The sequence below is a fragment of the Arvicanthis niloticus genome, chromosome 6 (assembly GCF_011762505.2).
Source record: "Arvicanthis niloticus isolate mArvNil1 chromosome 6, mArvNil1.pat.X, whole genome shotgun sequence".
Classification (NCBI taxonomy): domain Eukaryota; kingdom Metazoa; phylum Chordata; class Mammalia; order Rodentia; family Muridae; genus Arvicanthis; species Arvicanthis niloticus.
In genome coordinates this window covers 5,661,993-5,732,696 of record NC_047663.1, presented here as the reverse complement: position 1 = coordinate 5,732,696, position 70,704 = coordinate 5,661,993, and the positions used below count along the sequence as shown (strand labels likewise).

The window sequence follows — 70,704 nt, the reverse complement described above, 5'->3', positions numbered from 1 at the left end:
GTTTCCTGTTCTCCAGCTTCTCTTTCTAAACAGCCCTAAAATTTCAGATATAAGCCCCCTTTTGTCTTAAACTTTTGGCTCTCTCCCTCTCTTCTTTTCTTCTTCTCCTCCTCCTCCTCCTCCTCCTCCTCTTCCTCCTCCTATCCTTCTCCTTCTCTTCCTTCTCTTCCTCTTTTCCCTCCCCTCCCATCCACCTCCCTCATCCTCTTCCTCCCCCTCTCTCTTTATCTATTCTTTCCGATTCTCACTCATGCAGTCAAATCCCACTCACTTCCCTGTCTTTCCATATCCACCCTAACCTCCTCCAAATTAAAACAAGCAAAATCTCCATATGGAAGCTACACTATGTTCCACAGTGTAACCTTTTTCCCAAATAGCTTTCTTTGCAAATGTTTATTGCAAAGGGCCTTTGGTCTGGTTTGAGATCTCTAGGCTCTGCTACACTGCCAATACTGGATCCTCACAGGACTCCTCTCAGATAGCCTGTTGTTGCCCTGTGTCCTGGAGATCCTGCAGCTTTGGTTCTGAAGGACTGGCCTTTTCCACATGCTCCAGCAGTTCACAGATGGGGAAGATGGTGTGAGCCAACTTTAAGTCCTAGATCTGGCCCTGGGTGGGGTCTGAGTTGTTCACCCCTCCAGCTCTCCTGACCAAGGACCACCAGGGCCAGCTCTCCTCCTTTGCCCAGCCAAGGGGCAGACTCCCTCACTCTTGCCTCTCTTTTTTGTTTTTGGGGGTTTTGGTTGTTCTGTGTTGTTTTAGGCAGCACTTTGCCTGTCAGGCTCTGCTTCTTCACCCACAGTGGGTTACTGGCTGATCCTGAAAGGGGAGGCAAGGTGGGAACAGCTAGGAGCCAAAGAGACCTCAGATATCTCTGAGTGCAATGAGAAGAGACACTTGGGAGACAGCTTCAGTGAGCCAGCTCAGTTAATGGGGGAAACAAAGGTTCTTTAAACCTTTAGAAGGGAATAGGGACTTTTGGGGTGAGTGTACATCATTGGGCAAGGCCAGAATATTGGGGATGACTCATTTGAATAAGGAGGAGTTCCAGGTGCTGTGGGACATGACATTATTAAGGGGAGAGGAAGTTTACCTTGTTTACTAGGCTATGTGACCTCCTCTGGAGGGCAAAGGTCAGGGGCTCCCTGTGCTGGAATGCAGACCCAGGGCAGGGGGCAGTGATCCTACTCCTGCCCATCTCAGATGAGCTTTCCAGTGTTTGGACATGCCCTGTTCCCACTCTTCCTCCAGGTTGTTCCGCACTCCCATGTTCCACAGCCTCCAGCCATACAGTAGTCTTTCTGTCATCCCCTGTCACTCTCTTCCTCTCTTTCTCCTCTCATGGCCAAGTCCAGCCTACTGACCGTGTTCAACCTACTTTTCCCCTGCTCTGGACTCTTTCAGATGCCCCTGGCTGTACTCTTTCTCATATTTATAATACACCTCCCCTTCAGCCACACCTTGGAGGGGTCATCTTCTCAGTTCATATATCTCCAGGCTCTCTGAAGAAGGTCCTGGCTGGAAGTGCCCTCTTCCTTGCACAGGTGTGGAGACTGTTAACTCACAATGCCACTGAGCTGCTGTGCATGAAAGAAGAGGCTTGGTGAGGCTCTCACTGTCTGTATCCACTTACATTTGCTGAGGCCTGAACACCATTTAAAGTCAAACCAAGGACACAGATGTTTTCTTTCTTTCTTTCTTTCTTTCTTTCTTTCTTTCTTTCTTTCTTTTCTTTCTTTCTTTCTTTCTTTCTTTCTTTCTTTCTTTCTTCTTTCCTTCCTTCTTCCTTCCTTCCTACCTACCTTTCCCTCCCTCCTCCTTCTCCTTCCTCCTCCTCCTCCTCCTCCTCCTTCTTCCTCTCTCTCTCTCTCTCTCTCTCTCTCTCTCTCTCTCTCTCTCTCTCCCTTGCATTCCAACTTCAAAACCCAGGACTAGGGAACGTTTTTTTTCTTTGAAAAAAGGGTTCTCTGTGTAGCTCTGCTTGTCCTGGAACTCATTCTGTAGACCAGGCTGGCTTCAAACTCACAGAGATCTACCTGCCTCTGCTTCCCAAATACAGGTTAAAGTCATGCACCACAACCACCACAAACCCACTATTAAGTAACCCCCCTGATGTTGTTTCTTCTTGTGTAATCTTAGATGGTCTACTTACTTGTGAGTTTACATCTGATGATGCTATATTACATTAAGTTCAAAACCTGCTCACCCAGAAAGTGAAGGTTGCAGTATCAGTGCCTAGATCTTTGCTGTGTCCCTGGCTAGTCAGTTTGCTATTCAAATCAATAAAGTTTCTCTTAAAAAAAAAAAATCACGACTTTAATCCCAGCACTTGGGAGGCAGAGGCAGGCAGATTTCTGAGTTTGAGGCCAGCCTGGTCTACTGAGTGAGTTCCAGGACAGCCAGGGCTACACAGAGAAACCCTGTCTCAAAAAAAAAAAAAAAAAAAAAAAACAAAAAAACAAAAAAAAAAAAAAAAAAAAAAAAACAAAAACAAAAAAACCTTGGTGTGTTCTTGGTGTTGGATTTTCACCAGACTGCCCCCACCACCACCACACACAAACATTTTGGGGGTTTGTCCAGGATCCAGAATCCTGATACAGAAGTGCAACTTTTTGAATTGGCAATTTCAGGGAAAACTCTGGAGGTGAGTCTGATTTTGATGGGGCGGGGGGAGGGGAGGTATCTCCTTTGTCTGTCTCTTCTTTCAGTCTCTTTGTCACCTCTAGACATTCTATGTTTGTTAGTGTCTGGTCTCACACTCACTGTCTCCATTCACTGTCTGTGTCTTCTTGATCCTGGATTCTAAGACAGGACTGAAGCAATTCATCACCTAGACCTCTCTTGAACTTCACCACTTTAAGGATGTTTAGAAGAAAGTTTCTCAGTCTGGTAACAAAGTCTACCCTTGTTGTGGACCACTCTATTGTTAGAGCTGGCACTGCCCCAAGCTGCTTCAGTCCGCGGGTCGGGGTTCAGCAAGAGAGAGTGAGGACAGACGTGAAGAATGGAGACCAGACAGAGTGTGATTCAATTCCCATTTATTCTTCAGTCTCTCTTCCAAGTCCCAAGTCTTGAGTTTCTAGTCCCTAGTTCCTAGTCCCTAGTGCCTCCAAGTTCCAAGTTTCCAGTTCCAAGTTCTAGCCTCGAGTCTCATCCAAGTACAAGTGTCTAATCCTAGTTGCCTGTTTTGAGTCTTAAGTGCCTACTAAGTACAAGTGTCTAATTCCTAGTTGTCTTTCCAAGTCTCAAGTGTCTATTGCCTCCTCCCAAGTAAAAGTGTCTAATGTCTAATCTTAGTTGCTTGTCTTGAGTCTCAAGTGCCTACTACTTTCTTCTGTCTGCCTCTCTCCTTTTATATGTCTCACTTCTAAGCCACGGTCTTAAGTCAAGCCTTTAAGTCACGCCCTTAGGTCTTACCTCTAAATCATACCTTTAAGTCTCACACACCCAAGAGAAAATCCTGGGTATCTAAAACAAGATGTTATCAGAGTGTGCTCAGCTGTTGTAGGCTATTGTAAGCAAGTTTCTTGTCAGGGTATATGGCTCAAGATGGCTACAAGGATGATAGCCGCCTTCTTTCGGCTCCCCACATACCCTGACAATCCTGAGACATTCAGTCACCTCAAATGGCCCACCTTCAAAATAGAATGGTCCTCAGAGAGTACTTTCAATTTAACTGTGATTTATTACACACAGTCTATCAACTTTGGGTGATAAGGACATCCTGACTAAGCCTCCTACTTCATGGCTTGGTGGTAACTCGTGGAAGAGCTACCTAAATGGCTCAATCCCTCTGGTTGGAGTTGAGCAGCACCCCTTAAGTCCTCCCTCTCAGACTCAAGTCTCAGAGGGATGAGAGAGAGATTCCTGTTCTCTCCTCCATGGACAAGGTCATACCTCCTCACTATCACCCTCCCCCTATTGTCCAACCTTTCACACGACCCATGCATCTCTTTCTACTTCCCCTAACCCTGTCATGTACCTCCACCTCTAATCCCTGCTTCCTAAGTCCCCTTCTCCCTTACACCAGGTCTGGTTCCAGACATCAAGGAGACCTTGGTGAGGAAGCTTTCACTTCTGGCAGAGTCCACAACTTACCTCTATGTAAGGTATGTACCCCTCACATGGGCCCCAAGGTGAGGGCCCTTTCATGGTTTATACTGACCTCTTGACCTCTGTCCTCAAAGAATCCTTCTTTTTCAGAGAGATTCCAGGTTTTAATTTCTCTCTTGGAGACTATACCCATCAGCCAACTTGGGATGATTGTCAACAGCTCCTGCAGATGCTCTTTTCCTCAGAGGCAGGGTAATTCATCTTCTGAGAAGCCAGGAAAATGGTTCCTTGTGACACAGTCACCCTTCAACCCATCTCAGGAGCATTGAGGCTGTTTTTCCCTTCATATGCCCAGAATGGGGCCCTAATAAGGCTGCCAGTAAATAACCCCATAAGGTCTTTCACCAGACTCTTCTGGAAGCACTACAAGCAGCTGCCAGCTACCTACAAATTTGCAAAAATTTAGTCATGTTATTCAGGGACCTGGGAAACCTCCTTTGGCCTGGAATCTTCCTGGAATGCCTCCTGGAAGCCTATTGAACTTATACCCTGATAGATCCAAAAGCAGGAGAAAACAGGAGTGCCATGAACATTGCCTTTATGGCCCAGTCTGCATCTGATATCTGAAAGAAACTTCCAAAGACTGAAGGGCTTTGTAGGAGAAAACCTGTCTAAATTGGCTGAGGTTGTGTCTGGAGTCTTTAATCACAGGACACCCCAGATGATTGGCAGATGAAACACATGGCTCGTGCTATGTTGGCTGCCTCCCAGGAACTAGAGGGTCCATTCCCAGGTTCAGATTTCAAAGGTAGTAGGTCACTGATAAAGTGCAAGAGAAGGCTGCCACTGGCCACCTGTAAAGAAACCAATGAGCCTATTGCAAAGAATTGGGACACTGGAAGGCACAATGTCCTAAATGACCCAGCTCCAGCAAGACCAAGGTCCCGGGATTGGACAAGGACCAAGTAGGTCAGGGCTTGATCACTTCCCTCCCTGAGCCCATGGTAACCTTGAAAGTGGAGGGAAAGCCAATCGACTTTCTGGTAGATGTGGGAGCCAACTATTCAGTGCTCAAGGAACCAAAAGGACCCCTAGCCATGAGATGTACCCTGGTTTTAAACAATACCCCCCGTACAAGGAAATGCCATGTGGACCTTGAAAAAGGTATGTTATACATACCCTTTCTAGCTATCCCTGAATGTCCCAGCACCCTCTTGGAAAGAGACTTGTTACACATACTTTGGCTCAGATTATCTTTAATGATGAAGACATAAAAACAGGATGGGCAACAGGGTAGAGATGCAATTTACCTTTCCCTTAGCTGAGGAATATATCCTGACACCTCCACCCCTACTCCCCCATGTCAGACAGCCCTTTCTGATATGATAGCCTATTGGACTATTTGCTAGAGAAGTTCCCCTGGGGCTGAGCCAAAGGCAATCCTCCTGGACTTGCCAAACAACAGGCCCCAGTCCTCATTCAACTCAAGGCTCTGGTAGAGCCTATATGGTTGTGCCAGTACCCCTTGAGCCTGGAAGCCTGACAAAGAATCATAATTCTTATAGACAAACTGAGAGAATTGGGACTCCTATAGGCCCCCCAGGAACACTCCATTGATTCCTGTATGGAAACCAGAGGCAAACTTTTCCTGGCCAGTCCAAGATTTTAGGGATGTCAACAAAAGTTTGGAGGACATTCACCCCACAGTCTCTATCGTGTATATGTTTTTGAGTATGGTATCACCAGGCTGACATATAGACATTGTGTTGGACTTAAAAGATTTTTTTTTTCAGTATACCCTTAAAAGTCAACCCCTTGTTTGCTTTCAAATAGACTGATCTAGACAAGTGTTTCAACAGACAGCTGACTTGAATCTGGCTACTGTAGGTTTCAAAGACTTTCCTACCATCTTTGATGAGGCCCTCCATGTGTATCTGATTGAGTACCACCTGAAGTTTCCCAGGTAATGTTACTCCAATATGCAGATGACCTCCTCATCTGGGCAGCCAACATGGACACCTGCACAATGGCCACTGAAGGGCTCCTAGAACCTCTCCAACGGCTAAGATATTGGATGTGCACCAAGAAGGTCCAACTCTGCAACAGGAATGCCACATACTTGTGATTCCATGAAGGGAGGAATTCCTAGCTCATGTCATGTAAGCAGGCAATCTTGAGAATTTCCAACCCATCAACAAAAATGCAAGTCAGGGAATTTTGGGTGGTCATCAGGATAGCGTAAGCTCTGGATTCCCAGATTTTTCTGAATTCGGAAGATCTTTATATGAAGTGCAAGGGGCCTAATAAAACCTTTCAATAGCCAGGCAGAGGTGGCACATGCCTTTAATCCCAGCACTTGGGAGGCAGAGGCAGGTGGATTTCTGAGTTTGAGACCAGCCTGGTCTACAGAGTGAGTTCCAGGACAGCCAGGACTACACAGAGAAACCCTGTCTCGAAAAACCAAAAAGCAAGCAAGCAAACAAACAAACAACCCTTTCAATGGAAAGGGTCTGTGTCTGAAGAGATGGCCTTCAGACAGATTAAACAAGTCCTGCTTTCTGTCCTAGTCTTATCACATTTTGACATTAGTAAGTTTTTACACTGATTTGTGGATGAGAAGAAGAGGGTCCCTAAAGGGGTCCTTTGTAGTAAGATACTTATTCGGCTATGTTGCATTCGCAGTGGAGCTCTGTGGTTAGGCAGTAGAAGAGGAGGTGGAGCTGGGAGAGAAAGAGAGGAAGGGGAGGGGAGAAAAAGAGGAAGGGGAGGAGAAAAAGTAGGCTATTGGCCATGGAGGACCATGGATTGGTCGAAAGCTGTCCTGGGTAGCAACTTCTATGAAAAGGTTAGATATTGGGTAACCACTCTAAATGTGTGGGCATCTTGTTGATTGAGCAGTTCTAAATAAATCCCTTAGATAATTAGATTTACTGCAACATAAGGGTTTTCTGCCTAAGGATGTGCTGCCAACCTTTAAGAAAGACCTCTGCTACCTGTGGCTAGCCTTAGGATCACACTTGTCCTGCTAATACTGAATCAAGTTGTGAACAAGATGGAAAATGTTAATAAAAAACTGGGGATGTGAGACCAGGTCCTCTTCATCCCAAAAAAGCCAATAGAACTTACAAGGCTCTTGGCTATTGCAATCCTGTAACCATAACCCTGAAAATGGGAAGTGTTACCCCCAGGAGACATCTGGGATAAAGAACAGATGTGGGATCTAAGTAAGTATTAGACAGCCTGAGACCTGGGGACTGAGTTTACTATCCAGAGATAGCACTTTAGGCTACTTTTGAACCCTATAGGGCCAAAGATGGAGGTCTTCATGTACTTGATACCTAGAACAAAATCAGAAACAGAGGTGGAAACCCATACATCAGGGCCTGATGGTCAAGTTACTACAGTGATTAACATAGAAATAACAAGCCTCTCCCAAAGCCGTGCAATGTCTGATTCTCTAGTCACTGGATTTCGAAATTCAGTTGTCCCATATCTCTATCCAGCTGTTCACTCAACATTCTAAGATTACTTTTGCCAACAATAAAGGAGGTAGTGCCTAACGCTGGTGACCCAGCAATACCAGCTCCCACAAACAAAAGTACTAGGAAGGGATTGGCTCTACATAGACAGGGGTGACAACAAAGGTGCACCCAAATCAAGAAGTGATAGGGTCCTAGATAGAGCCTTGTAGAATCAATACCCTCATTAACTTCATTCCCAAACGAATAGGGTCTATTAAACTTCTGTTCATGAGAACTCAATATAACTCTTTGTATACAGATGATCAACAACATAATCTACTTTCACAAAATCAGGGGGATAAAAAGATGAAGGTTGGCTTGAGTGTCCCCATCTTAACCCAACCATACATTTACTGGGGCTCTAATATGATTAAAAGTCAAGCCAAGGTCACAAATGTGTTCTATTGTACTCCCCACCCCCATCACTTCCAAGGTCCAAACACAGAATCCATGATTCGGGAAACCTACTATTAAGTAGCCAGCCTGTTATTGTGCCCCTTTGTGTAATCTTACATAGTCCACTGCTTGTGTGTTTAGATCTTGTGATGCCATCTTAAACTTGTTACTTGGGGTTTTTGCGCTTAAAGCTGGGGTTACAGCATCAGCTGCTGAGTCTGTTCTGGTCCCAAGTTTCTCTGATTACGAAAACTTGCTGTGTCTAGGTGTTAGGTTTTCTCCACAACAATGCACAGTTCAGGCTGTGCATCACACTGTCTCAAAGTGGGTTAAACTCACCAAGTTTTCTTCAGGACAGCCAGCCTATCCTGACCTGTGAGCTCCAGGGCAATTTTCAGCAAAATTCCCAGTGATTGCTGGGGCTGTGTCCCTTTTTTTGAGTCCCCATTGGAGCTGGTTTTCCCCCTCCTGCATTTACTTGTTTGCAGGCAGCACAGCAGTTGGTGATTTCTTTTGTAAGGGCTAAAGTTTTAAGGGCTATGTTTTAAGTTTTAATTACTGTGCTTACGAGATCTATTAAACAAAAATACCTCTAACCTGTAAGCCATGCTTGCCCAAGGACAGATAAATTCCTGGGATGCTAGGGGCTGTTGTTCATGTCAGATAAAAAGCCATGTGTTTTCAATTCTATAAACAAGTTTTGATGCTTCAACTATACAGGTTATGCTCCATCACAGGTAGCTGGGAGTTATGTAGACAGGAAATATGTCAGAATAGGTCCTTGCCCCTGATTGGACAAAGACAGAAAGTACATTGCCTTACAGCTTTGTTTTTAATAAGCACCAGACTAAAATTTGGCAGCCATTCTTTGCATCTCCCAGGTATGAATTTGGCCAGTGTCCATCATCCTAGCCAGTATTTAATAAAGCTTGCTTCAAACATGGATTGTTGGGAGCCGACTTTTAGCAGAAAGCAGCTATCAACTTTGCAAACATCTCAAGCCATATACCCTGACTAGAGATTTGTTTTTCAACAGCCTACAACAGCTGAGCACACTCTGATGAACATCTTGTTTATCCCACATATCTTGTTTTGCTATTTATTGACCCCAGCTGCATGGTGCACATGGTAATGTGTCTTCAGCTGTGTTCCCTGCTTGTGCTTATTAATACCCAGGATTTCCTTGCAATGGGAGACAGTAAATGAGACTTGACCACACGCCCTGTTTTGTCTCCATTCTTTTCGTCTCTTCCCCTTCTTTCCCCCACTCTCTCTTGCTAGACCCTGACCCGTGGACCAGAGCAGCAGAGCAGTCTGGGACAATGGATCACAAACTGTGGTAGTGGTCTTATTCTCACCCAGCAAGATTAGAATTTCTGGAGTCCTCCAGTGAGATCAGACTACCCACCCAACTACTAAAGCAGGAGCTTCACCCCATGACTCAAACTGAAGGCTTGCCTCAGGAGGTTGACATATTGAAAGCTCTGAGACGTGCTTGCAGTTTCACTATCAGAGTGAAGTGCCATGTTGAGAAAAGCAGCATCTATAGACAATGCTTCTGGTGAGTAATAGTCCGATTCTGTACTGTGGGATCTAGTTCTGGGATGTGGATGGGTTTGTTGGTACCTGAATGTTTTCCCATCCAGAGTAAGAAGCAAGACATCATCTGTCCACCTGCTTCTGCTTGTTTGGAAAGTTTTGTCTGTCTGTTTTATACATGAGGATGGGTCTGTGTTTTCACGTTGCAAACACGAGATCGGAGACAGATTTGAGTTAGGCTCAGTACGAATGATGGTGGCCACCACGTGGTGTGTCTTGACAGGTCTCCTTTGAGTGTACAGGGCTTTCTGTGTTCTGTGTTTATTGATTTGGTTTTTGCTATGTCTGCCTCTGCCACTCAGCCATTGGCACTTGCCATGGCCGCTTTGATGGCCAGGGTTCAGGATTTATCTCTGAGCTTTCTGGTCTTAGGATTCAGTTTTTGCAGGGATTCAATGTTTTTCTTTTGGGGGGGGGTGTTTATAGATAATATTAAAGTTGTTTTGTGCTGTGTTACTTCATTGAAAAAGCAGTCTCTGGAGTTGGGTTATGGCTCTTCTTTCCCTAGACTCAAGCATGCTTATTTAAAAGTTTCCTTGATGTCCTGTATCAGAAGATTCACCTGACTCTGACACTAACAGGAAAAAGAGACCAAACCAAACCAGCCAAAAAGCAAAGAAAAGAAAAAAGAAAGAAAGAAAGAAAGACCTTAACTCAAGATTTTTAAGACTTTAATGTGAACTTTGAGCACCTTAGATTTGTAAATTTGTTGGGTATGCCTAAAATCTGTAAAATCTCTAACAAAAAGTTGATTTAACCCTAATAACACAGAGGATTGATAGTTAAAATCTATGCATAGGTAGTCTTAGAGGAACCACCTGGTGTTCCTCTAAGGATATAAGCAAACATGTAGCTTGCCACCATCTTAGCTGCTATGCCCCATCAGAATGGAGGCAGCTGTACCTTCCCCCCCACCATGAGCAAGCCTGAAGAGACCTTGGTTACCACAACAAGGTCAAGTGACAGGGGATCTAGGTGGAGTTACCCACCTTGGCTGCCCGGAACACAGAAGCAGAACTGCCCCTGGGCTTGCCTTGAGACATCTCTGACCGTGACCTGGAACGACTATGGATTATCCCACCCATCTGGAACCAGGAGGGGTTGTGGGTTGGGTCTTCCCCTTTAAATTGAGAGCCGAACATTAAAGCTTTGGGCCTTGATCAGAGAACTTTGTCTTGGCCTCATCTCTTCTTGCCCTCCAGCCCCTTTCATTCCCAGCCCCCCTTTCAGGTGAATCCAGTTGACTTGTGGCCGCGGGCGGCTACAGAGTGGCGCGCACAACATGGGACTTGAAAACAGGGGACCGAGCTGAGGAAAGCTGTCTTAGGTGGAGCTCCACGGTAAACAGGACTAAGAAGGTATCCCACATACTTAGGAAGTAGCAAACAGTATTGAAGCTAGAGCTAGTTAAATTTTGAAGGCCGTGTTTGCAGGAAGTGTGTTTTGGGGGATAGGTCTAGCTCAGATAGGTGTTGACCCGACGCCTATTCTGCCTAGGGGGTGACAGCGAATTATGGGCCAGGAGAATTCTAAAAGGGCATTTGCCTGCAGCCTTCGAGAGCTGCTTCAGACGGGAGGAGCTGGGTTGTCAGATAGTGTTTTGGAAGATTTTTTGGCAGAGGTAGATTCATGCTGCCCATGGTTCCCTCGAGAAGGAACGTTGAACAAAAAGACCTGGGAGACGGTCGGAGAGGTTTTGAAAACCACCAGGGCAGATTATAATACCCTCTGTCTTTGGAAACTGGTAAAAGACGTTATTGATAATAAAACAGATAAAGAGACCTTGCAGGCATTAGCTATTGCCCAGGCACAGCTTGAAGAGTTCCAAGAACACCCATCAGAAAGCCCTTGTACAAAAAGGGGCACTCTCAACCCTAAATCAGGGAAATGTAGACCTAGTACACCTTCTCCAGCTCAGATAAAAGAATTCGGAAACTCTGGTAATAAATCAGAGCTAGAGAAAGGAGCTGATTTGAAAATAGGGGGTTCCAAATGCCACGAGGAATGGCCCCCTCCCTATGCACCTTCTGCTCCACCTACGGTCCTTGATGCAGCAGAAGCTGCCCAGATGGACATGAAGGCGTATAAATTAGAGATGGAAATTAAACTGCAGAGATTGACTAACGAGCTACAGGAGTTAAAGTGTCAGTCAGGTGCAAAAAGGGGCGATGATTCTGTCAATCGCCATTAGAAAGAGTTGTAAGTCAGGCCCGCAGGGATGGGCAGGATACATCTGACGTGTTAGCGTTTCCTGTAGTGGAAGTAGTTGATCAACAGAACCAAAGAACTAGACAATATCAGGCATTGGAGTTTAAAGTGATAAAAGAGTTGAAAACTTCGGTTTCTCAATATGGGCCTACGGCGCCCTTCACACAAGCTTTATTGGATACTGTGGTAGAATCAAATTTAACACCCCAAGATTGGAAAACTTTGTGTAAGGCTACTTTGTCAGGAGGAGATTACTTGCTTTGGAGCTCAGAATGGTGTGAGGCTAGTAAGAAAACTGCCGAGATGAATGCTCAGGCGGGTAACCCTAGCTGGGACTTGAACATGCTTTTAGGAGAAGGTCAATATGAAGGGAATGCTAATCAAGTCGAGCTGCCTGCAGGTGTGTACGCACAGATTGCAATGGCTGCTCGCCGTGCTTGGAATCAGTTACCTACTAAAGGGGATGTTAATGGGAGTTTATCCAGCATCAAGCAGGGTCCTGATGAATTATTCCAGGACTTTGTGGACAGGCTGCAAAAGACAGCTGGTAGAATTTTTAGAGATCCTCAGTCAGGAATTCCTTTTGTTACACAGCTGGCCTATGAGAACGCTAATGCAGCTTGCCGCACGGCTATCAGGCCTTACAAAGCAAAGACAGATTTACATGGATACATAGGTCTTTGTGCTGAAATTGGGCCCTCTTACAATCAGGGTCTGGCCATGGCTGCTGCTTTTCAGGGGACCACTATACATGCAATGCTTGCACAGAACTGTAAAGATAGAAGATGTTATAAATGTGGAGATACAGGTCATTTTAAAAATGACTGTCCCTGGAGAAAGGGCGTGGACTACCAACCAGGTCGCATGTCAGGAATTTGTCCTCGGTGCAAGAAGGGTCGTCATTGGGCTAACAAATGTAATGCTAAAACAGATAATCAGGGCCGTCCCTTGTCGGGAAACGAGTGGTGGGGCCAGCCCTAGGCCCCCAGGAACCCACAGCCAACAGCTTATGGGGCCATGAAGCTGTTGCCAAGTCAGGGAAATCTATTTCAGAACTTATTAGAGCAACCCCAGGAAGTGCAGGATTAGACCTTAGTTCCACTACCCATGCCACACTGACACCAGAAATGGGAGTTCAGACGTTGCCTACAGGAGTTTTTGGGCCCTTGCCTCCAGGGACTTGGGGATTACTTTTAGGCCGAAGCAGTAGTGTACTCTTCCCCCCCATGAGCAGGACTGAGAGACCTTGGTTGCCACAGCAAGGTCAAGTGACGGGATCTAGGTGGAGTTACCCACCTTGGCTGCCCGGAACACAGCAGAACTGCCCCTGGGCTTGCCTTGAGACATCTCAGAACTGCCCCTGGGCTTGCCTTGAGACATCTCCGGCCGTGACCTGGAACTGACTATGGATTATCCCACCCATCTGAAACCAGGAGGGGTTGTGGGTTGGGTCTTCCCCTTTAAATTGAGAGCTGAACATTAAAGCTTTGGCCTTGATCAGAGAACTTTGTCTTGGCCTCATCTCTTCTCGCCCTCCTTCCCCTTTCATTCCCAGCCCCCCTTTCAGGTGAATCCAGTTGACTTGTGGCCGCGGGCGGCTACACAGTAGTATTGTAAAAAGATTGCAAATTTATCCAGGTGTTATAGATAGTGATTATGAGGGAGAGATTAAGATCATGGCTGCTTCCCCCCAGGGCGTGATAACTGTGCCTGCTGATAAGAGAATTGCTCAACTTGTTTTGGTTCCTCTGCATCCACTCCCTTCCAAGTTTGTTAAGAATGAGAGAGGACAGGATTGCTTTGGTTCTTCTGATGTGTATTGGGTTCAATCTATTACTAATGAGAGACCTACTCTTAACAATTGAGGGAAAGAGTTTTGAGGGTCTCATGGATACAGGAGCTGACATCACGATCGTGAGAGGACAGGACTGGCCTTCAGCTTGGCCTTTGTCTGATACGCTCACGCACCTTCAGGGAATTGGCTATGCTAACAATCCGAAACAGAGTTCTAAACTCCTAACTTGGAGAGATGAAGAGGGCAATTCAGGACAAATTCAGCCCTATGTGATGCTGAATTTGCCTGTCACCCTCTGGGGAAGAGATCTTTTGTCACAAATGGGTCTTATGATGTGCAGCCCTAATGAAATAGTGACTAAACAAATGCTAAGACAAGGATTTTTGCCTGGCCAAGGACTAGGAAGAGAAGGGCAAGGTATTAAAACTTTTAAAGCATCCGAGCCTCATACTAACTCTAGAGGCTTAGGGTATTTTCCATAATGGCCACTGTCTTGCCTGCATCCCATGCAGATAAAATTCAATGGCTTAATAACGTCCCAGTGTGGGTTGATCAGTGGTCATTGTCTAAAGAAAAAGTAGAAGCTGCTTCATTGCTTGTGCAGGAGCAATTAGAGGCAGGGCATATAGTAGAATCTCAGTCACCTTGGAACACTCCAATATTTGTTATCAAGAAAAAATCTGGGAAATGGCGATTGTTGCAAGATCTAAGAAAGGTTAATGAAACCATGGTACCTATGGGAGCTCGACAATCTGGGCTGCCATCTCCAGTGGCCATTCCCAAAGGGTTTCATAAAATAATAGTAGATTTGAAAGATTGTTTTTTCACTATTCCTTTGCATCCTCGGGATTGCAAGAGATTTGCTTTCAGTGTTCCTTCTGTTACTTTCAAGGAGCCGATGAAAAGGTATCAATGGGTAGTTCTTCCTCAGGGCATGGCTAATAGCCCTACATTATGTCAAAAATTTGTGGCACAAGCCATTGAGCCTGTAAGACGGCAATGGCCAATGATGTACATCAGCCATTACACAGATGACATTCTTTTAGGTGGGAAAGATCCTCAGGAGTTGCTTGTATGCTATAGAGATTTACAGCAAGCATTAGCTGATAAAGGATTACAAATAGCTCCTGAAAAGGTACAAACTCGGGAGCCTTATGATTATTTAGGCTTTAGGCTTACAAATCAAGTCATTTGTCCCCAGAAGATAATCATCCGCAGGAACTGTCTAAAAACTCTAAATGATTTTCAAAAGCTGTTAGGTGATATCAATTGGCTTCGTCCCTACTTGAAGCTTACAACAGGAGAATTGAAACCTTTATTTGATATTCTCAAGGGGAGTGCTGATCCTACCTCCCCTCAATCCTTAAACCCAGAAGGATTGTTGGCCTTACAACAAGTAGAAAGAGCCATTGAGGAACAATTTGTTACTTACATAGATTATTCCTCACCTTTACATTTGTTAATTTTTAATACAACTTACACACCTACAGGATTGTTGTGGCAAAAGGCTCCCCTCATGTGGATACATTCAAAGATATCCTCTAAACGTAACATCCTACCGTATTATGAGGCAGTAGCCCATATGATTGTATGTACTTGGAAGGAAACAGGCAGTGACTTATTTTGGCAAAGAGCCAGACACCATTATTCAGCCTTTTAGTGCAGATCAAAATACTTGGTTAAAGCAACATAGTACAGATTGGTTGCTTGCTCAAATAGGATTTAATGGCATTATAGACAATCGTTATCCTCCAGATAAATTGATACAGTTTTTAAATGTACATGAGGTTATATTTCCTAACATGACTTCTTTGCAGCCTTTACATAATGCTCTTTTAATATTTACTGATGGATCCTCTAAAGGACGAGCAGGGTATCTTTTAAATAATCAACAGGTAGTCATAGAGACACCTGGACTCTCTGCTCAACTAGCAGAACTGACAGCAGTTCTAAATGTTTTTCAGTCGGTAAGTGATGCTTTTAACCTCTTTACCGATAGCCTATATGTAGCTCAGTCTGTCCCCTTGTTAGAAACTTGTGGTGTATTGCAGTTCAATACTCGAGCCGGATCTTTGTTTTCTCGACTACAAAACCTCATTCTTACCAGAAAAAATCCCTTTTATATTGGCCATATAAGAGCTCATTCTGGTCTTCCTGGGCCTTTAGCTGCTGGCAATGATTGTGTTGACAGAGCTTTAATAGGAGAAGCATTAATTTTGGATCCTGTTGCTCTGGCTAAGCGAGATCATGAAAAGTTTCATCTCTCTAGTCACACTTTAAGGCTCCGACATAAGATCACTAAGGAGCAAACTAGAATGATTGTAAAACAGTGTCCTAACTGTCTTACCTTATCCCCAGCTCCCCATTTAGGCGTTAATCCAAGAGGCCTTAAGCCCAATCATATTTGGCAAATGGATGTAACCCATTATGCAGAATTTGGAAAATTGAAATATATACATGTCTGTATTGACACTTGCTCAGGATTCCTTTTTGCTTCTCTACATACAGGAGAAGCCTCTAGAAATGTAATTGATCATTGCCTACAAGCCTTTAATTCTATGGGATTGCCTAAAGTTTTCAAAACAGACAATGGGCCAGCTTATGCTGGTAACAACTTTACTTTCTTTTGTAAAGAATTTGGTATTGAACATAAAACTGGAATTCCTTATAACCCAATGGGACAGGGAATCGTTGAACGTGCACATCGCACTCTAAAAAATTGGCTTTTTAAAACTAAAGGGGGAGAGTTATAACCTCCAAGGTCACCAAAAGCACATCTTGCTTTTGTGTTATTTGTTTTAAGTTTTCTGCAAACTGATGTTAAAGGTCAGTCTGCGGCAGATTGCCACTGGCATCCAGTCACTTCCAGGTCATTTGCCAGGGTCAAATGGAGAGACCCTCTAACTAATTCTTGGAATGGTCCTGACCCTGTCTTAATTTGGGGTCGTGGATCAGTCTGTATTTTTTCAGAAAAAGAAAATGGAGCCCGATGGCTGCCTGAAAGATTGGTCTGTCAAGTGGACACAGATCTTGAGCTTAATAATTATGATTCTGATAATGAAGAATCTGATGACAAAATTTAGTCAGACACATTATCATGTGTTAGCCATGGAGGACCCAAGACTCTAGATAAGGTTGTTACTCTATCCAGGGTGTTCCCAAGTCTCATCTCCACCCAACCTAAAAGAGGGGGCTTCCGCCCCTAGACCAAGCAGAGAGGGGCCACCCAGAACCCCCTCTGTCTGGCGATCTGAATTCTTGCTAAGGCTGCGAGGCTAAGCACAAGGGAATATAAATAAAAGTTAAAAATATGTTTCTGGGTTCCCTGAGGGACAAGCCTGACTGCATAGGGGTTGATGTCAAAAGTATCCCCTCTCCAGGAAAAAGACATCGGGATGGGTATGGCCCTCAGGCCTTACTGGACAACGACAAGAGGACTGGAGCCATTACAAGGTTCCCTTTAATTATTGGAGGTCAGGCCTCTATCCCCACCTGGGTAAGATTAGAATTGCCAAAGTCCTTCTATACTTGGAAAAGAGAGGAGACTTCAGGGACAGCCCTGCTTCACTCTGAAGGCCTAAAATCAGCTATAAGCCTAAAATTCAGCAATAGGCCTGGCTTATTTGCCTGCTCAGAGTCTTAGGTCTCCATGGAAAAACACTGAAACAGAGGGCTATAAATTATTGTAAACAGACAGCTTTTGTTGAAATCTACCAGCCTGAGTAGTCATAGACTTTGTATCTGATCCCTGTCAACCAGCAGTTGGATGAGATACTAAAACAGTTCCACCTTCAACCTTATTTCCTACTCGGCTTGGATAATCATATTGCTGTTAACGTTTGAACCTTGTGTCTCAAGCAGATAAGTTGCCTTCACACAAAGATCTCTCCCAACAAGCCCGGCTACTTGGTACCCCAGATGGAATACCTCACACAGCTGCTTCTACTGGACCTGTTCCTCCTGACCTATCCTCAGATGGGCTCCATAAACCCTGGACAGCAGGACACAGCCAACTCTCCTACATCCCCCATACCCATTCTTCTAGGTTCCCCCTAGAGACACGTCGCCCCCAATGTCAGCAGGAAGTAGCCAGATATCACCACAACGACGACCCTATTCCTGTTTCACCTCTCTTTTCTTTTTAAGTTAACCAAAACGGGGGAAACTGTACCTTCCCCCCCACCATGAGCAAGCCTGAAGAGACCTTGTTTACCACAACAAGGTCAAGTGACAGGGGATCTAGGTGGAGTTACCCACCTTGGCTGCCCGGAACACAGAAGCAGAACTGCCCCTGGGCTTGCCTTGAGACATCTCTGACCGTGACCTGGAACGACTATGGATTATCCCACCCATCTGGAACCAGGAGGGGTTGTGGGTTGGGTCTTCCCCTTTAAATTGAGAGCTCAACATTAAAGCTTTGGGCCTTGATCAGAGAACTTTGTCTTGGCCTCATCTCTTCTTGCCCTCCAGCCCCTTTCATTCCCAGCCCCCCTTTCAGGTGAATCCAGTTGACTTGTGGCCGCGGGCGGCTACAGGCAGCCCCGTGGCTGGCAGTCATTTTTGCTAGTGTTAGAGAGGGTGGATGTCATGTGACTTCACTGCCTTACTGAATAAAAGTAACCACATGGTATAAACCAAGAAGTTAACAATAGGTCTCCAAGATAGTTTGGATTTCTGTACAATAATTCTTGTTCTGAAAACAAAATTATAAAAACAAGGTTTATGAAAGATATGACTTTAAAACAATATTTAATAATGTATTAAAGCTGTACCTCCATGCATTTTTTTAAGAGTTATGAGGTGTTTATTCATTATACACACCTGAAGGAGGCATTGCATATGTGTATCTCCTGTTCTCCATAACAAGCTTATGAAGAGACGGTATATAATAGTTATAACTTAAAATACATTTGGATTAGAAACTAAGCCAGGACTAGATCTTGAAACAACTGTGCTGAAAGAATGTAAGTGGTTTAAACTCATGTTTTGGTTATGAAAGTAACTCAGCTCATCTCACAGGAGACGAAAGCAGGTGTTGAATCAGCAGAGCCCCAACCAGTTATTGTTATGCCTCTTTAATTTTTCTGTCCCCTGATTTCTTGTCTTCTGTGCCTAAGTCTTAAACAGGTAACCACTTCAGGGGATGGCGGCGGTAGACAGGCCACAGAGGAAGTGTCAGCAAACACGAGAACGCAAATCCAGCCATAAGTAGGTAGGCAGTGCACCCAAACTGTTCAGCCACGTACCCAGAGATAAACCCAACTACTGCAGATTAAAGAATAATCCCCTGAAACATCTGTTCAGCTAGCTTCTGCCCCTTGTAATCCATCTGGGTGGGCAGCAGACTCAGGTGTTCCAGCATGGTTGCAGAAGACCGATATCGACCGTGAAACGCGGGTTGCCGATTATTAAGGAGTATGGCTTGCGGGGAAGCACACGGAAGGCAACCAGGCCGGTGCCAAGCGCCTCACTTCCGCCGTGGCCCCGGAAGCGGAAGTCTCCGACGGGCACGGACAACCCCTGGCCCTCCCCGCGCCATCACCAAGGGAGGTAGGTTTCTTAGCTTTCCTAGGCCCCTGCACACTGCTCCCGAGGGCTGGGGCAGCGACCTGGCCGGAGCATGTGCGCCGGTCAGTGCTCATGACCACCCGGAGCCGCAATTGCGGTGGGAATCACTTGCGGGCTCTGCCTCCCCAGCTTAACGGCGCGCTCCACGTCTCCATAGCGACGGCCTTTTCTCAGGGAGGACCCGGGCGGCGGGGTTGCCCCGTGGCGCCTGCTGCGCGTGGCTCTCTGGCGGAGGGAGGCACGGTCAGACTAGGGGGTTGTGGCACTACGTGGCTGCTGCAGAGCTCGCCGGCCAGAGAGCGGCAGGCGCGGGCGACCCGTGGTTAGGCCCGGCCCGGGGCCTGCGGAGCGAGCGCTGAGCCGGCGGGGCGGAGGCCTCCGTGCATTTATAGACTAGAGTGTGCCGTATGTTGGCAGACAAAGTTGGTAATGGAAAGATCACCTGGTGGTTCTGCTTTTAAAGTCATGAAGAGGTCATATAGAGCAGCTGAGACTTGGCACTGTGTGGCAGGTCTGGAGTTCTTAAAGAGAGCCCAGAAGATGGACTCCAGCAGTTTTGGAAATGCTGGTGCCATGTGACAGGCACAGGAAATGGAGCCTGCTAGAGCCACCAAAAAAAAAAAAAAAAAAAAAAAAAGCACGTGCTGCTGTGGGTGGGTGGGGCTAGAGAGTTCCTTAGGGAAGACCCGGGGATTGTGATTAAAGCCCAGACATTAACCATTGAGTTGTTTGCACTGTTGGAGTTTTCCTTTGCTCTGTCTTGATTGTGATTATGCCCTGTTTCTTCCCTCCTGAAGTAAAAAAAAAAGATACTTTAAAAAGGGCACTTATTTTTGATATTACAGGAGCCCCCAGTTGAGGGTCTTTAAGAGGAAATTTTGGAGTTTTACAAAAACTTTAAATGAAAAAAAATGGCCATTTTTTTTAAGTATTTAAATTTATAAGGCTATGGGACATTTTAAGCTTATAAAGTGTTTCATATTATGTCTTTATTAATATGTAATCTAAACAAATAAATACATGGCTAAACAGGGTGTAAAACTACTCTTCAATAAGGGTACTCAAGTGCTGGGACCCCCGCTTCTAGCCCACCGTTCAGAGGTAGGAAGAACAGGTGGTAACTAGGACAAGGGTGTGGACCTGCTTAGAAGTAGTTCTTGGGGCCGATTCCAGTCTCTGTTGTCAGGATACCAGCAGTCCAGCCTAGTACTATCAGGATACCAACACAATCAGCAGTGGTGGCACAGTCCAGCAGAAACAACCAGGCCTCTGTTGAAGTGGCTGAAGTCATCGGGAGTGACCAGAACCAGCCAGGATGCCTGGAGAAGTTCTCTGCCATGCCTTTCTCAAAGAAACGAAGATGTGAGGCCAACAAGCGTTGCAGGCTAGCTACGCAAGCGCCCTGGCACTGTCCATTGAGTCCTATTTATACTCTCTCCAAAAGCCATGTTCCTCCCATGGGTCTTACCTTAGTAAAACACCACGTCAGTCTGCATCGCACGACACAACCAGAAACTTCCACTTTAATAGGGCCATAGCCATAAACACCAAACACGAAATAAACATGAGACACACAGATATTCCTATTTTATGATACAGCAAGACAGTGACCCAAGAAGCCTGACAAACAGCCCATACAATGTCTCTCCTTATCTAAGGACTATTCAGGCTCACAGAGACTGACTTAAAAACATTTGTCTTGGGCTAGAGAGATGGCCCAGTGGTTAAGAGCACTGACTGCTCTTCCGGAAGTCATGAGTTGAAATCCCAGTAACCACATGGTGGCTTACAACTACCCGAAATGAGATATGATGCCCTCTTATGGGGTGTCTGAAGACAGCTACAGTGTACTTATATACAGGAAAGAAAGAAAGGAAGAAAGGCAGGCCAGAGCAAGAGGGAGAACGGAAGGGGCCAAAAAAAAATTAAATATATATATATATATGTCTTATCTCCTTGTCTCTGCTAAACTTGTTAAACTTTAGCCATTTTGATAAACTGAGTCATACAAGAAGCTGTGATAATCTGCAATGGTGCACCAGGAAAGTAAGGTTGCTAGCCTCCCTGTGGGCTGTGTTCATGATTTAAAGTTTTATTTTGATACTAAAGGAGTCTCAATTTAACAATTACTGTTTTTTAAGGCTAAACCTACCAGGGATAAAAAAGTAAATCCTAACATTATAAGAGCTACTAACCTATTATGGACTGTTAAAGATGTTTAATACATGCAAGTTGATAGCCACCTCATAAAGGATCAAACTCTTTGTGCTCTCAGAACTGTGCTTGTAGCCATAGTGTGTGTTTTGTGTTTGTAGTGTGTGTTTTCACGGTTAAGCCTGCAGCATCAAGTATATTTAGTAGGTTATGATCTTCAAACTCTTCAGAGATTTGCTGAATATGGCATTTAAAATGTTTAATGAAAAAGTTTTCTTTGATAGACAGAAATGTCATCCCCTAGAAGTGGTCATCAAAGACGACAATGGGGCACAGACTACCCGGGTTGTGGTTATTCTAACCACTGGGAAGAATTAGTCTATGCCTCACCTGTTACCAGGACCCTGCCTAAATTGTGGACAAGCAGAGTCCTGGAGAGTTGATTGCCCCACTTTGTCTAAACAAGGCAGCCAAGTCCCCCAGGTTCCTCCTCCTCGGGACCTCCTCTCATCCTTTGGACCTGACATTGAAGACTAACACTGCCCTGGGATCTATCCTCCCAATGAAGCCATCGAGATCATGGGAGCCTAGGGTAACCATCTAGATAGTAGGTAAGACTCTGCCATTTTATTTGATATACAGGCCATTTGGATTATACTTCCTGCTATAATTTACATTCTCGGATCTCTGGTAATGTTGACAGCTAACTATAGCTTTGGCAATAACAGGCATTCAGCCTCTTCTCCAAGACTACAGCTACCCTGTTAGTTTATTTTAGATGTAAAAATCCGGCCTTGCTTTTTATAGAGATACTGGATCTGCTGCTGAGAAAGGAGGTATTGCCTTGCTAACAGGCTTCATATTATAACTATTAATGTCTCTGCTAAATGAATAGAGGGAGAGGAAAAGGTTTTAAGTTCATGTAAGTTGTGAGGGTCTAAGAAAGTGTTCTAAGGTATGTAAGGTCTGAGGCTCTACAAAGGTGATTTAAGGTATGTAAGTGCAAGTTGTAAAGGTGTAAGGAAGTGATTTAAGGTAATGGGACAGACTTTCAGATTTCTTTCTCCTCCATGCTCTTGTTGCACTAAGATTTCAAAAGTTGAGAGTTTTAACATTGATCAGTGGAGTTCTGATGAGCCGGCACTGACACTACTAGAGTCAGTCACAAGCTCAAGCTTTTAAATTTTGTTTGATTGTCATCTAAGTATAGACTTAAAGGTGCTTCTCGTCTCTGTCTAATCTGCACATCCTCCAGACAGAGAAAAGAATGCTTGTGCTTTTAAACCCAAAGCCATAGCTTTTCTGTGACTTGAAGTCATGAGGGTAGTCCACCTGTTTTATAGACACCTGTTGGCAACTCTAAAGATAACGGAAAACAATCACTGTTTTCTACACTGACTTCTTCCGAGTCAAAGAGCTTCTAGAAAACAGCTCTTCTTTCTAATGCTTACCGAGAAGCCAGGGTTCTACTGGACTCTCGATACAGTTGCTGAATCCCAGTTTTGTGGGTACAGTAGTGTGGTAGCACGATTAATTACTGGCTTCTCTTTGGAGTTGGGACTCTGGGTGTTTTCAAAAGTCTAACCAGGAGGCAGGGCAGCACAGGAGCCACCTGGTGTACAGTAGGCTTGGGTGAAGGGCTCCATATCTCTCCAAGTCAGAACACTCAAAGATAGACCAGACACACAAGCCAAGACACGAAGCAAAAGCAACGACAAAAAACATCTAGCCAATGACAGTAGAGAACACGAGACAATAACAATTGGAGTCTTCTTCAGAGGTCCACCAATCCTTGTACAGCCCAAAAGCTAGGAATCAATCAGAGGCAGCACGACTCCGAGTCTTCCTTGGCTTTCAAATCCATGCTGAGGCTCCCAGTCTCATGAAATATCACTATAGTTCCTAGATATTGAAAATTCTTATAACCCCAAGGTGCCAGGCCTCCAAGAACTTTCTGCTCCTGGTCTCACTTAAATGTATGAAGGAACGTGGCTGTTGCATGCTTGTTTCTGAATGGTCTCACTTGAGCGCCTGGGTTTACTGTGGTCTATGTGTCTTGTTTATACCTCAACTCCTACTGTTACAGCCAGCTATTGTGTGTTTGACTGGGTGAGCTTAAAGGTTGTTTTGTCTGTTCTCTGGAATTGGTTATGGCTCACCCCTTTTCAGACCCAGGCCTGCTTTTAAAGACTATGTCCAGGGTCAGAAATGAAAAGGATTATTGGCTTAGAAGTTATCATATATGGTTAAAAATCTAATATCTGTAACAAAAAGTTAACTTAAAACTTGTAACTCAGGGTAGTTAAAAGTGTATGTTTAGTTACGCTCAAAGGGACTGCGTAGCATCATTCCACGTGGAGGTATAAAAACCACATGGCTGGTCACCATCTTTGCTAGGATTGAAGTCACAGGGCTCTACCACCATTCTGACTAAGGGCAGCCATGTGATACGAGCTGACCAAAGAAACAGATCTCCAGAGATGCTTTTAAATTGGGAAAAGATTTTTGTAGAACTTCTGTCCTGCCTTAAAAAAGGAGGTTCATAAAAGATAGGATCTAAAACAATGCTTGTTTAGGAAGGTATAAAGACTGTATCTCCATGTGTCCCTCTACGAGACCGTCCCTTCCCGAGAGCCAAACCTTGTAACACAAGAGTCACCCACTTGAGTTGATTTTAGAGACATTACCTTGTTGCGCTGTTAGAGCTTGGTTTTGTCTTCTGAAAGTTATGGTTGTGCTCTTTGTCTTCACTCTTTCAAAGAGTACTGATTTTGAAATTACAAAAACATGCAGTTGAGACATTTTAAACTTCTTTAAAATTGTTTTTGCAGTTTTACAGAAAATTCAAGTGAAATGATTAGATATTTTTAAGAAACAGCTTTTAAACATATTTAAATTTATAAGGCTATGGGACATTTTAAAGTTTATGGGCTACTTTATTATAATGTCTTTATTAATATGATCTTAACAAATAGATAAATAAAGGACTAAAAATTAAAGCCCCAACTAAACACCAGAGACTGAAGTATTCCTATCTTATGTTACAGTAAGAGAATGACCTTAAGTAGTCTGGAAAAGAACTTGAAACATCTCCTCAACCTATGGGTCAAGATATTTGTGGAGTTGAAAGACCCTTTCACAGGGGAGCCTAGAGTTGCCAGGATGTCTGATGTTTACATTGTGATTTGTAACAATGGCAAAATTGGAGTTGTAAACAAGCAATGAGAACGATTTTATGATTGGAAGTCACCATGACATGAAAAAACAGTGTTAGAGGATCACAGCATTAGAAAGTTGAAAACCACTGACTTAGAGAATGTCTTTCCTTATATAAAGTGTATTCAGGAAAGCAACGTTTGATTTGGATATCTGTCTAACCTCCTTGCTTTTTGCTAGCATTTTTAAGTTGTAGCTATTTTGGTAAACTGAGTCATATAGGAAAGTCTTGTGTTCTATACTGATACAGCATGTAAGGATCAGGAAAGTTCCCAGTCTCTTCATAAATTGTGTTTATGGTTTTAAAGTCTTATCTTGATCCTAAAAGAGCTTCACTTCAAAAATTATTATTTTTATACTAAACTGCTAAAGATGATCAAGCTTTGAGGTGCTGTCACTATGTTTATAATCATGCTAATACTAATGTAACTTTTAAAAAGTGCTCTATTTAGCTTTTTATATGTGTTTTCCCTGTATAGGCTAAAAGAAGTAACTAAGAACAGAGAAGGATTATTTAACTCAGATATGCTTAATCAATACTAGCCCTCAAGCCTGTCAGAGGTCTGCTAAATATGGCATTACCATGACAGACTTGTTCAGATCCTAGCAGTGAGTGACCCCCAACATCTACAGGAAGATAATAGACAGAACCACAAACTCCACCTAGGTTGTAATACCACTAACTACTGGGTAATACTGCTCCAGTGTCTTGCCTGCAAAATACGTCCTTCCCATGATTCTCCTCCACAGATAAGTCTCTCATCTTCTAGGCCTGACCAAACACTCATGCCTGGTACCTCTGCCCTCAATGTCATGGAGACCACATGAGGCTGGGATGACTGTCTAGGTGATGGACTATGGACTAGTCTCTGGCATGTTAATTGGTACATAGGCCATTTGGATTATAATTTATTCTTCACAGGTCTCTGATCATATTGACAGCTAAGCTAACTGTAGCTTTATCAGCTAAGGAACAACAAGCAACTAGCTTTTTCTCCCAAGGCTGCAACTCTCTTGTTAGTTTATTGTTGTGGATAGCCCTAGCCTCTTGTTTTGATGGTAGTTCCACTCCTGGGAGGGGCTGCCGAAGAGGAGTGAATCTTGTGAACCTTCTGTCCAATTGTATTTGTAAAATAAATAGAGCCAGTGATTGGGCAGTAGAAGGGGAGGTTGAGAAAAAGGCTTAGGGGAGGAGTCGGAAGAGGAGGAGTCAGAAGAGGAAATTGAGGAGAGGCTATGGAGATGACAGAGGAGCAGGAGGTAGAAGGACAACAGAGGAGAAGAACGTGGCCTAGAAAAACCACAAGTTATAAGGGATCTCATAGCTGGGGTATAGAGTAGTGCAATGGTAAATTTGCCCAATCTAGGCTTGAAGTTTATAATCATAAATATTAAGTTGTGTTTTCCTTGACCGGACTTATTTGGGTCAGAGATTTACCACAACAGTTTATAAGTAAGTTAAATCTACTAGGTCTCTTATTTCAGAAGGCAAACAGGTTTGCCTTGCTCATAGGCTTCATATTAAAGGAGAAACAGGTTTCAGGTGTAACGTTCCACTAATGAAATAAGTTTTGCAATGATCTCTCAGTAATAACTACTCATATCTCTGGTAAACAGTTGGATGAAAAAAGTTCTAAAATATATAAAAGTTTGAGACTAGAAAGGCTTAAATAAATTCTGGGGGCTCTCAGAAGAATGGCTTAAGGTACATAAAGGTTAAAAAAGTGTCCCAGATTTCTTTCTTCTATGTTACTGTTATGCTGTGATTTCAAAAGGTCAGAGTTTAAGCATTCATGAATGGAATTCTGACAGGCTGGGAGAGCACTGACTGCTTCCTGTTTAGTCACCAACTCAAGATTTTGAATTTCTTTCCCTTGTCTTCTAAGTATAGACTTAAAGATGCATCTCACTGGGGTGAAACAGCTCTGCCCAATCTGTATATGTGGCTCTGGAGGGTGAAAAAAAGTTCACGATTTTTAACATGAAGCTATATTTTTTGCTAAGACGCAAAAGCATCGAGTCTACTGTTCTTTTACAGACACCTGTTACCTACTTTTTCTACAATGTGGATTTCAGTATAATGGTAATGCTAACATATTTTCTTTTGTAAAGTAAAACTGCATTGTAAGCTTCAGGGCATCAAAGAAGTCATAAGACTTGGATCTGCCTCTCAGGTCAAATGGACTCCAGTTATACAACCTAAGTTTCCTGAGAATGGGATTTCTCCCTGTCTTGGGATTCCTCTCCTTCCCCAATTATAAGGAAAATGTAGCATCTTTCTTAGTCTGTATCTGTTTCAGCAGATTCTCACTTGCTGGCAGGCTCCATCCAAGGATCACTTGTGGACTGCAAAGGACTGAATCCTGGACTTGCTGAAAACTGATACAAACCAGTCCAGCCTATGTGACTGCTCCCTGTCTCTCCGGCGTGGCCAGCTTATCAGAGGCTTCTGATAAATGCCCCATGGCTCAGCCTTTGACTAAGCTTTCAGTCTCCCTGGGCCCTGGCTTCAGTGCCCTAATGTCAGCTAGAAGTAGTTACAGAGAAGAATGTCATCCCTCGCCCCCGGTCCTCTCCCTGCACCACCTTACCCTGTCACCCAACAGGCTGAAATGCTAAGTGAAAAAATAAATAACTCTCTGGGATAGGGGACAAAGTGGCTACTTAAAGGCCAATTGACATACCAGAGAAGTGGGCCCAGATTTGTCAACCGGCAGATTGATTAACTAAAATAGTTCTACTATTTTATTCAGGGCACTTGACCTGCTTTATGCAGAAACAGAGTTATCATATGGCTTCTAAAAGGTTGTTTCTGTACAAAACATTAGGGATTGTAATCTGATGAACTGGTAGCCTGTCCTTCTAGACTGATACTCTGATGTCAACCATCACAGGGCCTTTAGCCCTCCTGCATGTACTAATTTACAGTGACTGTTACACCATTGTTACAATAACTAATTGAGAATCCCCATCTGGGTACCATGAAGCTGATGGTTATTACATCAAAAAACAAACAAATCCCCAAAATAGAGTGGAAGATTTGACCTGAGACACAACTGGAGGAGGGAATGATATCTCCAGAATTAACTGGAAAGCCCCACCTGCCCAAAAACCAGGTAAGGGGATGCTGGGAGTTGTGGTTCTTAGGAATATAACAAAGCCTCATGGGAAAGTACAGTGGCCTATGAATTTGCCTTTTATACCCATGCAACTGTCCATCTGTATGGTGGTGGACTTCCCTTTTCCCCATCTGAGAGCCAGATCAATCAGTTCTGCTTACATAGCTGGCTTGGACCCAGAATGTTCCTGCTAAGGTAACTGCTATAGCTCCCATGGACCTGGGCTCATTTTTCCTCTCATGACACTCCGGGGTGAGCACCTGAGTGTGACTTCAGGCCAGAGGATAGCAGACTGGATCAGGAAGAGGGCCTGGTACCAGGTCATGCAGTCATTAGACGGCTGGCATTTTGGTGTTTCCTGAGTAGTGTCTTAACCATGTAGTGACTGTAAGATCTTGATCCAGAGTTAACTTGTTTGCTTTTTGTCATTAGACAAGCGGTAGCTACCTCAGCCCTCAGACAGGTGGGCTATAGGGACCAATCAGGTCAGGTACCTCACAGGGCATTTCCATAGCTCCAAAGGCTGGGTTAAAACACCTTTTGTAATGTTTGTTTGTCTCGGGAACAAACAGATAACAAGTTTTTGATACATCTGGATGTGTAGGTACTGGAGGCCAAGTCAGAGCTGGTTTTGAAACCTGAACTGTGTTTTATTTCATCTCAGTCCAGATTAGGCACTCAGTGTCCTGTAAATTCTCTTTAAATGTTATTTAATAACTCTATTAGTTATTAATATGACCCGACCAGCCCCTCAGTAATCAAGACAGAGTCCTATGGATTGTTTTTTAATCATCTTTAGCACAATTCCTGGGTCTTTGTCTCTAGCTAGACTGTTAATTCCCCAGCTGCAGTCTGTAAGCACTTGCTGTTTGAGTCTTACCTGGGTTATTTCTGCTCTGTCAGTCCCTCCTCAGCGGGCATTCCCCCTGCCTCACACTCCTGGTCGATCACATCTAATAGAGACCCCCTGTCCTTTTCCTCCCTCCTCTCTTCCTCCTCTTTCTCCTCATGGGCCTAGCCTGGTAACTGAACGTGGCCCACCTGCATGGCTGGACCAGTACTTGGCTGTAGCCAATTTTATGTAGCTCTAAATGAGAAAACAAGGTATATACAGCAAAGGCTGGTGTATGTGAGAATCTGCTCATTGGGGGCCACCAGATCTTGGGGTTCAGAATTTAGCATTTGTATATATAGCACCAAAATCTACTGACACAGAAAACCTCTACAGTGGAGGAAGAGCAAGAACTCCAATTTGTTGAATGAATTCAAATGCGCACTATGAGAGAGGACAGAGATGGAGGGAAGTCTTGCTCTTCCAGAGAAGGCAGAGCTCATCCCATAAATGCTCTTGAAGTGGTCAGCCAGGCCCTTTCCTGACCAGGATGGCCTCTAGAAGGATGAGGTGTGGTGGCTTGTGCCTAGAATCCTAGCACTCTCGAGTCAGTGATGAAAAGGTCAGAACAAGTTCATTCCTGTTTTCTGTAAAGCTTGCATCTGACCAGGTCTTGACTCATTTTCTGAAATTTGCTACATTCCACACCCTATACCTTGACCTCCATCTTGATAATATGTTCGGCCAAGTAATTTTGAAATGTTCTACCAAGTTCCTACATAACCAGAAAACCTTGGAAACCCTCTAGCTTTGCAATTTTCTGCTTATATAAGTCCCAGCTTTTCCTACATTCAACGTCATTTTCCCAAACCCTGCTTTAGGGAGATATTGCTGTCTGACAGAAAATAAAGCTTGCTTAATTTGACCAAAGAATTTGAGTAAGGGTCTTTACCAGTTCAGTGGCATTGACAAGAAAACAGGACAATTGTCTAAAGTTAAGATCAGGGGTCTGGAGAGATGGCTCAGCCACTAAGAGCACTTGCAGTTCTCAGACAAGACCTGGGATCAATTCCCCAAGCATACAGTTATCTGCAACTCTGTTGCCAGGGGATGTGATCCTCTGATCTGAACTCTGGCAGCAGGCATGGACCAGACACATACAAATAGATGGGAGAGGGGGATTATGGGATAGTCATACACAAGATATATGTCTAAATAATAAAGATGTCAAGGAAGATGAAAACTACAGAGTAGCACATCAAGGAGTGTGGATGTCTCCTGTACTCTTGCCATCCTTGGGCAAGGCAAGCAGAAGTCAGAGGGTAGTCCCTTCGTTCAGTGGCAGCGCATGGTGCCCCATCATCTCTGAATTAACATAGAGTTTCACTCAGGGAAATCCTGTACTATGAGACAGAGTCTGCCTGTAACTCAGGCTGACCTTAAACTTGCTGTGTAGCCAAGGCTGGCCAAGAACTTCTGAAAACCCGTAATCCTCTTATCCTGTCCATGTACACACGCACACGCACACACGCACACACGCACACACACGATTACAAGCATTTATTGCCAAAGAGGGCTCACTGAAGTTCTGTAGTGCCTTGCATGTACCCAATCTTCTGACTCAAAATGTCAGGAGAAAAGCCCGAGAATCCCAGCACTTAGGAGGCAGAGGCAGGCAGATTTCTGAGTTCAAGGCCAGCCTGGTCTACAGAGTGAGTTCCAGGACAGCCAGGGCTACACAGAGAAACCCTGTCTCGAAAAACCAACCTCACCCCCCCCAAAAAAATGGCAGGGGTGCACATGCTGAGGTGAAGTCAGTGGTGGTGCTGGCCCTGTGGGAACCTGTACCTACTGCTGGGGAAGTAACTTCACTGATTTCATTTATTTTTAAGTAAAGAATTACTTTCAATTTTACTTTTTATTGTTTTGTTTTTGTTGTGTTAAGACAGGGTTTCTCTATATAGATCTTGGAGACCTTCAATTTACTCTTAAGATATAGTCTCTGGAAGGGTTTGGAGCAGGCTTGAAGACGGGGAGGAAGGAGTGTTTGAGGAACCCTTCCATCCTGTGTTGATAGTGGTGGAGGGAACCCTGAAGTCTAGGCCCTGGTCAGTTCTTTGCTTTGTCACTTTGTGGGCGCTGGTACAGCCAGATGATACCTTCATCATGCAGACGCTTCCAGACTGTTCTCTCTAACTTAAAGTCATGGTTTATGTAAAAGATGAGCCGTTTCCATGATCTGTCATAGTAGTGGTCAGAGAAGCGCTCATGGCCCTCAGTGATGAAGCCATAGGCGCTCACCTGCAGAAAAATGGAGGAGGAGCTGGGACCAGAGGGGCTGCCTTGTGGGGGTGGGGCAGTCTGTCCCTTTATCCTGGTCCTGGCCCTAGGGCTCTGGATGCAGGTCACATGGCTGTACATGCTCACTCCCACGCCTGTCAGAGGTTGGCAGCCTCACCTTGTCACAGAGATGAAGGGCTGTAAGCAGCAGGAGTGCTCCAGTGGTGGGGCGGTATATTCTCCAGTGGGCAGTGTCCAGGGTCTTTGACCTCAGAAACCTGTTCAAAATAGCCAGGTTCCCAACTGTCAGGAGCCAGCAAAGGAGGAGAGGCCCATGGACCCTCTGTGAGCTTCCTACCCTTACCTGTTCTTCATGTAACGGAGAAAGTCTGGGTGCAGCAGCAAGTATCTATCCAAGTCCAAGGCATCCCGGAAGGCTTCCTGGGGTCGATGCCTGTGGCCAGAGTTGGATCCCTCAGGCACTGTTCTCTTACCTGGCGCATTGGAGGCCAAGTCATGGTCATGCTGTGAGGTGTGACCACTACCCCATCCCCAGGTGGCACAGAGGCAGTCCCCCTGACTAACCCTTTTAAAGTCAGTCACTCACTGCTCAGTCTGGCCGGGGTTTCAGGGACAGGAGGAGGGAAGTGGGTACCTGAACCAGGAAAGTTTGGTGTTTGCCATGGTCTGATTCAAAAACATAGCTTCCAGCCACTCATAGTCTCGGGTACCTTCCAGGAAGTGTAGATATCGGACATCCTGAAGACCAAGGACAGCAAGTGGTCCAGGAGAACTGCCTTGAGGAGCCTGGGCTGAGGGTGGCTCTCCTCTCACTCGCAACTGTCCCCTGGCTCTCCCATGGCCTGAATGGCTATTGTCACTGCTCTTGCCCACATGTGAACAGGGCTTGTGATGAGCCAGGTTCCATCCACACACAAGGCACTCATACCTCTTCCCTGATCAGGGACTGTGAAGCCACGCCCAAACGCACTCATTGGTCTCTCATGTCCAGGGGCTGTATGGCCACGCCCATTCTTCTTTCTCACCTTCCCCAGAGGCACATGTTGGAAACCTCTACTACCCAAACCGAGGATAGACTGGACCAGGGAGAAGGCAGTGAAGCCATAGAAGGATGTGCGGGTCCCCACATCCTGTTCATATCCTTTGATAACGGCTCCACTCAGTCTGTAGAGAAAGATCAAAGCAGATGATGTGAATGGAGGAGAGACATTTTTGTGGAGGCATGTGAGAAAGATGAAGCATGGCAGCAGGTGTTGTAGACACAGTCCATTTTCTAGATAAGATAGGGGACATGTCTTAGGGTTTTATAATTGTGAAAAGACAGTGTGACCACTGTCAAACCTTATAAAGGAAAACATTTAATTGTTGCTGGCTTACACTGTGAGAGGTTTAGTCCATCACCATCATGGCAGAGAATATGGTGGATCACAGGCAGGCATGGTACTGGAGGAGCTGAGACTGCTACATCTTGATCCACTGGCAGGAGAAGGAGACCATGTGCCACACTGGACAGAGCTTGAGCATAGACCTCCAAGCCTACCCCTACAGTGACAGACTTCCTCCAACAAGGCCACACCTCCTAACCGGGCCACTGCCCATGGGCCAAGCATTCACCTGGATGGGTCTATGAGAGCCAGTCCTATTCAAACCCCCACAGGACACTCATCAGGTCTCCCATGGTAGCCCATATCTACAGAGAACCGAGGGAGAACATACCTGAAAACATAGTCATGACTGTCTATCTCTTGGCCCATACGTGAATCATTCAGGATGCCCCCATTGCCCACTACAGCACAGGTGATGCATGTGAAGTACCCGGTGGGGAGGCTTGCCAGGAGGAGCTGCTGCTGGGGAACCGGAGGGAAGCGGGTCACCACCTTCTGTACCACTGGAACAGACCAAGGCTCCATTCAGAGCCCGGAAAGGAGGCCAACCCAAGACAGGAAGCCAGCCACACTCTGCCCTGAAGTAAGGACTCACGGGACTGATTGAGCTCCATGAAGCCAAATGGTGGTGCAAAGTGTTCTAGTCGGTTCCACTCGCTCTGGGTGAAGCGTCCAGAGTCCAGGAACAGAGTGATGTTGGGCAGAAAGATATTCTTTAGCCATGGTGACTTGGAGGCCTTGGTCTTCAGAGAGTCTGGGCAGGTCTATGTGCAGGAAGACATGTAAAGGTGAGGCGATGGGGTGGCCCAGGAAACTCAGCCAAGTGCTGGGTGAGCTCCATTACACACAGGCTGGGCTGGGGAGTGCAGTTTCCAAGTTCCTGTGTGGAGAGCTTTTGGGGCTGCTTGACAGGAATCTGACATTGGCCAAGGACAAGGAAATGGGCTTTAGCAGGAATCTGACATTGGGCCATGACAGGGAAGTAAGTTCAGGCAGGAATCTACGTCTTAGGCTAGAACAAAGAAGTAGGCCTCAGGCATGAATATGACTGGGGGCTAGGACAGGGAAGGAGGCTCAGATATTTTTTCTTCCTCGTGAGCCCTTAGACACAGTGATCAAGAGAGAGTGGTCATGGGAGTGATCACGGGACTTTGTTTATTGCCTTGTTTGTTCCTTGACTATTTGCAGCTATTGTATTGCTGGTTCCTCAACCTCAAACTGATGTAAATACTTGCATGTAATTAAAATGGTTTAAAAGAAAATGGGGGAGGGGAGGCTGGTGAGTTGGCTCAGTAGTTAAGAATACTGGCTGCTCTTCCAGAGGTCCTGAGTTCAGTTCCCAGCAACCACATGATGGCTCACAACCATCTGTAATGAGATCTGATGCCCTTTTCTGGTGTGTTTGAAGACAGATCACTCATATACATAAAAATAAAAGTATTTTAAAAGAAAATTGGGAAAAAATAAACCCACCTCAGCCTTCAGTCTCAGAACTGGCTGGGGTCATGCTGTAACATTGTGTAATCTTCTCTTTTCCTTTAATCCTCACTCCTGCACGGGAGAACCTGTTGACTGACTGAGCACCTTGGTCATTCCTGCCCCCTATTCTCCTTTCACTCTGGTCCTCAGGGTCTGACTTCCTGTCTCTCCATGTCTGGATCCATCTTGGTCCTAGAAAACGGGTCCCATCAGCTTCTAAGCAGATACACTTGGCAATTCTGACAGCCACATGTGCATGTTCTGTTCTGTTGGGACATGGCCCTGTCCTGTGTGTATACACAAGTAGGTTAGAGTATCTCCATCAAGGCAGGGCTGAGAAGAATTAGGGAGGGGACATGGGGATGAGTGCTTGCAACTTTTCTCAAGCCTGGAGGATAGTGAAGGTTCCTGAGTGGGCTTTCCAGGATGGCAGTGTTCCTGGGAGTGGGGCAGCTGGGCACTAGGCTGTGTCTTCTTGTCTGCTACTCCCATGACTATAGAATCAGGAATCAAGTACTGGACCCCAAATCTGGGCACACTCCCTTCCCATAGAATGTTGTCCACCCCAGGCCTCCTTCAAGGATTCCCAGACAAATCCCTTCCAGCCTCACCTTTCTGAGTTGTCCAGACCTTGATTCTGGACCTGTCTTCCCCTCCCTAACTTTGGCAGTTATAAGAAGGAAGGATGGGCCAATAGCAAGTGTCAGGCCAAGTACAGGAAGGGTCAAGGTTATGACTGAAAGCTGAGCACAGGAGGAAAGGGCTGCTTGGGTTGGTGGTTCAGTGCAGAATCATGGCGAAGGTCCAGACTCACCGTCTGTAGGCTGCCCACATCCAAGCTATAGTCCTCCTCAAAATCCCACCGAGGCTCAGACTTGAAGTTGGAGGCCTTCAGCACTTGGCGTTTCTGTGTGGTGGGGTGTGGGGAAGAGGCAGGGGATGAGGTAGCCTGGACCACTTTCTTCTTGGCTGGGACAGATCCTGTGGCCATTGGTGTCTTCCTTGTTGACAGTGCTGCTGTAGCTCTCCATAGGTTGTCCAGATGTTTTGGAACAGGTGTCTTTGCAGCAGGCTCTGCCTTGCTCTGAGGATTCTCTGGCACTGGCCTCATGGGCTCCAACTTCTGCTTCTCCTCCCCCTGTCCTCGGGCTGCCTGTCTCTTCTGTTTCTTCAGGTCCACCTCCTTAGTCCTGACAGAGGTTGTCTCCTTGTTGTGAACTCTGGGTGGCAGTGTCATGATGGGTCCTTGAGGTTTGGCTTTTTGTGGAATCTCCTGCTGACTTGATTCATTGTTCTGTATAAACTGGTACCTGGACAGAGAACACTTGATGAAGGCTGGATGTTACATAAGGGGCCACAAACATCACTAGCAGGCTGAGGAGATGGCTCAGTGAGTAGGAGTGTTGACTCTGCAAGGATGAGCACAGGGGTTTGAATCTGAAGAGGAATTTTGGAACACTTGTCTTCCTGCCCTCCCCTCCATGTGAGAGGATATTTAACATTCCTTAGTCAGAGGACACTTGTTGGGGTAACATTCAGAGGAGGATGGCGGAGGCCACTTGCAGACAAGGGAGGTCCTTTCCACCTCATTCCCCAAAGACGAATCAGTTTAAAAGTCACACTGTTCTGCCAATCATATTGTGCCTAGTCACTGGTTATCTACTCCACCCCTTAAACTATAAAAACTGCTCTTAGCTTTAGCTTGGGGTTCCTCTAGCCTGCGTGCAGGGGTGGGGGGAACCCTAATGCACTGGTATAAATAAACCTCTTGTGTTTGCATAGAACCCCCTGTCTGTGAGTGTTTCTGTGGGAGTGCATCTCCTAGTTTGGATGTTATGGTCCAACAAGTACTCAGCTTCCATATTAAAAAACAAAACAATGCCCCACAAATACAGACACGCATCTGCCTGCTAGCCCATATTTTCCTGTTTTATCCTTCACATTAATTTTGAGACAGAGTTTTTCACTGAACCTGATGCTCACTGATTTGGGTACAGTGGTTGGCCAACCAAATCTTAGAGCTCCTCTGCCTCTGAATATTTGGATTACAGGCTCATGCCTGTGTGTGTGTGTGCTGAGATTCGAACTCAGGTCCTCATGTTTGTGCACAAATGACATTACCATCTGCATATGAGATCCCGTAGTTCTTGGGTTCAGGTCTGTTCTGTACCCCATGAATCTCACGTTCCTGAGTGGATCCTGGCTTGTTGCCTCCTTAGACTGCAGTATCCCTCCTTGCTGAAGTGGCCTCTGGACATCACAGAAATCCTCCTGTCACCATGATCTTCTGGCATGCCCCTTACTTGCTGAAACTATTCCCCTTTCTTCTGTAACAACCATCCAGCTTAACCTCATTACTAATAACAACTGCAAACTAATAAACACACAAGTCTCTCAGACTCCAGCTACATGTCTTGCTCTCTCTGTCAGACTTTGTATCTCTTGAGAGCTCATCAGACAGAGTGGAGTAAAAATTGGCACCTAGGGCCCCAATCCATGTGTTCTGCAGCCCCTAGCTTGGATAGGACTATTATTGACCTTTTTCGATCTCATATCCATCATTGTTGAAAAGTTATGCAAACATCAGTCTTACACAGTTGTAAAGATCAAAGTCACCCACAGAAGGACTCCAGTTGTGAATTGATGTGTCATAAAAGAGGGCGTGGCCACCTTCACAATGAGCCTCATAAAGCAAGGCAAACTTTTCACAGCTGCCTTTCAGCATTTTAAAGTTTATTAAATCTTCTCTGTGTGTGTCAGTGTAGGTGTACGTGTGTGTGCATAGGCATGTTGTGTGCCTGTGCACTTGTGTGCATGTGGTCATGTGAATACATGTTCTTATATCTGTTTCATGTGGTCATGTGTGTGCATGTAATCGTGTGAATGTGCTCATGTGTGTGCATGTGCTTATGTGTGCAAGTGGTCATGTGTACATGTGCTTATGTGTGTTGTATGTGCTCATGTGTGCATATGCTCATGTGTGTGCATGTGTGTACACATATGCATGTGTGTACATATGGTCATGAGTGTGCATGTGCTCATGTGTGTACATATAATCATGTGTGAATGTGCTCATGTGTGAATGTGGTCATGTGTGTGCATGTACTCATGTGTGTGTATGCATGTGGAGACCAGAGATTGGCCTCTAGTGTCTTAGAAGCCTTCTTCTGTGCTTTTTGAGACAGAGTCTATCATGGGCTTGGAGCTTACTCAGTAAGCTTGGCTGGCCATTCATCCTCAAGGATCTACCTGTCTGCCTCTCCAGCACTGGGATTGTGAGCTCTCCCCACCGTGCCTGGATTTTACATGAGTGCTGGAATCAAACTAACATCCTCATGCTTGTGTGCCAAGTACTTGACTGACTGAGCCATCTCCCCAGTCCCTCCAAAGCTTAACCTTCCTTTTTGAGTCAGGGTTCTAAGTGGTGATGGCTGACTTCAGACTCAAGATCCACCAACACTAGTGCTTGACATCATGGCCTGCTCCAGTCCACTTGTCATTGCTATCTGGTTTTTTACTGGTTTTTACTGCTTCCCTTCTTCTGCCCCTATGGCAGCACAGTGACCCCTCCAAATGTAAAACCTGTGGTCTCCTTTGTGCCTGCTCTTCCTCCCACCACTCTTTTACAATATCTCTTGAAGTTCATTTTTTTCCTGTCCCGGATCCTCCCTGGACTTCAGTGGTTGAAGCTTCCTCCTTCAGCACTTTCTGCCAGAGTTAACTACTTAGGCAATCTCTCCACCCCCTGCCCAAAAGTCTTTTGCTACCATACCCTGGCCCTACCTTTCTCCTGGGCAAGCAGGGAAGTTCTCCACTGTGGCATGCGACTTCCCCATTGAGGGAGGCTCATGGATTGTCCCTGTCAGGGTGTTCTCTATAGACTCCTCCTTCCCTGCAGGCCATTTACTGGTCACTCAGTCAACTGCATACCATCTTTGAAACTTTCCACAGAGCCGCCCAGACTCTCTGTCTCTCTTCTAGAGACCTCTCTCCATGGCAACTGTTCCCTCTGTCAATCACTTGGAACTTAATTATATGCAGTGTATTGAACATGTTTTATGTTTCAATCACTTCAGCTGATTAAAACTCAACCTTTAAACTTGAACTATAAAAAAGTTGAAGTATAAGTTGTACTATAAGTTATAAGTTGGGTACTTGCCTATAATCCCAGTACTTGAGAGGCTAAGGCAGGAGGATCAATGGGTCTGAGGGTATCCTTGGTTACATACTGAGATACTCTGTGTCTGCCTATTTTCAGTCTATCATCTATTAATCTATCTATCTATCTATCTATCTATCTATCTATCTATCTATCTATGTCTATCATCTACCTATCTTGCAAGGGGGCAGCCCCGACTGTTTCTTCTTTCTTGTGTTTTTTTCTTGAGGCAGTGAAGGGGGAAGTGCGTCATTGGAGGGTAAGACTTTGTCTTACAAGATATTTAGGGTTGCTATATAATAATAAAAAGTTTACTTATCTAAGTCTAAGTTACTGTGCTACTGTAGCTGACCTGCCTTCTGTGATTCCCTGAGGCCATAAACTGCAGTTTCTGCCACTTAGCAGCTCATCCTAAAAACAGCAAAGGATTAAGTAAACAGCCTTTGTTCTCTCTCAGCAGGAACTTCTGGGCTCTAACTTTCAGCCTGTTAGAAGTCACAGGAAGAAAAAGGGACACTTTTAAAGTGATTATAGTGTTTATTACTAAGTCGTAAAAAGTTTCCTATGGAAAAAAATGTTTCCTATTAAAGCTATCTAAGAAGGGGGAATGCAGAAGAATCCTAAGGGGGGCAAGGGAAAAATTCTCTAAATTGGGAAAGGGGAAAAATTCTTCTAAGTGGGCAAAGGGGAAAAAATTCTTCTCTTCCTGTCTTTGTCCTCAGTACTTCTACATTTTTCAGAATACATGATGACATGTTAAAAAATTCATCACAAATTCACACAAAATAAATCATAAATTGTTATAGATGTTTACAACAGAGAATGTTTACATGCATATCCATTAGGAGTAATTATCTGGCTAAATGCCTATCACCTGTCACAGCTCCTAAGGTTCAAAGAAAGTTGAAAACAATAACTATGTTATTAGTGAAGTTTTATGTAGATAAACCCAGTCAATATTCTATTTTTTGTCCTTTGCCTATAATAAATCTTTAGTTCCCTTTTTATTACCTTTGGTTAAATGTTTTACAACCTCTTGAAATGTGCTCAGTTTAGGAGAAAGTCTGGTTTCTATCTAAGAGCAATTAACAGCTGCCACACCAGAGAATGACAGAGATCTCATTGCACTTTTGACAGGAGAAAGGGACCTAATAAGAGTCACACTATAAAATGGCTTAATTATCACTGATATAATTTTAGGAATTTTTATAGGGTCATTATTAACACTTAAGAAGTCATCTATTTGTCCATATAGCACCACTACAGGACAGTACAACTTCATACTGTCTTGATCTGTAGAGATCCTTTCAAAAGGGTGGGTTGATATTTAGTGATTGTTATATATGTTTAATAATAATAGGAAAAACATATTAATAGCAGAATTTTTTGCTAAAATGAATTCTCTTAGGTTCTTGTCTACAAGACCAAATCTGTTGTGGATTAATCCAAAGCAAACTATCTCAGGAAGATCACCTCGTAGTTATTAACTTGTCTTTTTATGGCTTCTGACACTATCTAATATATCTGTAAATGTATCAACCTATCTATAAATCTCTGTATATGTCTGTCTACCTGTAGGTCTATCTATGTATCTATGTATTTATATATCTATGAATCTATCTATCTATCTATCTATCTATCTATCTATCTATCTATCTATCCATCCATCCTTTTATCCACTCCCTTCTCTTTTTTTCCAGTGCTGGAATCAAACCCAGGGCCTCATAGATGCTGGGCAAGGTCTCTACCACTGAGCCACACCTCCTTCCCAGCCCTTTCTCCTTCTCCAAGACTTTCTTCAGGTTATATACTTCACAACCTGCTTGCTCTGAGGTTAAGTCACCTTGTGGGATGTCCCAGCTCTTGCTGACATGGCCTCAACAGTCAAAACCTGAGGTTTTCCTGGGGAAAGCCTGCCACTCTGCAGAACCCCTGAGTCCTTTTCAGGATCCTGTCCCGCACTGCTCTGACAACATCATTGTCCACAGACACATATCTGAGAGTGTGTGTTCCACTCCTTGACTCCTGGTGAAGGAGGAGCCCCTGTCCCACAGCTGCCTAGGCCATGAAGACCCGGGACAGAACAGCACAGTTCTGTGTTCTTCCCATGTGTTACACAATGGACAGCTGCCTTGACATTCAGCCTTCAGAAGTATCTAGACAGCAATGGGCACCAAGCTGTTAACTCAGAGGCATGTGGCATTGACTGTGTGTGGGGACCTGGAGTGATTTTCATGGAGGCCACTCCTACTTGAAGCTTCTTTTTATCATCTCTGGAGTCCTCAAACCTCCTCCCACATCCCCATTTTGTTCCAGGGATGCCCTGACACTGTGACAGCCATTCTCATCTGAAATGAACACTTGAAACTGATCTCTAAAGTGACATAGATGGACAGACAGACAGACAGACAGTCAAGATGGCTGGGCTTAGGTATATAGACCTGTAATCCTGTTACTTGGGAAGCAGAAGCTAGCAGATCTCTGTGAGTCTGAGGCTAGCCTTATCTGCATAGCAAATTCCAGGACAGATAGGGATACACAGAAAGACTTTGTCTCAGAGTCTCAACAGACACAAACACATCTCCTTACTGTAAGAAGGAACCAAACTGCCAGGCAGTGGTGGCACATGCCTTTAATCCCAGCACTTGGGAGGCAGAAGCAGGTGGATTTCTGAGTTCGAGGCCAGCCTGATCTACAGAGTGAGTTCCAGGACAGCCAGGGCTATACAGAGAAACCCTGTCTCAAAAAACCACAAAAAAAAAAGGAACCAAACTGAAGATGTCTTGAAGAAAACCTTCATTTTGAGTGGGGTTCAAATAGGCCCAAGACCTCCCTGGATAACTGACATCATGTTTGCAGAAAGACTCATGTAAATGGGTAATGTACATCCTGGTTGGCAAGTTGAGACATGAATGCTTGGCAGGTGGTCCTGCCAGAGTTGAATAACCCAACCAATGGGAACAGGATAAGTGAAGCACAAAGTCATGTTCCAAAGGAAGTCCCCATCCCTCAATCCTGATTGGTGGGAAAACGTGGCACAGATGATTGTAGTTTTGGAGCTTAAAAAGTTTGTACCATTCTGGCAGGGGGTCACAGCTCAGCTCCTGCGTCTCTTCTGCATCCCTGACCACAGTAGTGGTCTGAGCACAATACAGTCTTGCCATCTGCTTAAATACTTACTAAAATAGCCTTCAAATACAAAGGTTACACTGGGGGTAACTTCCCTTGTGCTGTAAATACACAGTCAGCCCCTGAGTCTGCACTGTTGTCCCTGACTGGTCAGGTTTTGCTGCCTAATTTAAATAAAGATCTTACTTTGCTGGACTTCTGTGCATGCTTGGGTTGATTTAGATGATCAGACCCTAACAATATCACAAGCAACAATAAATACCTTCTAAATGAACCAAAGGACTGAGACATTAGCAGGAGACATAGAGGAAGTTGTGCATATTTAGGGGGAGTGTTGAACCAACTTTCCTCCCAAGTCACAATGTAATGAGCATAAAGAAAAGGCACAGAAGTTGACCTTCTGATCCTCCTGCCTCTGCCGCCCAAGTGCTGAGATGTGCCATCATCCTAGTTTGATATCAGGAATCAGACTTTTTCATGCTGTGCAAGCACTCCACCTACTTGGCCTTTGGTTAAGACCAACTTCTCTGTACTTTCCCCCCATTGTCAAGAGCAAAAAAAAAAAAAACATTTTTCACTAGGTTTGTAAAATGATGTCACTGCTAGAGATGTGCTAAGTGTTCCAGAAGTTCTTGTGGAGCACTCACGTGGGGGCACAGATCCAGAGGCTCCCCTTCATCCCCACCGGTGGGCAGTCTTGACTTTTGTGACTCACTTTTCAGGGTGTGAAGGCCTCTGAGACATGGGAAGCCCACAGCCAGGTCTGTGCTCTGGGTCTTGGGGAGTCCTGTAAGAGCCAGCACTTCCTCTGCCCTAGTACTCACCAGCCCCTGGGGATAACTTCCCTTGTGCTGTCTGCCTGCCCTCTGCAGACTCAGTCCATGGGACCCCAACTCCTGCCTGCTTCCCATCCCACCAACTCTGCTTGCCTTTTTGTACAAGCCTCCTGGTATCCTTGGCACCTTGGTCAACACCACCAGCTCCTTTCAGGTTCTTTATGAGACTCTTGACCTTAACACACATGGAACCCATAGGTGGCTTGCAGTTCCCCAGGCCTCCCCTCAGGTGTCTTTTCTGGGAGTCACAGGATTGGCATCTTCTTACCTGGAATCCTTTGTGCTTGGCTCCTTAACAAGGGAGAACAGAATACAGATCAATGTCAACACAATCAGAAAGAGGAAAACTTGCCTCTGGGAAAGTCCTCTGCCGCAGCACTTCATGGTGGATGCTGGTCCCTAAAAGAACATATTATGAGAGCAAGCCTCTGGAAGCAGCAGTTAGATTGCTTCCTTATTCAGGTGAGGGTGAGGGAGCCCCGCCCTTTAGTGTAGCACTGAGCTGTTCCAAAGAGCAGAAGATATAAAGGAAGGGTGGACATTCAAGGGAGAGACAGACCTGTTCATATAGGTTGTACTTCTCATGGGAATGACTGTAGGCATAGTTGCCATTTAGGGTCAAATTTGTTAGCGTCTCAGAAATTGTGACTGGGACATCACCGGAAATCTGTGTGTCTGAGACTTGCTGTCAGGGCCAATGGACAGCTTCACAAAAGAGGTGGCTATAGAGTACTGGGGGAAAAGCATGCTGGGTAAAACACTTGCTGCACAACCATGAGGATCTATGTTGATTTTCCCAGCCTCCGTGCCAAGCCAGTCATGGTAGCACATGTCTGCACACCCAGTGATTCCGTGGCAGGATGGGAGATGGAGACAGAAGACTCCAAGAACCTCACAGGCCAGCTAGCTTGGTGTATGCAATGCAGAAGGGGCCCTGTCTCAGACAATGTGGAAGCTGACACATGCATAGAAGAACAACACACCTCAATGACGACTTCTTCCAATGCTGGTACCTACAGTTGAGTCCCTAATCCATCCTCCTGCTGGTTTGTCCTGGTGGGCAGATGCAGTGCACAGTGGATAGGCACTTTTTTACCCCAGCATCCATCTGACTAAATAGTCTCTCTCCTCCCCCGTCAGACCCAATGGCAAGCTGTGATGTTTATTAGCATGTCAAAGTGCATGCTGGCCTCCAGGCTCTCTAAGTATCACATGTATATGCTCCAGCATCCATGCTGGCACACTCACTCTTCTCAGCACTTCTCAAAGGTGGGGGGAAGGAGTGGATAGAGGGATAGGGAGTGTGAGGGTCTGAGAGGGTGGAGATGCACCATATTTCTCCAGCTTCTGTGTTTCTTGTTCTCAAGCTTCTCTTTCTCAACAACCCTTAAATTTCAGACATAAGCCCTGTTTTATCTTAAAAATTTGGCTCTCTTCCTCCTCCTCCTCCTGCTTCTCCTCTCCCTCCTCCTCCTCCTCATCTTCCTCCTCCTCCTCTGCTTCCTCTTCCGCTTCTTCTCCTTCTTATCTCTCTCTTTTTATTGATTCTTTCTGAATCTCACTCATGAACTCCACTCCCACTCACTTCCCTGTCTTTCCATATCCACCCTAACCTCCCCCCAAACAAAACAAGCACAATCTCCATATGGGAGCTACAGGGTGTTCCACAGTGTAACCTTTTGCGCAAACAGCTTTCTTTGCAAATCTTTATTGGAACGAGCAATGGTTCTGGAGATCCTGCAGCTTTGGTTCTGAAGGACTGGCCTTTTCCACATGCTCCAGCAGTTCACAGATGTGGAAGATCCTGGAGATCCTGCAGCTTTGGACCTGAAGGACTGGCCTTTTCCACATGCTCCAGCAGTTCACAGATGGGGAAGATGGTGTGAGCCAACTTTAAGTCCTAGATCTGGCCCTGGGTGGGGTCTGAGTTGTTCACCCCTCCAGCTCTCCTGACCAAGTACCACCAGGGCCAGCTCTCCTCCTTTGCCCAGCCAAGGGGCAGACTCCCTCACTCTTGCCTCTCTATGTTTTCGGTTTTGATTGTTTTGTTTTGTTTTAGCCTGCACTTTGCCTGTCAGGCTCTGCTTCTTCACCCACAGTGGGTTACTGGCTGATCCTGAAAGGGGAGGCAAGGTGGGAACGGCTAGGAGCCAAAGAGACCTCAGATATCTCTGAGTGCAATGAGAAGAGACACTTGGGAGACAGCTTCAGTGAGCCAGCTCAGTTAATGGGGGGAAACAAAGGCTCTTTAAACCTTTAGAAGGGAATAGGGACTTTTGGGGTGAGTGTACATCATTGGGCAAGGCCAGAATATTGGGGATGACTCATTTGAATAAGGAGGAATTCCAGGTGCTGTGGGACATGACATTATAAAGGGGAGAGGAAGTTTACCTTGTTTACTAGGCTATGTGACCTCCTCTGGAGGACAAAGGTCGGGGAGCAGGGCTACCTGTGCTGGAATGCAGACCCAGGGCAGGGGGCAGTGATCCTACTCCTGCCCATCTCAGATGAATTTTCCAGTGTTTGGACATGCCCTGTTCCCACTCTTCCTCCAGGTTGTTCCGCACTCCCATGTTCCACAGCCTCCAGCCATACAGTAGTCTTTCTGTCATCCCCTGTCACTCTCTTCCTCTCTTTTTCCTCTCATGGCCAAGTCCAGCCTACTGACCGTGTTCAACCTACTTTCCCCGTGCTCTGGACTCTTTCAGATGCCCCTGGCTGTACTCTTTCTCATATTTATAATACACCTCCCCTTCAGCCACACCTTGGAGGGGTCATGTCCTCAGTTCATATATCACCAGGCTCTCTGAAGAAGACCCTGGCTGGCAGTGCCCTCAGGATAGTTGCACATGTATGAAGACTGGGTTAGCTCACAATGTCACTGAGCTACTGTGCATGAAAGAGGCTTGGTGAGACGATCACTGTCTGTATCCACTCAGATTTGCTGAGGCCTGAACACCATTTAAAGTCAAACCAAGGACACAGATGTCTTTCTGTCTTTCTGTCTGTCTTTCTTTCTTTCTTTCTTTCTTTCTTTCTTTCTTTCTTTCTTTCTTTCTTTTGTTTTTTCTTTCCTTCCTTCCTTCCTTCCTTCCTTCCTTCCTTCCTTTCTTTTTTCCTCTTCCTCCCTCCCTACTTCCTTTGCCCTCCTCCTCCTCCTCTTCCTTCTTCTTCTCTTCCTCCTCCTTTTCCTTCCTCCTCCTCCTCCTTCTTTTCTTCCTCCTCTTCTTCCTTCTCCTCCCCCTCTTTCCCCTGAATCCAACTTCAAAATTCATGACTAGGGAACTTCTTTTTGAGACAAGGTTTCTTTGTGTAGCTCTGGTTGTCCTGGAACTCACTCTGTAGACCAGGCTGGCCTCAAACTCACAGCGATCTACCTGCCTCTGCCTCCCAAATGCAGGTTAAAGTCATGCACCTCAACCACCACAAACCCACTATTAAGTAACTTCCCTGATGTTGTTTCCTCTCGTGTAATCTTATATGGTTCACTTACTTGTCAGTTTCCATCTGATGATGCTGTCTGACACACATCCATTGTGGTTTTTGAGCTTAAAACTTGCTCACCCAGAAAAGTAAGGTTTGCAGTATCAGTGCCTGGATCTGTGCTGTGTCCCTGGCTGTTAAGTTTGTTGTCCAAATCAATAAATTTTCTCTTAAAAAAAAAAAAAAAAACTTGGTGTGTTCTTGGTGTTGGATTTTCATCAGACTGCCCCACCACCACCACCACCACACACAAACATTTTGGGTGTTTGTCCAGGATCCAGAATCCTGATACAGAAGTGCAACTTTTTGAATTGGCAACTTCAGGGAAAACTCTGGAGGTGAGTCTGATTTTGATGGGGGTGGGGGGTATCTCCTTTGTCTGTCTCTTCTTTCAGTCTCTTTGTCACATCTAGACATTCTATGTTTATTAGTGTCTGGTCTCACACTCACTGTCTCCATTCACTGTCTGTGTCTTCTTGGTCCTGGATTCTAAGACGGGACTGAAACAATTCACCACCCAGACCTCTCTTGAACTTCATCACTTTAAGGATGTTTAGAAGAAAGCTTTTCAGTCTGGTAACAAAGTCAACCCTGACAATCCTGAGACATTCTGTTATCTCAAATGGCCCACCATCAACATAGATTGGTCCACAGAGTGTACTTTGAACTTTACTGTGATTTATTCCACACAGGCTATCAACTTTGGATGATAAGGACATTCTGACTAAGCCTCCTACTTCATGGCTTGGTGGTAACTCGTGGAAGAGCTACCTAAATGGCTCAATCCCTCTGGTTGGAGTTGAGCAGCACCCCTTAAGTCCTCCCTCTCAGACTCAAGTCTCAGAGGGATGAGAGAGAGATTCCTGTTTTCTCCTCCATGGACAAGGTCATGCCTCCTTACTATCATCCTCCCCCTATTGTCCAACCTTTCACACGACCCGTGCATCTCTTTCTACTTCCTCTAACCCTGTCATGTACCTCCACCTCTAATCCCTGCTTCCTAAGTCCCCTTCTCCCTTATACCAGGTCTGGTTCCAGACATCAAGGAGACCTTGGTGAGGAAGCTTTCACTTCTGGCAGAGTCCACAACTTACCTCTATGTAAGGTATGTACCCCTCACATGGGCCCCAAGGTGAGGGCCCTTTCATGGTTTATACTGACCTCTTGACCTCTATCCTCAAAGAATCCTTCTTTTTCAGAGAGATTCCAGGTTTTAATTTCTCTCTTGGAGACTATACTCATCAGCCAACTTGGGATGATTGTCAACAGCTCCTGCAGATGCTCTTTTCCTCAGAGGCAGGGTAATTCATCTTCTGGGAAGCCAGGAAAATGGTTCCTTGTGACACAGTCACCCTTCAACCCATCTCAGGAGCATTGAGGCTGTTTTTCCCTTCATATGCCCAGAATGGGGCCCTAATAAGGCTGCCAGTAAATAACCCCATAAGGTCTTTCACCAGACTCTTCTGGAAGCACTACAAGCAGCTGCCAGCTGCCTACAAATTTGCAAAAATTTAGTCATGTTATTCAGGGACCTGGGAAACCTCCTTTGGCCTGGAATCTTCCTGGAAGCTTATTGGACTTATACCCTGATAGATCCAAAAGCAGGAGAAAACAGGAGTGCCATGAACATTGCCTTTATGGCCCAGTCTGCACCTGATATCTGAACAAAACTTCAAAGACTGGAGGGCTTTGTAGGAGAAAACCTGTCTAAATTGGCTGAGGTTGTGTCTGGAGTCTTTAATCACAGGGACACCCCAGATGATTGGCAGATGGGACACCCCAGATAATTGGCAGATGAAACACATGGCTCGTGCTATGTTGGCTGCCTCCCAGGAACTAGAGGGTCCATTCCCAGGTTCAGATTTCAAAGGCAGTAGGTCACTGATAAAGTGCAAAAGAAGGCTGCCACTGGCCACCTACAAAGAAACCAATGAGCCTATTGCAAAGAATTGGGACACTGGAAGGCAGAATGTCCTAAATGACCCAGCTCCAGCAAGACCAAGGTCCCGGGATTGGACAAGGACCAAGTAGGTCAGGGCTTGATCACTTCCCTCCCTGAGCCCATGGTAACCTTGAAAGTGGAGGGAAAGCCAATCGACTTTCTGGTAGATGTGGGAGCCAACTATTCAGTGCTCAAGGAACCAAAAGGACCCCTAGCCATGAGATGCACCCTGGTTCTAAACAATACCCCCCATACAAGGAAATGCCATGTGGACCTTGAAAAAGGTATGTTATACATACCCTTTCTAGCTATCCCTGAATGTCCCAACACCCTCTTGGAAAGAGACTTGTTACACATACTTTGGCTCAGATTATCTTTAGTGATGAAGACATAAAAACAGGATGGGCAACAGGGTAGAGATGCAATTTACCTTTCCCTTAGCTGAGGAACATATCCTGACACATTGACATCAGAACTCGGGCGATTCTTCACAAAGCTATCGTGAACCACTCTGCCCCACGCTTGGGGGCCAAAATGTCAAGGACCGCTCTGTCAATATTGGAACCCGCACTGCCAAAAGCCTTGGGGGCTAAATTGTTAGAGCTCGCACTGCCCCAAGCTTTTCCAGTCCAAGGGTCAGGGTTCAGCAAGAGAGAGAGTGAGGACAGACTTGAAGAATGGAGACCAGACAGAGTGTGATTCAATCCCGTTTATTCTTCAGTATCTCTTCCTAGTCCAAGTCCCAAGTCTTGAGTTCCTATTCCCTAGTTCCTAGTCCCTAGTGCCTCTAAGTTCCAAGTTTCTAGTTCCAAGTTCTAGTGCCTAATGTCTAAATCCAAGTTCTTCCGCCAAGTGCCAAGTGCCTAATACCTAATAATAATTTCTTCTGTCACCTTTTATATGTCTCACTTCTAAGTCAGGCCTTTAAGTCACACCTTTTAGTCGTGGCCTTAGGTCTTGTCTCTAAATCTGATCTCTAAGTCACGCCCTTAAGTCACACACCATTAAGTCTCACACACCCAAGGGAAAATCCTGGGTATCTAAAACAAGATGTTATCAGAGTGTGCTCAGCTGTTGTAGGCTGTTGTAATCAAGTCTCTTGTCAGGGTATATGGCTCAAGCTGGCTGCAAGGATGATAGCTGCCTTCTGTTGGCTCCCCACCCAAAGCTGCAGCAGATCTTTGCCTGGGCGAGGCTCCACAGTGACAGGGTACACACAACTCTCAGGTATCCAAACAGGACTTTCAGCATCTTTAGGAAAAACACAAACAGTACCTCTCACCCTAACTAACACAGAGTCAGGGCCTTTCCATACACCAGATGACAATTCTTTCCATTTCACTAAGCCCAGTGCCTTCTGGGCTCATTTCCAATGTCTGTCCGCTGCAGACAATGCATCCTTATCCATTAATACAAAATTTAAAATATATAAAATAAAGGATAATCTGGCATGGGGCGAGGTAAACTCCCTCCCCCCCTTTTTTCAATATAAATTTTCAAAGTTATATGTGTTCTTTCTACTATAGCCTGGCCTTTAACAGCTGAGCCATCACTCCAGCCCTGAGATACTAGTTAAACCAACTTTCTATTATCAAAGTTGTGAATTTTTAATCATACCCAATAAACATCTTTTTAACATAAAACATAGAACAGCAATCATTCAAACAATAAAACAAAAACAGACAATTAACATACGTGGTCAGATTGGCGCCCCAAGAACTGACAATAGACAGGGAAAACAGAACCAAGGATTTCTCCAGTAGGCGCCAGAGTGAAAACAGGACATCTCCTAATTTTCTCCTGCTCCTAGGAGGGCTCTGAAATAACCTGTTCCTTTTCTTTTGCTAACATAGCCAGAGAGAGAGGACAACTGCTTTTCTGAAATCCACCCCACCCCCCAATATTGGCTAACTGTCAGAAAAGAAGCTCCATGATTTTCACAAAGTCTGATGGTTCAATTACATCTAAAATTTCTTCTAATTCATTTAAGAACATTACTTCTTTTGGACTGTGAGTCTTTGGCCAGTATTTGAGAAGTGTGATTACTACTGGTTCAGTGAGGGTGCTGTTCTTCTCTAAAAACTGCATGACACAGCATGCCAGCTTGGGATGGCAGACACTCAGGGACCTCACTTTGTGCAAGGGCAGTAACACCTTCAACAGGAAAATCTTGTACTCTTCCTTTAGTGGCAAGGCAAATCCATTAATTATACTTCCCAGTATCTCCAGTAATTCTGCTATGTCATTGTGGTGCTCTGTCTCATAGATAAACCTATAAAATATATTATTGAGCTGTTTTCTGATGTAAGCATGCAGGCCTAAGAATTTCACATAGATTCTGTGAAGGGTCGTTTTTAGAAGATCTCTCTCCTGAGGATCCTCACTGTCAAAGAGTTCTAGAAGCTGCAATACACACTTCCAATCAACATATTTCTTTGCTATATTGGGCTGGAAATCTATAGACTCTAAAAATCTTAAGAAAAATTCATAAACAAGCTGCGGATGGGGCCAGGCTGCTTCTAACGCTGGTTCATCTCCCCCTGAGTCGAATTCTGCTCCTGTAGGATTGGAGGAGGGTGGCAAGGTTCGAAACATATTAACTGCAAACATGTGGACGGCTTCGGGGTAAATGGGCTCTGTGATCGCCTTCCGGTTGTGGGTGATATGTTCCACCATTTCACTTAGCACAGCTCGCTTTACTTCCTTCCACGTCAGGTCACTCAGTGGGTCAGAAGCAAAGTCAAAGAGGACACAACACTGACGTAGCTTCTGGATGAAAAGCTTCTCTTGACCCTCAGGAGGAACGTCTTGTAAAGATGGGAGTTTTTGCAGTTCTCATATTATTGCTGGCATTAAACCATGAAGAGTTCTGCCATAGTTCAGGGACTACGATTGGCTGAGGGACTGGTACTTTTATTTTAGTAGATGTCAAAGACGACAGCTGCGAGGCTGTTTCTCCTGCTGGCTATCTCTGCTTCTGCCATATCTTGTCCTTCTTTTGAAGCTTTTCCACTTTTCACAAGTTTTGGTGGTTCTTTCTCTTTCTTGTTTTTATTTGGCATGGCTGGTGCAGACCACGGCCTCCGCAGCTCCTACAGTCGCCTGCTGCCATTGCTGCTGCAGCAGCAGAAATGCCCCCGGCCCAGCCATCATGCAGTTCCAGCTGCCACTGCTACCACCCGGGACTGAGTTGCTCATCTGCTCTCGATTCCCCTTTCCCAGGCTCCCCTTCCAACTGTGTGACCTTGCCTTTCTTCAATGTTTCCTTTTCTAAAATTTCTCCCCTATCCTCAGAGCTGGAGCTGCTCTCCACCTCTTGCAAGGATTTCTTAGTTGCATCATCCTGTGCCACTACTTGTAGGGAGGAACTCCTAGTTCCCATGGTGCAATCAAAATGATCAAACTCTCTTAGTGCTATTTATTACTTTCAGTTTGATCCCTCGCTGCTTCTCCAATACGTTCGACATACTGAGCTGGTCACCGTCAGGTTCTCCTCTCTTTCCCGATCTCGGTGTTACCTCCACTTGACAGCTCCAACGCTGCATGCGGTATCGAGCTCCAGAATAGGCCTCGGGATTAAAGAAAGACTCAGACTTAGGTCATCCGTTATGAGAGAATGCCAATGCCTTTATTGGGCAGATTCAATATATACACCAAGCCAGGGAAGGAAAAACACAAATTCAGGAAAAAAACAGGAACTCAACTGGGGGGTAATAGGATGTTAAGTGTAAATTCCCTTCCTAGGGCATCATCCTTCAACAGAATGTTTTGTTCTTAGAAAAACTGCAGAATGTTACTTTGTAGACACTAGCACACAGAGAGTCTCATCCAGGACATAGCAGCCCTTTGGGGTCCTACACTAGATACTGACATTCTTATAACCACAAGGAGCCAGGTCTCTCCAAGAACTTTCTGCTCCTGGTCTCACTTAAATGTATGAAGGAACGTGGCTGTTGCATGCTTGTTTCTGAATGGTCTCCCATGAGCGCCTGGGTTTACTGTGGTCTATGTGTCTTGTTTACAGCTCAACTCCTACTATTACAGCCAGCTACTGTGTGTTTGACTGGGTGAGCTTAAAGGTTGTTTTGTCTGTTCTCTGGAATTGGTTATGGCTCACCCCTTTTCAGACCCAGGCCTGCTTTTAAAGTCTATGTCCAGGGTCAGAAATGAAAAGGATTATTGGCTTAGAAGTTATCATATATGGTTAAAAATCTAATATCTGTAACAAAAAGTTAACTTAAAACTTGTAACTCAGGGTAGTTAAAAGTGTATGTTTAGTTACGCTCAAAGGGACTGCGTAGCATCATTCCACGTGGAGGTATAAAAACCATATGGCTGGTCACCATCTTTGCTAGGATTGAAGTCACAGGGCTCTACCACCATTCTGACTAAGGGCAGCCATGTGATACGAGCTGACCAAAGAAACAGATCTCCAGAGATGCTTTTAAATTGAGGAAAGATTTTTGTAGAACTTCTGTCCTGCCTTAAAAAGGAGGTTCATAAAAGACAGGATCTAAAACAATGCTTGTTTAGGAAGGTATAAAGACTGTATCTCCATGTGTCCGTCTACGAGACTGTCCCTTCCCGAGAGCCAAACCTTGTAACACAAGAGTCACCCACTTGAGTTGATTGTAGAGACATTACCTTGTTGCACTGTTAGAGCTTGGTTTTGCCTTCTGAAGGTTATGGTTGTGCTCTTTGTCTTCACTCTTTCAAAGAGTACTTATTTTGAAATTATACAAACATGCAGTTGAGACATTTTAAACTTCTTTAAAATTGTTTTTGGAGTTTTACAGAAAATTCAAATGAGATGATTAGATATTTTTAAGAAACAGCTTTTAAATTTATAAGGCTATGGGACATTTTAAAGTTTATGGGCTACTTTATTGTAATGTCTTTATTAATATGATCTTAACAAATAGATAAATAAAGGACTAAAAATTAAAGCCCCAACTAAACACCAGAGACTGAAGTATTCCTATCTTATGTTACAGTAAGAGAATGACCTTAAGTAGTCTGGAAAAGAACTTGAAACATCTCCTCAACCTATGGGTCAAGATGGGGAGCCTAGGGTCACCAGGATGTCTGATGTTTACATTGTGATTTGTAACAATGGCAAAATTGGAGTTGTAAACAAGCAATGAGAACGATTTTATGATTGGAAGTCACCATGACATGAAAAAACAGTGTTAGAGGATCACAGCATTAGAAAGTTGAAAACCACTGACTTAGAGAATGTCTTTCCTTACATAAAGTGTATTCAGGAAAGCAACGTTTGATTTGGATATCTGTCTAACCTCCTTGCTTTTTGCTAGCATTTTTAAGTTGTAGCTATTTTGGTAAACTGAGTCATATAGGAAAGTCTTGTGTTCTATACTGATACAGCATGTAAGGATCAGGAAAGTTCCCAGTCTCTTCATAAATTGTTTATGGTTTTAAAGTCTTTTCTTGATCCTAAAAGAGCTTCACTTCAAAAATTATTATTTTTATACTAAACTGCTAAAGATGATCAAGCTTTGAGGTGCTGTCACTATGTTTATAATCATGCTAATACTAATGTAACTTTTAAAAAGTGCTCTATTTAGCTTTTTATATGTGTTTTCCCTGTATAGTCTAAAAGAAGTAACTAAGAACAGAGAAGGATTATTTAACTCAGATATGCTTAATCAATACTAGCCCTCAAGCCTGTCAGAGGTCTGCTAAATATGGCATTACCATGACAGACTTGTTCAGATCCTAGCAGTGAGTGACCCCCAACATCTACAGGAAGATAATAGACAGAACCACAAACTCCACCTAGGTTGTAATACCACTAACTACTGGGTAATACTGCTCCAGTGTCTTGCCTGCAAAATACGTCCTTCCCATGATTCTCCTCCACAGATAAGTCTCTCATCTTCTAGGCCTGACCAAACACTCATGCCTGGTACCTCTGCCCTCAATGTCATGGAGACCACATGAGGCTGGGATGACTGTCTAGGTGATGGACTATGGACTAGTCTCTGGCATGTTAATTGGTACATAGGCCATTTGGATTATAATTTATCCTTCACAGGTCTCTGATCATATTGACAGCTAAGCTAACTGTAGCTTTATCAGCTAAGGAACAACAAGCAACTAGCTTTTTCTCCCAAGGCTGCAACTCTCTTGTTAGTTTATAAGTTAGTTAAACCTATTAGGTCTCTTATTTCAGAAGGCAAACAGGTTTGCCTTGCTCATAGGCTTCATATTAAAGGAGAAACAGGTTTCAGGTGTAACGTTCCACTAATGAAATAAGTTTTGCAATGATCTCTCAGTAATAACTACTCATATCTCTGGTAAACAGTTGGATGAAAAAAGTTCTAAAATATATAAAAGTTAGAGACTAGAAAGGCTTAAATAAATTCTGGGGGCTCTCAGAAGAATGACTTAAGGTACACAAAGGTTAAAAAAGTGTCCCAGATTTCTTTCTTCTATGTTACTGTTATGCTGTGATTTCAAAAGGTCAGAGTTTAAGCATTCATGAATGGAATTCTGACAGGCTGGGAGAGCACTGACTGCTTCCTGTTTAGTCACCAACTCAAGATTTTGAATTTCTTTCCCTTGTCTTCTAAGTATAGACTTGAAGATGCATCTCACTGGGGTGAAACAGCTCTGTCCAATCTGTATATCTGGCTCTGGAGGGTGAAAAAAAGTTCACGATTTTTGACATAAAGCTATATTTTTTGCTAAGACTCAAAAGCTCGAGTCTACTGCTCTTTTACAGACACCTGTTACCTACCTTTTCTACGATGTGGATTTCAGTATAATAGTAATGATAATATATATCCTTTTGTAAAGTAAAAATTCATGTAAGCTTCAGGGCATCAAAGAAGTCATAAGACTTGCATCTGCCTCTCTCAGGTCAAAAGGATTCCTTCCAGTTATCTACAACCTAAGTTTCCTGAGAATGGGATTTCTCCCTGTCTTGGGATTCCTCTCCTTCCCCAATTATAAGGAAAATGTAACATCTTTCTTAGTCTGTATCTGTTTCAGCAGATTCTCACTTGCTGGCAGGCTCCATCCAAGGATCACTTGTGGACTGCAAAGGACTGAATCCTGGACTTGCTGAAAACTGATACAAACCAGTCCAGCCTATGTGACTGCTCCCTGTCTCTCCGGTGTGGCCAGCTTATCAGAGGCTTCTGATAAATGCCCCATTGCTCAGCCTTTGACTAGGCTTTCAGTCTCCCTGGGCCCTGGCTTCAGTGCCCTAATGTCAGCTAGAAGTAGTTACAGAGAAGAATGTCATCCCTCGCCCCCGGTCCTCTCCCTGCACCACCTTACCCTGTCACCCAACAGGCTGAAATGCTAAGTAAAAAAATAAATAACTCTCTGGGATAGGGGACAAAGTGGCTACATAAAGGCCAATTGACATACCAGAGAAGTGGGCCCAGATTTGTCAACCGGCAGATTGATTAACTAAAATAGTTCTACTATTTTATTCAGGGCACTTGACCTGCTTTATGCAGAAAAATAGTTATCATATAGATTTTAAAAAGTTGTTTCTGTACAAAACATTAGGGATTGTAATCTGACAGACGGGTAGCCTGTCCTTCTAGACCAATACTCTGATGTCAGCCATCACAGGGCCTTTGGCTCTCCTGCTTGTTCTAAGTTACAATGACTGTTACACCATTGTTACAATAACTAATTGAGAATCCCCATCTGGGTACCATGAAGCTGATGGTTATTACATCGAAAAACAAACAAATCTCCAAAATAGAGTGGAAGATTTGACCTGAGACACAACTGGAGGAGGGAATGATATCTCCAGAATTAACTGGAAAGCCCCACCTGCCCAAAAACCAGGTAAGGGGATGCTGGGAGTTGTGGTTCTTAGGAATATAACAAAGCCTCATGGGAAAGTACAGTGGCCTATGGATTTGCCTTTTATACCCCTGCAACTGTCCATCTGTATGGTGGTGGACTTCCCTTTTCCACATCTGATAGCCAGATCAATCAGTTCTGCTGTCTGGGCTGACATACCTGGCTTGGACCCAAAATGTTCATGCTAAGGTAACTACTGTAGCTCCCATGGACCTGGGCTCACCTTTCCTCTCATGGCACTCAGGGGTGAGTACCTGAGGGTCTCTTCAGGCCAGAGGATAGCAGAATGGATGGCAGTGGGTTTCTCAGACTGGATCAGGAAGAGGGCCTGGTACCAGGTCATGCAGTCATTAGACAGCTGGCATTTTGGTGTTTCCAAACACCAAAGAGTTGGATCTTAACCATGTAGTGACTGTAAGATCTCAATCCAGAGTTAACTTGTTTGCTTTTTGTCATTAGACAAGCGGTAGCTACCTCAGCCCTTAGACAGGTGGGCTATCATGTGGCTATAGGGACCAATCAGGTCAGGTACCTCACAGGGCATTTCCATAGCTCCAAAGGCTGGGTTAAAACACCTTTTGTAATGTTTCTTTGTCTCGGGAACAAACAGATAACAAGTTTTTGATACATCTGGATGTGTAGGTACTAGAGGCCAAGTCAGAGCTGTTTTTGAAACCTGAACTGTGTTTTATTTCATCTCAGTATAGATTAGGCAGTCAGTGTCCTGTAAATGCTATAGTCAAATGTTATTTAATAACTCTATTAGTTATTAATATGAACCTGTGCATGTAGAAGGTGTGCACATGCGGGCACACACACACTCACTCACTCACAAAAATGATTACAAGCATTTATTGCCACAGAGGGCTCACTCTAAAGTCATGCAGTGCCTTGCATGAGTTCAATCTTCTCACTCAAAATGTCAGGAGCGCACATTGTGAGGTAAAGTCAGTGGTTTGATGGTGGTGCTGGCCCTTTGGGAATCTCTCCCCATTCCTGGGGAAGTAACTTGACTGATTTCATTTATTTTCAAGTAAAGTATTACTTTCAATTTTACTTTTCTTTTTAGGTTTTTTTTTAAATTTTTGTTGTTGTTTTGTTTTGAGACAGGGTTTCTCTGTATAGCTCTGGCAGACCTTGAATTTACTCTGAAGAGTGAGTCTCTGGAAGGGTTTGTAGCAGGTTTGAATCCAGGAAGACAGGGAGGAAGGAGTGTTTGAGGAACCCTTCCATCCTGTGTTGATAGTGGTGGAGGGAACCCTGAAGTCTAGGCCCTGGTCAGTTCTTTGCTTTGTCACTTTGTGGGCGCTGGAACAGCGAGATGATACCTTCATCATGCAGACGCTTCCAGACAGTTCTCTCTAACTTAAAGTCATGGTTTATGTAAAAGATGAGCCGTTTCCATGATCTGTCATAGTAGTGGTCAGAGAAGCGCTCATGGCCCTCAGTGATGAAGCCATAGGCGCTCACCTGCAGAAAATGGAGGAGGAGCTGGGACCAGAGGGGCTGCCTTGTGGGGGTGGGGCAGTCTGTCCATTTATCCTGGTCCTGGCCCTAGGGCTCTGGATGCAGGTCACATGGCTGTACATGCTCACTCCCACGCCTGTCAGAGGTTGGCAGCCTCACCTTGTCACAGAGATGAAGGGCTGTAAGCAGCAGGAGTGCTCCAGTGGTGGGGCGGTATATTCTCCAGTGGGCAGTGTCCAGGGTCTTTGACCTCAGAAACCTGTTCAAAATACCCAGGTTCCCAACTGTCAGGAGCCAGCAAAGGAGGAGAGGCCCACGGACCCTCTGTGAGCTTCCTACCCTTACCTGTTCTTCATGTAACGGAGAAAGTCTGGGTGCAGCAGCAAGTATCTATCCAAGTCCAAGGCATCCCGGAAGGCTTCCTGGGGTCGATGCCTGTGGCCAGAGATGGATCACTCAGGCCCTGTTCTCTTACCTGGCGCATTGGAGGCCAAGTCATGGTCATGCTGTGAGGTGTGACCACTACCCCATCCCCAGGTGGCACAGAGGCAGTCCCCCTGACTAACCCTTTTAAAGTCAGTCACTCACTGCTCAGTCTGGCCGGGGTTTCAGGGACAGGAGGAGGGAAGTGGGTACCTGAACCAGGAAAGTTTGGTGTTTGCCATGGTCTGATTCAAAAACATAGCTTCCAGCCACTCATAGTCTCGGGTGCCTTCCAGGAAGTGTAGATATCGGACATCCTGAAGACCAAGGACAGCAAGTGGTCCAGGAGAACTGCCTTGAGGAGCCTGGGCTGAGGGTGGCTCTCCTCTGCCTCGAGACTGTCCCCTGGCTCTCCCATGGCCTGAATGGCTATTGTCACTGCTCTTGCCCACATGTGAACAGGGCTTGTGATGAGCCAGGTTCCATCCACACACAAGGCACTCATACCTCTTCCCTGATCAGGGACTGTGAAGCCACGCCCAAATGCACTCATTGGTCTCTCATGTCCAGGGGCTGTATGGCCACACCCATTCCTCTTTCTCACCTTCCCCAGAGGCACATGCTGGAAACCTCGACTACCCAAACCGAGGATAGACTGGACCAGGGAGAAGGCAGTGAAGCCATAGAAGGATGTGCGGGTCCCCACATCCTGTTCATATCCTTTGATAACGGCTCCACTCAGTCTGTATAGAAAGATCAAAGCAGATGATGTGAATGGAGGAGAGACATTTTTGTGGAGGCATCTGACAAGATGAAGCAGGGCAGCAGGTGTTGTAGACACAGTCCATTTTCTAGATAAGATAGGGGACATGTCTTAGGGTTTTATAATTGTGAAAAGACAGTGTGACCACTGTCAAACCTTATAAAGGAAAACATTTAATTGTTGCTGGCTTACACTGTGAGAGGTTTAGTCCATCACCATCATGGCAGAGAATATGGTGGATCACAGGCAGGCATGCTATTGGAGGTGCTGAGACTGCTACATCTTGATCCACTGGCAGCAGAAGGAGACCATGTGCCACACTGGACAGAGCTTGAGCATAGACCTCCAAGCCTACCCCTACAGTGACAGACTTCCTCCAACAAGGCCACACCTCCTAACCGGGCCACTGCCCATGGGCCAAGCGTTCACCTGGATGGGTCTATGAGAGCCAGTCCTATTCAAACCCCCACAGGACACTCATCAGGTCTCCCATGATAGCCCGTATCTACAGAGAACCGAGGGAGAACATACCTGAAAACATAGTCATGACTGTCTATCTCTTGGCCCATACGTGAATCATTCAGGATGCCCCCATTGCCCACTACAGCACAGGTGATGCACGTGAAGTACCCGGTGGGGAGGCTTGCCAGGAGGAGCTGCTGCTGGGGAACCGGAGGGAAGCGGGTCACCACCTTCTGTACCACTGGAACAGACCAAGGCTCCATTCAGAGCCCAGAAAGGAGGCCAACCCAAGACAGGAAGCCAGCCACACTCTGCCCTGAAGTAAGGACTCACGGGACTGATTGAGCTCCATGAAGCCAAATGGTGGTGCAAAGTGTTCTAGTCGGTTCCACTCGCTCTGGGTGAAGCGTCCAGAGTCCAGGAACAGAGTGATGTTGGGCAGAAAGATATTCTGTAGCCATGGTGACTTGGAGGCCTTGATCTTCACAGAGTCTGGGCAGGTCTATGTGCAGGAAGACATGTAAAGTTGAAGCAATGGGGTGGCCCAGGAAACCATCAGCCAGGGGCTGGGTGAGCTCCATTACACACAGGCTGGGCTGGGGAGTGCAGTTTGCAAGTTCCTGTGTGGAGAGCTTTTGGGGCTGCTTGACAGGAATCTGACATTGGCCAAGGACAAGGAAATGGGCTTTAGCAGGAATCTGACATTGGGCCATGACAAGGAAGTAAGTTCAGGCAGGAATTTAATTTTAGGCTAAAACAGGGAAATAATTTCAGTCAGGAATCAAAGTCTAAGGCTAGAACAAAGAAGTAGGCCTCAGGCATGAATATGACTGGGGGCTAGGACAGGAAAGGAGGCTCAGATATTTTTTATCATCCTGTGAGCCCTTAGACACAGTGATCAAGAGAGAGTGGTCATGGGAGTGATCACGGGACTTTGTTTATTGCCTTGTTTGTTCCTTGACTATTTGCAGCTATTGTATTGCTGGTTCCTCAACCTCGAACTGACCTAAATACTTGCATGTAATTAAAATGGCTTAAAAGAAAATTGGGAAAAAATAAACCCGCCTACCCTTCAGCCTCAGAACTGGCTGGGTCATACTGTAACATTGTCTAGTCATCTCTTATCCTTTAATCCTCACTGCTGCACTGGAGAGCCTGTAGACTGACTGAGCTGCCTTGGTCATTCCTGTCCTCTCTGGACACCAGAGTCTGACTTTCTATCTCTCCATGTCTGGATCCACCTTGGCCGTAGAAAACAGGTGCCCTCAGCTCCTAAGCAGATACACTTGGCAATTCTGACAGCCACATGTGCATGCTCTGTTTGATTGGGACATGGCACTGTCCTGTGTGTATACACAAGTAGGTTTTCAGTATCTCCATCAAAGCAGGGCTGAGAAGCATTGGGGAGGGGACATGGGGATGAGTGCTTGCAGCTTTTCTCAAGCCTAGAGGATAGTGAAGGTTCCTGAGTTGGCTTTCCAGGATGGCAGTGTTCCTGGGAGCAGGGCAGCTGGGCACTATGTTGTGTCTTCTTGTCTGCTACTCCCATGACTATAGAATCAGGAATCAAGTACTGGACCCCAAATCTGGGCACACTCCCTTCCCACAGAATGTTGTCCACCCCAGGCCTCCTTCAAGGATTCCCAGACAAATCCCTTCCAGCCTCACCTTTCTGAGTTGTCCAGATCTTGATTCTGGACCTGTCTTCTCCTCCCTAACTTTGGCAGTTATAAGAAGGAAGGATGGGCCAATAGCAAGTGTCAGGCCAAGTACAGGAAGGGTCAAGGTTATGACTGAAAGCTGAGCACAGGAGGAAAGGGCCGCTTGGGTTGGTGGTTCAGTGCAGAATCATGGCGAAGGTCCAGACTCACCGTCTGTAGGCTGCCCACATCCAAGCTATAGTCCTCCTCAAAATCCCACCGAGGCTCAGACTTGAAGTTGGAGGCCTTCAGCACTTGGCGTTTCTGTGTGGTGGGGTGTGGGGAAGAGGCAGGGGATGAGGTAGCCTGAACCACTTTCTTCTTGGCTGGGACAGATCCTGTGGCCATTGGTGTCTTCCTTGTTGACAGTGCTGCTGTAGCTCTCCATAGGTTGTCCAGACATCTTGGAACAGATGTCTTTGCAGCAGGCTCTGCCTTGCTCTGAGGATTCTCTGGCACTGGCCTCATGGGCTCCAACTTCTGCTTCTCCTCCCCCTGTCCTCGGGCTGCCTGTCTCTTCTGTTTCTTCAGGTCCACCTCCTTAGTCCTGACAGAGGTTGTCTCCTTGTTGTGAACTCTGGGTGGCAGTGTCATGATGGGTCCTTGAGGTTCGGCTTTTTGTGGAATCTCCTGCTGACTTGATTCATTGTTCTGTATAAACTGGTACCTGGACAGAGAACACTTGATGAAGGCTGGATGTTACGTAAGGGGCCACAAACATCACTAGCAGGCTGAGGAGATGGCTCAGTGAGTAGGAGTGTTGACTCTGCAAGGATGAGCACCGGGGTTTGAATCCTCAGCTTCCAGTTAAAAAACAAAACAATGCCCCACAAATACAGGCACGCACGTGTCTGCTAGCCCACGCTTTCCTGCTTTATCCTCCACGTTATTTCATGAGACAGAGTTTCTCACTGAACCTGATGCTCACTGACTTGGGTAGAGAGGTTGGCCAACCAAACCCCACAGGTCTTCTGCCTCTGAATATCAGGATTACAGGCTCATGCCTGTTGGTGCTAAGACTGAAACTCAGGTCCTCACGTTTGTGCACCAATAACTTTACCATCTGCATATGTCTTACATAGAAACATAATCAATCTAAGAAGTCCCATAGTTCTTGGGCTCTGGTCTGCTTTGTACCCCATGAATCTCACGTTCCTGAGTGGATCCTGGCTTGTTGCCTCCTTAGACTGCAGTATCCCTCCTTGCTGATGTGGCCTCTGGACATCACAGAAATCCTCCTGTCACCGTGATCTTCTGGCGTGCCCCTTACTTGCTGAAACTATTCCCCTTTCTTCTGTAACAACCATCCAGCTTAACCTCATTACTAATAACAACTGCAAACTAATAAACACACAAGTCTCTCAGACTCCAGCTATATGTCTTGCTCTCTCTGTCAGACTCTGTATCTCTTGAGAGCTCATCAGAAAGAGTGGAGTAAAACTGGCACCCAGGGCCCCAATCCCTGTGTTCTGCAGGCCCTAGGTTGAGCAGGACCAGTATTGACCTTTATGGATCTCATATCCACCATTGTTGAAAAGTTATGCAAACATCCGTCTTATCCAGTTGTAAAGATCGAAGTCACCCACAGAATGACTCCAGTTCTAAATTGATGTGTCATAAAAGAGGGCGTGGCCACCTTCACAATAAGCCTCATAAAGAAAGTTAAACCTTCTACAGCTGCCTTTCAGCATTTTAAAGTTTATTAAATCATCTCTGTGCGTGTCAGTGTAGATGTATGTGTGTGTACATAGGCACATTGAGTGCCTATGCACTTGTGTGCATGTGGTCATGTGAGTGCATGTGCTTATATGTGTTTCATGTGGTCATGTGTGTGCATGCACTCGTGTGTATGTGCTCATATGTGTGCATGACCAGAGATTGGCCCCGGGAGTCTTTTTTAAAAACCTTTTTTTTTTTTTTTTTTCGATTAGCCATGTTTGGTAATGCTCAATAAACAAGATGCCCACACAATTGGAAGTGTTACCCAATTAACTAACCTAGATATAAGTTGTTACCCAGGACTACTCTTGGTACATGTGTGGTCATCCATGGCTCCTACACCTCTGCCTCTCCCTTTTTTTTTTTTTTTTTTTTTTTTTTAAGATTTTATTTTATGTATATGAGTGCACTGTAGCTGTCTTCAGACACACCAGAAGAGGGCATCAGATCTTATTGCAGATGGTTGTGAGCCACCATGTGGTTGCTGGGAATTGAACTCAGAACCTCTGGAAGAGCAGTCAGTGCTTTTAACCACTGAGCCATCTCTCCAGTCCTAGAAGCCTTCTTCTTTACTTTTTGAGACAGAGTCTATCATGGGCTTGGAGCTTACTCAGTAAGCTTGGCTGGCCATTCATCCTCAAGGATCTACCTGTCTGCCTCTCCAGCACTGGGATTGTGAGCTCTCCCCACCATGCCTGGATTTTACATGAGTGCTGGAATCAAACTCACATCCTCATGCTTGTGTGCCAAGTACTTGACTGACTGAGCCATCTCCCCAGTCCCTCCAAAGCTTAACCTTCCTTTTTGAGTCAGGGTTCTAAGTGGTGATGGCTGACTTCAGACTCAAGATCCACCAACCACAGTGCTTGACGTCATGGCCTGCTCCAGTCCACTTGTCATTGCTATCTGGTTTTTACTGGTTTTTATTGCTTCTCTTCTCCTGTCCCTGCAGCAGCACAGTGACCCCTCCAAGTGTAAAACCTGTGGTCTCCTTTGTGCCCGCCCTTCCTCCCACCACTCTTTTACAATATCTCTTGAAGTTCACTTCTTTCCTGTCCCGGATCCTCCCTGGACTTCAGTGGCTGAAGCTTCCTCCTTCAGCACTTTCTGCCAGAGTTAACTACTTAGGCAATCTCTCCACCCCCTGCCCTTGATTATCTCACTGGATGGTCTACATCCTCACCTTCTTGAAGCTGCCTTTCTGCCCTAAAAGTCCTTTGCTACCATATTCTGGCTCCACCTTTCTCCTGGGCAAGCAGGGAAGCCCTCCACTGTGGCATGCGACTTCCCCATTGAGGGAGGCTCATGGATTGTCCCTGTCAGGGTGTTCTCTATAGACTCCTCCTTCCCTGCAGGCCATTTACTGGTCACTCAGCCAACTGCATATCATCTTTGAAACTTTCCACAGATCCTTCTAGACTCTCTCTCTTCCAGAGACCCCTCTCCATGGCAATTGTTCCCTCTGTCAATCAGTTGGAAGTAAATTATATGCAATGTATTAAACATACTTCATGTTACAGTCACTTCAGCTGATTAAAACTCATTCCAGTTTTGAGTGGTAGTGCATGCCTCTAATCCCAGCACTTGGGAGGCTAAGGCAGAAGGATCGATGGGTCTGAGGCTCTCCTGGGTTACATACTGAGACACTGTGTGTCTGCCTATGTTCAGTCTACCATCTGTCTATCTATCTACTTATCTATCTATCTATCTATCTATCTATCTATCTATCTACAAATCTATTCATCTATAAACATAACTATCTACAAAACTATAAATCTATCAGCCTATATGTAAATTTGTCAACCTATGTATCTATAAATCTATCTATATATCTATCAAACTATCTTTAAAACAATGTAACAACCTATTTATCTATAAATATATCTATGTTTTTATCAACCTAACTATAAATCTCTCTATCTATTTATCCATCCACCCATCCATCCATGCATCTATCTCTCCCTCCACACATCTATCTATCTATCTATCTATCTATCTATCTATCTATCTATCTATCTATCTATCCATCCGTCCTTCTATCCACTCCCTTCTTTTTTTTCCAGTGCTGGAATCAAACCCAGGGCCTCATAGATGCTGGACAAGGTCTCTACCACTGAGCCACACCTCCTCCCCAGCCCTTTCTCCTTCTCCAAGACTTTCTTCAGGTTATATACTTCACAACCTGCTTGCTCTGAGGTTAAGTCACCTTGTGGGATGTCCCAGCTCTTGCTGACATGGCCTCAACAATCAAAATCTGAGGTTTTCCTGGGGAAAGCCTGCCACTCTGTAGAACCCCTGAGTCCTTTTCAGGATCCTGTCCCGCACTGCTCTGACAACATCATTGTCCACAGACACATATCTGAGAGTGTGTGTTCCACTCCTTGACTCCTGGTGAAAAAGGAGCTCCTGTCCCACAGCTGCCTAGGCCATGAAGACCCGGGACAGAACAGCACAGTTCTGTGTTCTTCCCATGTGTTACACAATGGACAGCTGCATTGACATTCAGCCTTCAGAAGAATCTAGACAGCAATGGGCACCAAGCTGTTAACTCAGAGGCATGTGGCATTGACTGTGTGTGGGGACCTGGAGTGATTTTCATGGAGGCCACTCCTACTTGAAGCTTCTTTTTATCATCCCTGGAGTCCTCAAACCTCCTCCCACATCCCCATTTTGTTCCAGGGATGCCCTGACACTGTGACAGCCATTCTCATCTGAAATGCACACTTGAAACTCATCTCTAAAGTGACATAGACCGACAGACAGACAGTCAAGATGGCTGGGCGTAGGTCTATAAACCTGTAATCCTGTTACTTGGTAAGCAGAGGCTAGCAGATCTCTGTGAGTCTGAGGCTAGCCTGATCTGCATAGCAAATTCCAGGACAGACAGGGATACACAGAAAGACTTTGTCTCAGAGTCTCAACAGACACAAACACATCTCCTTACTGTAAGAAGGAACCAAACTGAAGATGTTTTGAAGAAAACCTTCATTTTTAGTGGGGTTCAAATGATGTTTTAGTCCCAAGACCTCCCTGGATAACTGACATCATGTTTGCAGAAAGACTCATGTAAATGGGTAATGTACATCCTGGTTGGCAAGTTGAGACATGAATGCTTGGCAGGTGGTCCTGCCAGAGTTGAATAACCCAACCAATGGGAACAGGATAAGTGAAACACAAAGTCATGTTCCAAAGGAAGTCCCCATCCCTCAATCCTGATTGGTGGGAAAACATGGCACAGATGATTGTAGTTTTGGAGCTTAAAAAGTTTGTACCATTCTGGCAGGGGGTCACAGCTCAGCTCCTGCGTCTCTTCTGCATCCCTGACCACAGTAGTGGTCTGAGCACAATACAGTCTTGCCATCTGCTTAAATACTTACTAAAATAGCCTTCAAATACAAAGGTTACACTGGGGGTAACTTCCCTTGTGCTGTAAATACACAGTCAGCCCCTGAGTCTGCACTGTTGTCCCTGACTGGTCAGTTTTTGCTGCCTAATTTAAGTAAAGATCTTACTTTGCTGGACTTCTGTGCATGCTTGGGTTGATTTAGATGATCAGACCCTAACAATATCACAAGCAACAATAAATACCTTCTAAATGAACCAAAGGACTGAGACATTAGCAGGAGACATAGAGGAAGTTGTGCATATTTAGGGGGAGTGTTGAACCAACTTTCCTCCCAAGTCACAATGTAATGAGCATAAAGAAAAGGCACAGAAGTTGACCTTCTGATCCTCCTGCCTCTGCCGCCCAAGTGCTGAGATGTGCCATCATCCTAGTTTGATATCAGGAATCAGACTTTTTCATGCTGTGCAAGCACTCCACCTACTTGGCCTTTGGTTAAGACCAACTTCTCTGAACTTTTTCCCCATCTTGTTAGAGAATGAATGTATTGTTTTCAAATGTAAAGAGAAAAAAAAAAAAAAAAAAAAGCTTTTTCAAGACAGGGTTTCTCTGTGTAGTCCTGGCTCTCCTGGAACTTACTTTGTAGACCAGGCTGGCCTCGAACTCAAAAATCCGCCTGCCTCTGCCTCCCAAGTGCTGGGATTAAAGGCGTGCACCACCACTGCCCAGCTAACAAAAAGCTTTTTCCCTGTGTCTGCTTCCCTGCTGGAGATGTGCTAAATGGTCCAGAAGTTCTTGTGGAGCACTCACGTGGGGGCACAGATCCAGAGGCTTCCCTTCATCCCCACTGGTGGACAATCTTGATTTTTGTGACTCACTTTTCAGGGTGTGAAGGCCTCTGAGACATGGGAAGCCCACAGCCAGGTCTGTGCTCTGGGTCTTGGGGAGTCCTGTAAGAGCCAGCACTTCCTCTGCCCTAGTACTCACCAGCCCCTGGGGGTAACTTCCCTTGTGCTGTGTCTGCCTGCCCTCTGCAGACTCAGTCCATGAGATCTCAGCTCCTGCCTGCTTCCTATCCCACCAACTCTGCTTGCCTTTTTGTACAAGCCTCCTGGTATCCCTGGCACCTTGGTCAACACCACCAGCTCCTTTCAGGTTCTTTATGAGACTCCTGACCTTAACACCCATGGAACCCATAGGTGGCTCGCAGTTTCCCAGGCCTCCCCTCAGGTGCCTTTTCTGGGAGTCACAGGATTGGCATCTTCTTACCTGGAATCCTTTGTGCTTGGCTCCTTAACAACGGAGAGCAGAATACAGATCAGTGTCAGCACAGCCAGAAACAGGAAAACTTGCCTCTGAGAAAGTCCTCTGCCGCAGTTCTTCATGGTGGATGCTGGTCCCTGAAAGCACGTATGATCAGAGCAAGCCTCTGGAAGCAGCAGATCTTGTTCAGGTGAGTGGGAGGGAGCCCTGCCCTTTAGCTGACACTGAGCTGCTCTGAAGAGCACAGGACATAAGTGGCGGGTGGAGCAGTGTTTTAAGCTGACATGTTGGAAGGAAGAGAAACTCCTATTCAAACAAGTTTTGTTTTGATTTTTGTCTCTGAAGCCAAATTCTGGAAACTATGTGAGACCATGTGTCTGTCATAAACAGCCTCGATTTTACCTGATCATTTCCTCTCAGACTCATCCATAAGTAGGAGAAGCAGCGGCATCCCGCACACTCAGGTGCTCATTGGAGAACCCCTGCACTGTCATTTTGGGTGTTAGCCTCTCTGAGGTTGTGACTGGAATCTCACCAGGAAGCAGCATGGCTGAGACTTGCTCTCATCCAGGGACCATCAAAGGCTTTACAAAAGGTTCCTATTGAGGGCTGAGGAGAAGACTCCATGGGTGAGAACTCAGGCTGCTTTTGCAGAGGATTCAGGTTCAGTTCCCAGCACCCACAAGGTAGCCCACAACCATCTATAACTCCATCTCCCGGGGATCTGCTGTCATCTTCTGACCTCTGTACATTCATGCACATTTGTGCACAGACACACACACACACACCATGTGCATATGTGTATATATGTGTGTGTTTCTGTACACATTATACATATATATGCATATTTAAAGGTGCTTATGGAACCTGCCCCCAAAGGTTCTATAAACAATTCTCACCCCCATGTCACAGTGGAGAAAAAAGCCTCTGTGTACCATGTGGCTCAAGCCTGCAGAGCACAGTGCTGGCAAGGGTCCAGATTGATTGGTCCAGAGATAGCCTTCTCAGCCTCTGCCCAGAATGCTCCAAGAAATCATTCATTCTATTTGAGTTTAAAGAAGAGAGAAAAGAATTGTGAGGTCTGGGGTGACGCCTCAGTGTGTGAGATACTCACTGGGGTGACGCCTCAGTGGATGAAACACTTCCTGCACAGCCACAAGGACCTGAGTTCAGGAGTCCCAGTCCCCATTCCAAGCCAGTCATGGTAGCACATGACTGCACACCCAGTGATTCTGTAGCAAGATGGGAAGTGGAGACAGAAGATTCCAAGGACCTCGTAGGCCAGCTAAACTGGTGTACACCAGAAGTGGCCCTGCTTTAGACAAGGTGGAAGATGTAACCCAATCCTGGAGATGGTATTCTGCACACACACGCACACACACACACACGCACACACACACACACACACACACACACACGCATGTGCACACACACAAGCATAACTTTTGGGTAAAACAATATGTCCTAAAGCAATAAAATCAGATTTTCAGAAAACAGAAGTATTATGGATTGTTGGTTCAAGGGTCTTGCTTCTGGGACGCTGTACAGTACAAGCACTCGAGATTCCAAAGGTGTTACTTGAAGGTAGGGCTCTGACAGTGAAGGCCTGGGTTCATTGCTCATATCTCATTGCTTTTGTTTCTGCCCCGAAAGCCCTTGGCCTTTGTCCATAGCACGCACCAGTGTGTGACTAAGCCACTGTCCTGGGGTGAGAGAGCACGAGCAGGTGCCTAAGAAGCTGGGCTTGCAGGACAAGAATAGGTTTAAATCTCATAGTGTATACTGCAGCTCCTAGCACCAGAACAAGGGAACCCATCCCTTTCAAGGTAGTGTGTGTGTGTGTGTGTGTGTGTGTGTGTGTGTTCTGTGTCTGTCTCACTGTCTCTCTGTCTTCTGTCTCTGTGCAACCCTAGAAGCACTTTCTGAATAGGCTCATGCCTACTTGTTACTCTTGCAGCTGAGGTGATGCCCAGTTGGGAAAGTGTTCTGCAAGGGTGAAGACCTAATTTGTTCAAGCCTCAAAAGCCACATGAAATAAAACAGGGGCCAGGGGTCGGGGGAAGCACCAGGAGCAGGAATGCTGGCTCAGCAGTCCTTGCTGTTCAACCTTGGTGATCCCCAAAACCCATGCACAGGTGGAAGGAGAGAGCCAACTCCCCAGGGTTGTCCTCTGACACGAGTGCCTCAGCCCCAATAATAATAAAGTCACATTAAACTTTAAAAGCAGGGCATGGTGGTACATGCTTATAATTCTAGCAATGGGTAGTCAGAGACAGGCCGGTCTCTGGGGTCACTGACCGGCATGGGCTACTTGGTGGTGGGAGACCAAAACAGGACAATGCACCTTGCAGGGTAAGGGTTCTGTTTGCAGTTAAGACAGTTCAAAAGAAGTTCCCATTTGTTCTAGGTTAAGCCCTTGCAAGTTACAGGTTCTATTTCTTATTAAGAAGATCCCATTCATTAACTCTGATACAACCTGTTTGCAACCACATGTTGTATACAGTTATCCTTTTTTCTTGGATCTAACAATGTGTAATAGCCAACTCTCCCCTGTGAACACCTTATCTCTCTTATAAAAGGGACTGCAAAAGAACAGCAGGTGCTGCTTTCACAAATGCCAACTCAGGTGAGACAGCCGGCTGGCCAGTCTCAGGCGCACTGCAAAATACAGCTTGCTGTAATTGGACAATCTTGGATTTGGTCCTTACAGTTCTCAGGTTTAACAGTGGGTATCCAGCCAGAGAGAGTTCCTGTTTCAACAAAAGGGGATGGCTCACGGAAATGACAACCAAAGTTATCTTTAGTCTCCACCTGCATGTGCTCACACTTGCCACACACACACACACACACACACACACACACACACACGAGAACATGCATGTACACACAGGAACATGCATGCACACACATAGAAGTTGTATGTGGGTTTTTTTGGTGATCAGAGTGCCAAGGTGTTAGAATATGCCATGTCGATGGACACAGGTGGTGCTGTCACCTAGAGATGACATGTCCGGTTGTTGGGTCCAAGAGCTGGCTGTAAAGATGCTTTTAGCTGTCCAGGGATGCACCTGATGCTAACACAAGGAATGCCACAAAGTCACACACGCAAGAGATTTATTGGGGTGGTGGTGGTATGCAAAAGGCTAACTCTGAGCAGGGATAGAAAGAGGGCAGGCTGTGAACATGTAGGTTTTATAACAGGTACAGCGCATGTGCATAGGAATTGTAGGGTGATGGGTCTCATGACTGCTCCACCACGGGGCTCAGCAGCTCGGGGAGGCAGGACAGGGGAAGTTTGACAGAGCTGTCGCTGGGGTGGGGCAGGTGTTGGAACGTAGGGCAGCCCCGGAACACCACTCCTGGGGTGGGGAAGCACAGTCTGAGGCGCAGGACAGCCGGAGTTGGTTCGTGGGTCCCCAGGCCTGTGATAAGGCCCGGGCCCTTGGTTCTCGGGCTCTCAAACACCCAGGCACCGCTCAACAGTTAATAACTGGCTCACAACAGTCTGTAACTTCAATTCCAAGGGATCCAATGCCCTCTTCTGACCACTGAGAGTACCAGGCATGTATGTGTTGCATACAGGCAAACACATAAAGTAATTTAAAAACGTGTGTCACATTTATAGTTGTAAGACATAAAAATCTGGTAATACTTCATTCTGCTCCAGACAGAACTAGGAACTGGAAACAGCCAGGTCAAGAGAGGTGAGCAGAAACTCAAATTAATTCAGAATTCAGAAGCAAAACGATTATACAAGTTGGGGCAAAACTTGTTTTTCCAAAGAAAAAGGAAATCGGAGAGGGGAGAATCATTGTTTGTCTCTATCCACTACCTACTGTTTTGATGGTAAAATCCCTTGAAGGGGTAGCAAGGTAAAACCAGCCAATCGGGAGGGCTATCCTCTAGCAGCCTGCTTCTCCACAGCTTTCTAGAGTTAGCAAGCCTTGGACTCCCTCTGAGCTTGGAATGTGTATATGTGAGTGTGTGAGTGTGTGTGTATAGTGTGCGTGTGTGAGTGTGTGTGAAAGAGTATGCATGTGTAGTGTGTGGTCGTATGTGTGTGACAGTAAGAGAAAGTTACAAAAGTTAGAAAGATTAGGAGAAAAGTCATTGAGAGATTTAGTAGAGGTTGCGGAGAAAGTGTTCCATAATAGAAAAACTAAAGGTAAAAAAAGATAAAATAAAAGATTAAAACAGGAAAGATATTAAACAGGGACCTGGCCAAGGTCCTGCCCAGACCCAAAAGAGAAAAGGCAGCAGTTCTAGAACATCGCAGAAGGGAGGGAGCCCAGAGAAGGCCATCGGCTAGCCCCTGGAGAAGGTCAGGGGCTAGCCTTAGGTAAGAATCAATGTGCCTACTGTAAAGAGGAAGGGCATTGGGCCAAAGAATGCCCACGGGAAAAGCCCACAAACAAGACTGTGGTCACCGAGGAAGAAGATGACTGAGGAAGTCGGGGCGCAGAACCCCTCCCCAAGCCCAGGGTAACCCTTAGAGTAGGGGGAAAGCCCTTAGACTTCCTGGTAGACACAGGAGCTCAACA

The 70,704-nt window shown here is 45.4% G+C and overlaps 2 protein-coding genes and 2 pseudogenes across 2 annotated transcripts; all 4 read right to left on the bottom strand.

Moving 5' to 3' along the window:
- Nucleotides 1-18,304: 18,304 nt before the first annotated feature.
- On the bottom strand, nt 18,305-19,731 carry LOC117711100 (signal peptidase complex subunit 1 pseudogene; annotated as a pseudogene).
- Nucleotides 19,732-30,570: 10,839 nt separating this feature from the next.
- On the bottom strand, nt 30,571-42,142 carry LOC117710993 (alpha-N-acetylgalactosaminide alpha-2,6-sialyltransferase 1-like). The gene is made up of 9 exons (XM_034506355.2): nt 42,019-42,142; nt 34,441-34,936; nt 32,743-32,911; nt 32,479-32,650; nt 31,788-31,926; nt 31,397-31,500; nt 31,106-31,195; nt 30,920-31,019; nt 30,571-30,762 (listed from the first exon to the last, which is right to left on the bottom strand). The coding sequence occupies exons 1-9, from the start codon at nt 42,132-42,134 to the stop codon at nt 30,571-30,573; spliced, it is 1,578 nt and encodes a 525-aa protein (XP_034362246.1). The 5' UTR covers nt 42,135-42,142.
- Nucleotides 42,143-49,089: 6,947 nt separating this feature from the next.
- On the bottom strand, nt 49,090-50,289 carry LOC117711116 (serine/threonine-protein phosphatase 2A 56 kDa regulatory subunit gamma isoform pseudogene; annotated as a pseudogene).
- Nucleotides 50,290-55,705: 5,416 nt separating this feature from the next.
- Nucleotides 55,706-66,295, bottom strand: LOC117709828 (alpha-N-acetylgalactosaminide alpha-2,6-sialyltransferase 1-like). The gene is made up of 9 exons (XM_034504213.2): nt 66,170-66,295; nt 60,010-60,505; nt 58,472-58,640; nt 58,208-58,379; nt 57,518-57,656; nt 57,127-57,230; nt 56,836-56,925; nt 56,650-56,749; nt 55,706-56,493 (listed from the first exon to the last, which is right to left on the bottom strand). Exons 1-9 carry the CDS (start codon nt 66,283-66,285, stop codon nt 56,302-56,304), a joined length of 1,578 nt encoding a protein of 525 aa, XP_034360104.1. The 5' UTR covers nt 66,286-66,295; the 3' UTR covers nt 55,706-56,301.
- Between the last annotated feature and the right edge of the window lie 4,409 nt (nt 66,296-70,704).

Bases quoted from the DNA above. Each gene is read 5' to 3' on its own strand.
- LOC117710993 (XM_034506355.2), bottom strand. From the start codon at position 42,134: ATGAAGTGCTGCGGCAGAGGACTTTCCCAGAGGCAAGTTTTCCTCTTT. The intron at 34,937-42,018 runs GTAAGAAGATGC...TTCTCTGTCCAG, and splicing joins CCAAGCACAAAGGATTCCAG to GTACCAGTTTATACAGAACA. The intron at 32,912-34,440 runs GTGAGTCTGGAC...TCCTGCACATAG, and splicing joins ATGTGGGCAGCCTACAGACG to ACCTGCCCAGACTCTCTGAA.
- LOC117709828 (XM_034504213.2), bottom strand. From the start codon at position 66,285: ATGAAGAACTGCGGCAGAGGACTTTCTCAGAGGCAAGTTTTCCTGTTT. The intron at 58,641-60,009 runs GTGAGTCTGGAC...TCCTGCACATAG, and splicing joins ATGTGGGCAGCCTACAGACG to ACCTGCCCAGACTCTGTGAA. The intron at 56,750-56,835 runs GTAAGGGTAGGA...TATTTTGAACAG, and splicing joins CTCCGTTACATGAAGAACAG to GTTTCTGAGGTCAAAGACCC.